Below are 72,089 nucleotides of genomic sequence, written 5' to 3' on the forward strand. Positions count from 1 at the left end.
TTGATTTTCTCCATTTGGAGAGATTCCGAGAGGTCGGACAGCCAGTCTGCAGCTTTGGGTGGTGCTGCTGCCCGCCAGCCGAACAGGATTCTACGGCGGGCGATCAGGGAGGCAAAGGCAAGGGCGTCTGCCCTCATCCCCAGGAGTAGATCTGGCTGGTCTGATACCCCGAAGACTGCCACTTTCTGGCATTTCTCCACCCTCATCCCCACCACTTTGGACATTGCTTCGAAGAAGGCTGTCCAGTACTCCACAAGTCTGGGGCAAGACCAGAACGTGTGGGCCTGGTTGGCCGGGCCTCCTTGGCACCGTTCACATCTATCCTCCACCTCTGGGAAGAACCTACTCATACGGGTTCTTGTTAAGTGGGCTCCATCTACCACTTTTAGTTGCGTCAGGCTGAGCCTTGCGCAGGTGGAGGTGGAGTTGACCCCATGCAGTGCTGCGCTCCAGAGTCCCCACCTTATTTCAATCCCCAGGTCCTCCTCCAATTTCATTCTTGTTGCATCCAGTATGGTGTCGGCCCCTTCTATCAGTCGGTCATACATGTCGCTACAGTTACCTTTATCAAGTATGCTTGCGTCCAGTAACTCTTCCAGTAATGCCTGTTGTGGCAGTTGTGGGTTTGTCCTTGTCTCCTTTCGTAGGAAGTTTTTGAGTTGCAGGTACCTTAGCTCATTCCCCCTGGCTAGCTGGAATTTCTCTGTCAGTTCATCCATTGTTGCGACCCTGCCGTCTGTATATAGGTCCCTGACTGGCAGTGTCCCTCCGTCCTGTCCCCACCTTTTGAAGGTGGCGTCAATCAGCGCTGGTGTGAACCTATGGTTGTTGCAGATGGGAGCTTTGTCCGACATTTTGGTCAGGCCAAATTGCTGCTGTAGTTGGTTCCAGGACTGGAGGGTGGCTATCACCACTGGGCTGCTGAAGTGTTTTTTGGGTGGGGATGGGAGTGCCACCATGGCAAGGGCCCGGAGGGAGGTCCCCTTACAGGAGGCCTCTTCCGCGCGCACCCACTTGGCTTCTGGCTCCTTGATTCATCCCCTTATTCGCTCGGCTGTCGCCGCCCAGTGGTAGAATTGTAGGTTTGGGAGGACTAGCCCCCACCTGGATTTTGTTTTTTGTAAGACCTTCTTTGGGATCCTAACATTCTTCCCCCCCATACGAAGGCCATGATTAGTTTGTCCAGTGCGTTGAAAAAGGCCTTGGGGATGTAGATCGGGATGGCTCTCAATAGGAAGAGGTATCTGGGCAGCATGTTCATTTTGATCATCTGGACTTTCCCCGCGAGGGAGAGTGGGAGTGTGTTCCATCTTTGCAGGTCCTTTTTTTACTTCTTACTTCCTCTGTCAGACTGGTGAGGTTCCATTTGTGGATCCCTTTCCAGTCGTGGGCTATTTGGATCCCCAGGTAGCGGAATTTGTGTCGGGTTTGTTTAAACGGCTGTCCCATCAGTGCTGCCCCACCTACTTGTGGGTGCACCGGGAAGATCTCGCTTTTGCTCATGTTGAGTTTGTAGCCCGAGAAGGCGCCAAACTCTTTCAGGAGCCCGATGATTCCGTCCTTGCTGCTTTGTGGGTCCGAAATGTCTCTGAGCAGGTCATCTGCATAGAGTGAGACTCTGTGTTCTCTGCCGCCCCTTTGGATCCCCCTCCAGTTTTTGCTGCTCTGAGCGCAATTGCTAATGGCTCGATCGCTAGGGTGAACAGCAGCGGGGACAGTGGGCATCCTTGACTGGTGCCCCTGTGCAGCTGGAAGTATCGGGGGTTGGTGTTGTTTGTCCGTACGCTCGTCATGGGAGCGTTGTATAGGAGCTTTACCCAGGAGGTGAATCCTGTTCCAAGCCCGAACCACTCCAGTACCTCTATGAGGTATTTCCATTCGACCCTGTCGATGACCTTTTCTGCGTCTAGGGAGACGATCACCTCTGGTGTTCTCTCCCCGGATGGGGTCATCATCACGTTCAGCAGGCGCCTAATATTCGAAGTAAGCTGTCTACCTTTGACAAAACCTGTCTGGTCCTCTGCGACCACCTCTGACACGCAGTCTTCTAACCTTTTGGCTAGAATCTTGGCCAGTACTTTTGCATCTGCATTCAGCAGTGAGATGGGTCTGTTGGGTCTTTACCTTTCTTGGGTATCAGCGAGATTGAGGCCTGTGCTAGCGTGGGTGGCAGTGTGACCTTAGCCAGCGAGTCTGTGAACATTTCCCGCAGGTGCGGGGCCAGTGCTGTCGCAAATTTTTTGAAGAAGTCCACCGGGAACCCTTCTGATCCTGGCGCCTTCCCCGCCTGCATGGAGCTCATGCTGTCCATGATCTCTCCCAGTGCTAGTGGTGCTTCCAGGCCCCGTTTTCTGCCTGTCATAATATACACACATGCACATCATGAGGTAAAAGCAGGCAGTGACAGACACCCAGGTGAGCCAATCAACATACAGAACAGAACACGACCAATCACCAGACAGAACACCAGAGGGGGGCTTCCAACTATAAAACAGATGAGGCATCAGCACTCAGCCTCTTTCCACTGGTGACAACTGTAGTGACAGTCAGGGTGTACAAATCATTCAACACCTTCTACACGTGGATCAGAGCTAGCCTGGTCGAGATAGTTAATGTTAGTTTACTGAGAGTAGTAGCGAGGCAACCCACAGGCAGCTGTGTGCTTCGTTACTGAAGTTCAATAAATGTTATTGAGCCAACGCCTACGTTTGGTGTATGCTTGATCATTTCACTGAATCGTGTTGCAGTCCGTGTTACCCCAGGGTGAATAACACAACAGGATACCAGGAGTGGCTACTGCTTCTAAGTAATTTATCTTCAAAAATTCACTGACGACCAATAACTGTCTTCCAGCGGAATGGAAAAGATCCAGGCACCTCCACAGCTCCGGATCTCTGGGAACCTTGGCGCCAACTGGCGGGTCTTCAAGCAGAAATTCAGTCTATACCTTGAGGCCTTGGGCCTCGAACGTGCGTCCGATGCTCGAAAAATCTCGCTGCTACTGTCGACTGTGGGGGACCAGGCCATCCGAATCTTCAATTCACTCACTTTTGCCGATGGTGAGGACAAGACCAAGCTCCAGGCCGTCTTAGCCAAATTCGACAGTCACTGTGAGATTGAGACGAACGAAAGCTTCGAGCGTTATGTCTTCCAACAGCGCCTCCAGGGTAAGGATGTGCCTTTCCAGTCTTTCCTCACTCATCTTCGCATTCTAACGCAATCCTGCAACTACGGTGACACCGCTGACTGCCTCATCAGGAATCAGATCGTGTTTGGCGTCCAGTCCGACGCCCTGCGGGAGCAGCTCCTAAAAATAAAAAATATGACTCTGCCAGTGGCCATCGAGATGTGCAAAGTCCACAAACAGTCGAAAAGTCACTATTCCCGCCTTAAGTCGGCAGATCAGGACCAACTTACCTCCCACAAAGCTGAGAGTGTACAGACCATCGCCCGAATACGGCGCCTGAGCATCGATGAAGGCGGCCATTTTGCACGCTTTTCCAGGGGTCCAATGCATGCGCACCACGGTCAGGAGAATGCAGTGGCCGAAAACTACACTGTGCAGGTGCTAGCGGCGGCTGAGCGCACTGCGCATGTGCGACGACGCACCGAGCGTCACGACATCGACGTGATGACGTGTCCCAACTGCGGCACCGCCCATTTAAAGCAGCAATGCCCTGCAAGAGGCAGGCGATGTCTCAACTGCAAGAAGCTTGGCCATTATGCGACTTTGTGCAGGTCTGCACCTCCGACAGGGGGCCAGCGATCCCAGTTCCAGCGCAGACGCATTTGAAGTATGCAGCAAGGGCTGCTGGATTTGGAACCTGATCCCGTCACGGATCCAGAGGACGATTTCCCGGAGTCCCCACTTTCCAGTGGCTACCCGCACATCAAGCAGAGTGGCTAATCACTGCTCCTGTTCTCGCTTTTTTCGACCCAGAGAGGGAGACTAAAATCTCCACAGATGCCAGCCAGGACGACATTGGGGCGGTGCTCCTCCAGAAGGACAACACCTCATCCTGGGCCCCAGTGGCCTACGCATCAAGGGCCCTGGCCCCCACTGAGCAACGATATGCTCAAATAGAGAAAGAATGCCTGGGCCTTCTCACTGGCATCGTGAAATTCCACGATTATGTCTATGGCCTCCCGACCTTTACAGTAGAGACGGACCACAGACCCCTAGTGCACATTATACACAAGGACTTAAATGACATGACACCCAGGCTCCAGCGCATTCTCCTTCAACTCCGCAGGTATGACTTTGAACTGGTTTACACACCTGGAAAGGAGCTAATCATCGCGGATGCCCTGTCGCGTGCCATCACCTCGCCATGTGAGCAGGCAGACTTCATACACAACATTGAGGCGCAGGTGCAACTGTGTGCCAGCACCCTCCCGACATCCGACGAACGACTCGTCATCATTCGAGAAGAGACCGCCAAGGACTCTCTTCTGCAGCAGGTCATACATCACCTCACCAATGGCTGACAGAAAGGGCAATGCCCCAATACTTTAATGTAAAGGATGGCCTAACTGTTGTCGAGGGGATCCTCGTGAAATTGGATTGCATCTTCATTCCCCGCAGTCTCCAGAACTTGGTGCTCACGCAGATACACGAGGGACACCTCGGTATTGAGAAGTGCAGGTGCAGGACCCGGCAGGCTGTCTGTTGGCCCGGCATCAATGAGGATATATCAAACATGGTCCTCAATTGCACGACCTGTCAGTGCTTCCAGCCTGCTCAGCCCAAAAAAACGCTCCAGCAGCACGAGATCGTGACCTCTCCGTGGTCTAAGGTCGGCGTTGACCTTTTTCACACCAACGGGCGTGACTACGTCCTGATAATTGATTATTTCTCCAGTTACCCTGAGGTCGTGAAACTGTCTGACCTAACATCCAGGACTGTCATAAAGGCTTGCAAGGAGGCATTTGCCAGGCATGGAATCCCACTCACGGTTATGAGCGACAATGGTCCCTGTTTCTATAGTCGCGAATGGTCCAACTTCGCAAAGCAATACCACTTCCAGCACATCATCTCGAGCCCGCATTACCCGCAATCTAATGGGAAGGTCGAGAAGGGGTCCATATCGTGAAGCAAATGCTCTGTAAGGCTGCGGACTCAGCTTCGGACGTACAGGGCAACCCCTCTGTCCAACGGTATGTCTCCGGCACAGCTCCTTATGAATCGTAACCTGCGGACGACTGTCCCGGCCATTCATGTACCTGACCTGGATCACCTTCCAGTGCTGCAAAGGATGCAGCAGATCAGAACACGGCAAAAGCTGACATATGATGCTCATGCTACTTATCTGCCCGTGCTCTCTCCGAAGGACGCTATTCGCGTCAAGTTGCCTGGTGGAGGCTGGTCAGCTCCAGCTGTTGTTGTTCGACAGGCTGCTCCGAGGGTGTTTGTGGTTCGCATGGTGGATGGATCTATTGTCCGGCGCAACAGAAGGGCACTACGCAAACTTGCCTGCCCACCACCGGATCTCACGTTCCCAGATGTCGTTCTGCCTTATCCAGACACCTCGCTCCACGATGCCACCAATCTGGCTGAATGCCAACCTGTCAAGACACCATCAGCCCCTCCTCCACCTCTCAGGCGGTCCACAAGAATCCGACGAAAGCCCCAATGACTGGACTTATAAATAGTTCCTTTGTATATATACTGTTATGTTTCTGCACGCTAGACACCTTATATGTACATATCCATTCACTCACCAATTGCTGTATATAGTTACTTTTGTAAATATGTCGTATATGCTCGAAGAAGCCGACAAAATTTTTTTTTTTAAAAGGGGGGATGTCGTAATATGCACTCATGAACATCATGAGGTAAAAGCAGGCAGTGACACCCAGGTGAGCCAATCAACATACAGAACAGAACACGACCAATCACCAAACAGAACACCAGAGGGGGGCTTCCAACTATAAAACACACGAGGCATCAGCACTCTGCCTCTTTCCACTGGTGACAACTGTAGTGACAGTCAGGGTCTACAAATCATTCAACACCTTCTACACATGGATCAGATAGTTAATGTTAGTTTACTTAGAGTAGTAGAGAGTCAACCCACAGGCAGCTGTGTGCTTCATTACTGAAGTTCAATAAATCTTATTGAACCAACGCCTACGTTTGGTGTATGCTTGATCATTTAACTGCATCATATTGCAGTCCGTGTTACCCCAGGGTGAATAACACGACACTGCCCTCCCCCATGATCGGTATGGCCAGTCCATCAAGGAACCGTTTCATCCCAGATTCCCCCATTGGGGGTTCTGAGGTGTAGAGCCCTTGGTAAAAGGCCCTGAAGGCTTTGTTGATCTTTTCTGGTTCTGTTTTTAAGTGCCTCTAGTATCCCTGATTTGTGCAATTTCTCTGGTGGCTGCCTGCTTTCTCAGCTGGTGTGCCAACAGGCGGCTGGCTTTGTATCCGTGTTCGTATAGGGTCCCACCTGCCTGGCGGAATTGATGCACTGCTTTCCTGGTGGAGAGCAGAGCGAAGTTCCTTTGTAACTCTTTCCTCTCCGCCAGGAGCTCTACGGTCAGGGCCTCGGAGTATTTACGGTCTACCCCCAGTCTGGAGTCGACCAGCTGCTGCCTAGCCGCCCTTTCCTCCCTATCTCTTTGCGCTTTGAAAGCGATGATTTCCCCTCTTAGTACGGCCTTTAGCGCTTCCCAGAACGTGGAGGGGGAGACCTCCCCGTTCTGGTTGTTCTCCATGTATTCTGCAATGGCCCGCGATATCTTTTCGTTGAAGGCATTGTCAGTTAGTAGGGCAACGTCCAACCTCCATGTGAGACGTGGGGCCCTGCCCGTCTCCAGCCTCACGTAGTGTAGTCTCCAGCCTCATGTAGGGTGGAGCGTGGTCTGATATCCCAATTGCGGAGTATTCCACTTTGTCTATCCCCGAAAGCACCGTTTTCCCCACCACAAAGAAGTCAATTCTGGTGTATACATTGTGTACTGGGGAGAAGAAGGAAAACTCATTTTCTCCTGGGTGTGTGAACCTCCAGGGGTCCACCGCTCGATCTGTTACGTGAAGTGACCGAGTTCCCTTGCCATGCTTGAGGTTTTCCCCGTTTTGGGGTTTGATCTGTCAGTCGTTGGATCCTGTACACAGTTGAAGTCCCCCACCACCCCCCGCCCCCCGCCCCCCCCCCCTGCCCCCCCCCCACCCCCCGCCCCCCCCCCTGCCCCCGCCCCCCCCCGCGCCCCCCCCCGCGCCCCCCCCCTGCCCCCGCCCCCCCCCCTGCCCCCGCCCCCCCCCCGCGCCCCCCCCCCGCGCCCCCCCCCTGCCCCCGCCCCCCCCCCCGCGCCCCCCCCCCCGCGCCCCCCCCCTGCCCCCGCCCCCCCCCCCCGCGCCCCCCCCCCGCGCCCCCCCCCTGCCCCCGCCCACCCCCCCGCCCCCCCCCCGCCCCCCCCCCCCTGCCCCCCCCCCCCTGCCCCCCCCCCCCTGCCCCCCCCCCCGCCCCCTCCCCCGCCCCCCCCCCCGCCCCCTCCCCCGCCCCCCCCCCCCGCCCCCCCCCCCTGCCCCCCCCCGCCGCCCCCCCCCGCCTGCCCCCCCCTGCCCTGCCCCCCCCCCCCGCCCTGCCCCCCCCCCCGCCCTGCCCCCCCCCCCCGCCCTGCCCCCCCCCCGCCCTGCCCCCCCCCCCCCGCCCTGCCCCCCCCCCCCGCCCAGCCCCCCCCCCTGCCCCCCCCCCCCGCCCTGCCCCCCCCCCCCGCCCAGCCCCCCCCCCTGCCCCCCCCCCCCCGCCCTGCCCCCCCCCCTGCCCCCCCCCCCTGCCCCCCCCCCCCCGCCCCGCCCCCGCCCCCCGCCCCCTCGCCCCCCCCCCCCGCCCCCCCCCCCCCCCCCCCCCCCGCCCCCCCCCCCCCCCCCCCCCCCATGATTAGCCGGTGAGTCGCTATGTCAGGGATTTCTGCCATGGTCTTCTTGATGAAGCTCGGGTCGTCCCAGTTGGGCGCGTCCATGTTAACTAGTACTACCGGTGCCCCATCCAGGTCCCCGCTGACCATGACATACTGCCCCCCTGGCTCCTTAACCATCTTTGTCGCCCTAAACATCGTCAATTTGCTGATCAGTATTGCCACACCCCTGGCCCTCATCCCATAACAGGAATGGTAGGTCTGCCCCACCCAGCCCTTTCTTACCCGCAGTCGGTCCTGCTCTCTCAGGTGGGTCTGTTGGAGGAAGATTATGTCTGCCTTCATGTTTCTTAGGTGGGTGAGGACTCTGGAACTTTTCACTGGGCCGTTGAGTCCCCTTACGTTCCAGGTGGCTATCCTGGTGGGGGGCTTCTGTCCCCTCGCTGCTGTGGGATTAACCATATTTCCTTGGTGGACGCGCCCCTGCCCTCCGGGGTTCCCCTTTGTTAGGAGGCCGTCGAGGATGGCCGCTGTCACTGCTCTCTTCCTGCCGTCGGGTCCCTGCGCTCCGGGGTTTCCCTTCACCCAGGGGGCACCCGACATGGTCGCCCGCTGTGTGACTGCCACGCGGGTAGCACCCTGCACTCTGGGTTCTCCCTTCGCCCAGAGACCGTACTGGGTGGATGCTTCCAGTGATTCCTTGTTCCGAGCCCTTGGTTGTGGCACTTTGTAGCCCTATTGCTGTTCCTTTTCTTGCCTGGTTTGTCACTCCGTCCGTGTTCACCCCCCCCCTCCCGGTCCCTCCCTTTCCTCCCCTTTTCTCCCCCTCTCCCGTATATTCCTCCTTAGTCCCTCTTTCCCCTGTTCCTATCCCCGTTTGCTCTCCCGCCTCTGTTGAGTGGTCCCCCCCCCGGCCTAGCGCCTTCCCCCCTGTTGAGGGTGCGCTGCGGCCCTGCTTTGTTGCATGTCCCCGGTGCTAGCTTTCTTGCTAGTGCGGTGACCCCCCCCTCTCGGGAGTTACTGTCTCGCTTCTCCCTTGCCCAGCCTCTGCATTTTTCTGCCTGCATTCCCCCCATCCTACGCTGCGCTCCCCTCGCTTGCTCTCCCTTCTCCGCTACTCTCGTTCTCTCGTGCTGGGGCCTGGTCTCCCACCTGTGGCGGACCCTCGGGTAGTGGTTTGCTTTTTGTTCAGGGTGCGCTCACCATGGTGGGGGTGGGGGCGGGGGAGGTGTTGCCTCACCCCTCCCCCACTCCGTCGGCATGTTGTTGCCCCTCGCCAGGGGCCCCATATCTCTACCCTCGCTGTTGGTTTTCCAGCCCGTGTTCCTCGATAAACCTGTTTGCTTCGACGGGGCTGTGAAGAAATATTCTCTTCCTTGGTAAGTGACCCAGAGTTTCACTGGGTACAGCATACCAAAACACACATTGTTCTTGTGAAGAGCTGCTTTTGCTCTATTGAAATCGGCCCGTCACCTGGCGAGCTCTGCCCCAATGATCTCGTAAACTCTAATGAAGTGTCCTTCCCATTTGCAAGTTCTGTTTAGTCTGGCCAGCGCAGGATTGTTTCCCTGTCTTGGTACCGGTGAAGTTTAGCTATAACTGCCCTCGGGTGGTCCCCTGCCCTGAGCTTCGGGCGCAGCGACCGGTGTGCTCTGTTCATATCTGGTGGGTTGGGGAAAGTTTTCCTCCCCACTAAGTTGCCCAGCATCTCGGCCACGTAGGCCGTGGGGTTTCTACCCTCGATCCCCTCTGGTAGGCCCACTATCCTGACATTTTGACTTCTTGAGCGGTTTTCCTGATCATCCACCCTGCCCTTCAGGCTCCCCTGCGTTGTGGCCAGTCTCGCTACCTCTTTCTCCAGGGCCGTGATCCGGTCGCTCATGTCAGTCGCGGCTTTTTCCAGCTCCTTAATGGTCGTCCATTGGGTTTCCAGTTTCTCCTCTTGGGCTTCCAGTTTCTTCGCTGCTCTGCCCAGGATGAGCTGCACCTCCGCCAGGGCCTTGGCCATTGCTGCCTGTAATGCAGCCTCTATGTCTGCTCTGGTCCCTGCCTTGGTTTCCTGCTGATGTTCCCTCAGCGCCTCGGCAAAGGCTGCCTTCCAGTTTCAGTTCCCCTCTGGCCAGTGCATTGCCCCGTTTGCTTTTGGTGCCCTTCCTCCCTCTGCTTTGGCTCCCTTCTGGCATTTTTTCCCCTTTTCTTTTCTTTTCTCTTCCCCCTTTCCACCCCCCCCCCCACCCCCCCACCCCCCCCCCCCTTCTAAAAAAACTCTTTCCAGGTAAGTTTTTTTTAAGTGGATAAAAAAGAAGTAATTTTCTCTTTAAAATTTTCTTTTCAAAGTTTTTTTTTGAAAAAGGGGAAGTTCTTTTCTTTTTCTCCTCCTCACTCACCCAGGGTCGAGAGAGAGAGAGAGAGAGAGGTTTCTGGTCGGACCGGGAGTCCCTCTTTGTTCCGCCGCCTGCCTCGCGGTGGTTGCCGCCGGGGGTGGGGGTCGGTCGTTCCTGCTGGCTCGGTCCCCGCTTCGGTGCCGCTTCTCCTCGGCCGCCCATGTTCGCTACGATATTGTGTTAAATAAAATTCCTGAAACGAAGCTCGAAGCCTCTGTCTCTATTATTATTTCCACGACACCTTTTCTTGGGATCCGCTATCCACCTAATTTTCCCAGTCCACCTGCATATTGAAGTCCTTCATGATTATTGTTATATTGTCTTTTTTATAAACCTTTTCTATCTCCTGATTTATTTTCCGCCCCACATCCTGGCTACAGCTAGGGAGCCTGTACATAACTCCCATCAGGGTCTTTTTACCTTTGCGATTCCTCAACTCTACCCATCTGAATTCTATGCCTTGTGGCCCTTGTATTGCTCCCTGCTATCGATTTAAGTTAATTTCTTGGTAACAAGGCAACCCCGCCCCTTCTGCCCATGAGCCTGTCCTTTTGGTAGGACACATGTCCTTGCACATTTAGATCCCAGACCTGATCCACTTGCAGCCACATCTCTGTGATGCCCAAAACATCGTATATGTCAATTCCAATGTGTGTTTAAAGCTCATTTACCTTGTTTGGTATACTGCATGCAAATAGGTACAGTCTTGCGTTGACCATTCCCCTTCTCATAGTTGTTCTCTTATCTGCTGTGCCTGCTGCTGGTTCCTGCTACTTTCCATACTTTCTGTTCTATTACTTTACTAATCTCTCCTGAGCCCTCCCCCTCCCCCTCCTAACTAATTTAAAGTCCTCATAATTAACCTGCACTCCTACCTTCTCCTTTAACTTTGATTTTCTGATCTTCCATACAGTTGAACCGCCACCCCCTCTCCCCCCCGAACCCCTCTAGTTTAAAGCTTATCTACAGCCCAAGTTCTGTGATTCACCAGGATTCTGGTCCCCGCATGATTCAGGTGGAAACCGGTCCATCCCCAGTACTGGTCCCAATGTCTCATGAATTCAAACCCATTTCTCACAAACCAACCTTTGAGCCACCCATTCACCTCTTTGATCTTATTGACCCTGTGCCAATTAGCTTGTGGCTCAGGTTGTAATCCAGCAATTATGCCCTTTTTGGTTCTGATTTTTAATTTAGCCCCTAGCTGCTCATATTCCTTCAGCAGAACCTCAAATCCTAGTTCTACCTATGTTGTTGGTACCTACGTCGACAACCACAACTGGATTTTTACCCTCCCACTCAAAGTTCCTCTGTAATCCAGATGAGATATCCTGAACCTGAGCACCTGGGACTCTCGATGCTGGTCACAGAGCACAGAGGACAGCACGGTAGCACAAGTGGTTAGCACTGTGGCTTCACAGTACCAGGGTCCCAGGTTTGGTTCCCCGCTGGGTCACTGTCTGTGCGGAGTCTGCACGTTCTCCCAGTGTCTGCGTGGTTTCTTCCCACAGTCCAAAGACGTGCGGGTTAGGTGGATTGGCCATGATAAATTTCCCTTAATGACCAAAAAGGTTAGGAGGGGTTATTAGGTCACGGAGATAGGGTGGAATTGAGGGCTTAAGTGGGTCGGTGCAGATGGGCTGAATGGCCTCCTTCTGCACTGTATGTTCTATGTTCCATGTGTCTATGCCCCTACCTATACTATCCCCGCTTACGACTACATTTCTTTTCTCACTGCCAACTTGAATGGCTCCTTGTACCACGGTGCTGTGGTCAGTTTGCTCATTTGCCCCACCGTCCCTGCTCTCATCCACCCAGGGAGCAAGATTCTCAAACCTGCTGTTCAGGGAAAGGATAAGACTCCTGAAACCCTACCTCCTGGATCCCTCTGCCTACCTCACACCCTCCTGTCCCTAAACACTGGGTGAATTCAGCATAGTTAATCTAAGGGGTGTGAGTGCCTCCAGAGATACAGTGTCCAGTTAACTCTCCCCCTCCCTGAGGTGTCTGAAGCTCAGACTCCAGCTCTTTAACTTTGAGCATAAGTTCCTCAAGAAACTAATACTTGGTACCCATGTGTTTACTCGGAGCCACAATGGGGTGCACCAGCTCCCACATCATGCAGTTACAACACATCTCCTGGCCCTGCATCTCTATTTTATTTAATTAGTTTTCAATTTTTTTTGTAATTTCCTGCTGGTTTTTAGTCTTTCTAATCTGTAAAATATTTTCTTTTTACCTTTGAAAGAAACTTAGAATAGGTAATGCAAATTCTCAATTATGTACCAGCCAGTGAACTTTAGCGTTTCCTAGGATGTCATTCCAGACTTGTTTTTCAAACTCAGCCCACTGCCCAGTGGTGTCCCTCTCAGCTACCACTCTTTTTAAAAATCCGCTCCGCAACTTCCCTAAACTCCCATTCTTGCCTTAACTCCCAGCACTCAGGGCAAAATGACACACTGTGCAAGGCACTGAACAAATTTGAACATGTTTTGCAAATAGCAATACTTCTTTAGAAGAGAGGAAAGTATCTTTAAAAAAGAAAGGGGGATGTTGCAATAAACATTTAATGGATATCATCATAAGATCACTGTAAAGGAAGTATGTCATGTGATCCAGTGTTAGTTTCACTTCTGCTTTAAGTGGAGCACACACTCACACAGCTCTGATGTCTCCAAGCTGTATACCTATTTATAATTTTGCTCATGAACCTCGTCTTAATAAATTCATCCATAAAGTGTTTACCCAATCCCCATTGAGTGATTGGTGCCTTTCATCTTGCACAGTAAGTAAACCCAAGATATCATATCATTATAATAACACAAAGATGCTTCTCTAAAGGACATTGTCGTGAACCAGACGGGTTTTTATAGCCTATTTTGTTAGTTCCATGGCATCCCAACTTTAAATTCCAAATTTATTAATTAATTGAATTTAAATTCCACCAGCTGCTGCGGTGGGATTTGGACCTGTGCCCCCAGAATATTAACCCGGCTTCTGGATCACTAGTCAAGTGACAATATCATTCTGCCATTGTCTCCCCTAAAGTTCAATTTCCCCCTTACTGTTCAGAGAGACTGACAGATTTGCCGTGTGCTTCCAGCATTTTTGATTTGCATTATTTGAAGCTTCCCAATTTACTTTAGGGATTCAGGATTGCGAGATGAATTCATTGAGCCTTCACTTCAAATGCAATTAGGGATGAGATTGCAGAGCATTTGACTTTGATCTTTATGTCCTCACTGTCTGCAGGAATAGTGCCAGAAGACTGGAGAGAGGCGAATGTTGTCCCCTTGTTCAAGAAAGGGAATAGGTATAACCCTGGGAATTATAGCCCGGTTAGTCTCACTTCGGTCATAGGTAAATTATTGGAAAGGGTCCTGAGGGATAGGATTTATGATCATTTGGAAAGATACAGCTTAATCCAGGATAGTCAGCATGGATTTGGGAGGGGTAAGTCTTGCCTCACAAGTTTGATTGCATTCTTTGAGGAGGTAACTAAGTACATAGATGAAGGTAGAGCAGTTGATGTCGTATACATGGATTTTAGTAAGGCGTTGGAGAAGGTGCCCCATGGTCGGCTCATGCAGAAAGTAAGAAGGCATGGCATCGAGGGAAATTTGGCAGATTGGATCAGTAACTGGCTATCACATAGAAGACATAGGGTGGTGGTAGGTGGTATATTTTCATCCTGGAGCCCAGTCACCAGCGGTGTACCACCAGGATCAGTGCTGGGTCCTCTGCTATTTGTGATTTTTATCAATGACTTGGATGATGGAGTTGAAGGTTGGGTTAGTAAATTTGCTGATGACACCAAGATTGGTGCAGTAGTGGATAATGTGGAGGGCTATTGTAGGCTGCAAAGAGACATTGATAGGGTGCAGAGCTGGGCTGAAAAGTGACAGATGGAGTTTAACATTGATAGGCCTTATGAGGAAAGGTTGAGGGAGCTAAGGCTTTTCTCATTGGAATGAAGGAGGATGAGAGATGACTTAATTGAGGTGTATAAGGTGATGAGAGGGATAGATAGAGTGGACATTCAGCGACCTTTTCCTCGGGTGGATGTAGCTGTACAAGGGGGCATAACTATAAGGTTCATGGTGGAATATATAGGAGGGCTGTCAGAGGTAGGTTCTTTACTCAGAGAGAGTGATTGGGGTGTGGAACGCACTCCACTCCCAGCTATGGTAGTGGAGTCGGACACTTTAGGAACTTTCAAGCGGTTATTGGATAGGCATATGGAGTGCACTAGAATGGTTGGGAGTAGGTTGATTTGATCTTAGTTTCAGGCTAGTTCGACACAACATCGTGGGTCGAAGGGCCTGTACTGTGCTGTACAGTTCTACGTTCTATGTAGCTACAGATACACAAATCACTAAAACTTGCAACACAGATTAATAAGGCTAAAAAAAAGCAAGCAAGTGCTGGGATTCATTTCTCGAAGGGTATAAATGAAAAACAGAGAAGTTATGTTACTCTTTGCAAAACCATGCTTTTAGAGCATGGTGAATCGTTCTGCTCTCCACATTATAATGAAGCAAACAGAGACATTGGAGAGGTGCCAATAGCATTTCTATGGATGATACCAGAGCTGAAGTGGTTGAACCTGTGGTGATGTGCATCAATGTAAATACATGTAGGCTAGCTAGACACTAGAGGGAGCACAAGAGACATCACACACACACACTCAACCAATAGATCAAGTAGATAGGACACGACCAATAGACATTCACGACACACAAGGAGGTGACACGACCACAGGGGGGCATTACAGCAACCCATATATAAAGGACACCATACACATGATCTGCCTCTTTCCAGTGGAGACAGTCAGTGAGTAGAGACACAGGGTTGATTCAATATTAGACCCACCACGTGGATTGCAGCAGCTGGTTAGTCAGTCTGGGTAGGTTTAGTAGGATTAGCAGTGTCGAACCCGAGTAATAGAAGTGTAAATAGTTTAATAAACGTGTTGATGTTATCTCCACGTCTGAACCTTCCTTTGTCAAGTGCACCACAAGGAAGCCGCTTATGTTACACCTACAACATAAAAAATCATGGTACCAGGGCTGAACTGTTTTAATCCATATAGCCATACCTCAGTGTACAGTGACAACCAGCAACGATGCCCAGGCAAGATGTTCGAGATCCGGGTTCCGCAGCGGCTCCAGTGCCACGGCGATCTCCGCGAAAACTGGCGGGTATTCCGGCAAAGGTTTGAAATCTTCCTGGTGGCAGCTGAACTAGAAGAAGTGGCCGATCCTGTAAAAACAGAGCTTCTCCTCACCATCGCCAGTGCCAGAGCAGAAGAAATCTTGAGAAAATTCAAGTTCTCCAAGGGGCCAAACAAGAACGACTTCCAGGCAGTCCTGGACAAATTCGGCAAATACTGTGAGGAAAACACACTCCAACCAGCAAGAAAAGGTAAGAGAAGTGCCAGTACTCACCAGGAGGCCAGTACTCACCAGGAGGCCGAGAACCCAGAGCAGAGAACGATTTTGGTCGGCGGCCATCTTTCTAAAGGGTCTGCATTTGCGCATGTGCGGCGTCTTGCACATGCGCAATCACGAAAACGGCCATCGGTAAAGGAACAGCGATCTGCGCATGCGCAATCGCTTCCTACGCGCTGCATCACATGCGTCATGATGTCAGAGGCCTTGGACCACGCCCATTTAAAGGGGAAACGTCCCAAATCAAAGAAAAAGTGTTTTAAAGCCGTAAAACAACCTTCCTTCACCTGGAATGACAGCAGAATGCCTCAAATTGAACATGGGAATGAAATTAACCTCCAAAGAACCCTGCAACAAGCAGTTACCTATGCCCAAACCGATGATTCCGACATTGAATACTTCGATACCGACCTTTACATTGTCTCTGGACCTCGCAAGCCCAATGCCAGCTCCGACGCAAACAGTGATGATGTGGTCCTAGAAGACTATGACTCGGACAAAGGTTTTTTCATTAGAAATGGCGACCCCAGTACTGAATCCGACGCAGACGCGGATTTGTTCTTCGGATATGAGGATCTTCAGCCCAGCAGATATGACATCCCACCTCGTGAGTGCAGGATTATGCTGCGGCCTGAAACCAAGAGACAGAGAGCGGTACAAGCCCACAGAGAGCGGCCTGCTGCCACACAGAGCCTGGTCCACACACCGCTCAGGGTTCCCGACTCTACGAAAGAAGACACGCAAGACTTCACACCGCAGTCCTTGCACGAACAAGAAGTGACTCCAGTATCACAAGCCTCCGCAGCGAGCTCGTGGACAGCCTCCACGATAGAAGTAACGCAAGACTCCGACGCGCAGTCCTTGCAGGAACAAGACCATGAGGGTCTATCAACCTCCTCTGACCAACTAGCGGCAGACGATGCAAGTCTGCCATGCTCAAGTAAACAGCAAGAAGACTATGACAGTCTACCACGCTCCAGTGCACAGCAGGACGACCATGACAGTCTATCATGCTACAGTGAAGAACAAAGCGACGATGACAGTCCAAGCCCAAATGAAGAACAACAGCACGACAATGACAGTCCACCCACATTGTTTGCACCACCAGATGAAGACTCTGACAATTTACCCAACCCAAGTGAACAACAAGCAGCGACTGAGGATCTACCCACGGTATGTGAGACGAGTGACGACATCATCCCACTTCCCATGCAAGATGTGCAAAGTGACAGACCTCAGCTAATGTGTACAGAGGCACTCGACGATCACTGTGAGACCACTGGTGACACCACGCTACTTCCACCCTCATTCGCTCGAACCTCTCCACAAGTCAATGCATTCCTGCATGTTCCGACTCCAGACGTGCAGCTTCAAGAAATCTCAGCTGACTCCAGTGAACCTGCTAAGACTCCGGATGGGGAGCATCAACAAACCAACACTGACTCAGTTAAAACAAACCAGACTCCAGATGGGGAGCAACCAAATGCCGACTCTGATTCACGTAAGCCGGACTTTACTCCAGACAGGGAGTGCCGCAACCTCAGTGATGGCACGCTCAGGGTGACAGCAGATGCCACACGACAGGAGATGGATCACTTAACAATTACACTGGGTCAGTAATAATAACTAGCGGCTACACTCCAAGAGGAATACACCAATATTCACCACAGCTATATCCACACATTTTTCCCACACCAGCAGTGCAGCCAATGACAGCTCATGCTGGACAAACCCAATATTCAAGCAGGCAGCAGCCAGCAGTCTATGCAGCATATTCTCAAACAGGCCAGCACTACGGATTGCCCACTAATGGAATCAAGACCGAAGGAGGACTACCGCAAGTGCAATTTGCACTACAGACTGAATGCCTTAGTTACAGCCCAGGATTTGCTGCACCCCAGCCTGGCCAGACGGTATATTCCTATCAGATGCAAGGTTCTAGTTTCACACCATCACCAGGTATTTATGCGAGCAGCAATTCTGTTTCCAATTCGACAAGCTTCAACGGTTCTCAACAGGATCACCCTTCCAGCACAGCATGTGGCCAGAACCAATATGTACAGTCTTATCCAACTTCAACATATGGCACATCCATGACCTCGAATGATACTGTTGATGGTACCTCTTCAACATCAACGGCTTATCAGCTGCAAGATGCCATCGTACCTTCTGAGTATGAGGAGGATGCGCTGCAACCGAGGCGTCATGTCGTTCAGGTTCTTGCGGATAATGTGGACCAGAGGCTTATGATCCGTCTCGACAGTGAATGTCGGCAGGCCGTAGACATAGTCGTGAAACTTGAGAATGAGAAGACCCAGGCATTCCTTCTCTATTTGCGCATACCTTGTTTCGGTGGGCGTCATGGCCCTCGATGCGTAGGCTACCGGTGCCCAGGATGAAGTGCCATCGCGTTGAAGCAGCACCGCACCGATGCCATCCTGGCTCGCATCTGTCGATATCTTCGTCTCCCTGTCTGGGTCGAAAAATACCAAGACGGGTGCAGTGGTGAGCTTGGCTTTCAGCTCCAACCACTCTGCCTGATGTGCTGCCTTCCACTCAAAGGCAATGGACTTTTTCACCACTTTTCGTAGGGCCATGGTGTGCGAGGCCAAGTTTGGGATGAAGTTGCCCCGAAAATTGACCATGCCCAGGAAGCGCAACACCGCCTTCCTGTCTTCAGGGACCTTCATGGCTTCGATGGCCTTGACCTTGTCTGTGTCCGGGCGCACGCTATGCTGAGAGATCTGGTCACCTAGAAACTTGAGTGTCGACATGCCAAAGCAACATTTGGACCTGTTCATCTTCAGACCATTGGCATGGACACGGCGGAATACCTGCTGGAGACGGGAAACATGCTCTTCAGGGGTCGCGGACCATATGATGATGTCGTCCATGCACACACAAACCCCTTCAATGCCCTCCATCATCTGCTCCATGATGCAATGGAAGATCTCCGATGCCGAGACAATGCCAAACGGCATGCGATTATAGCAGTATCTGCCAAACGGTGTGCTGAAGGTGCAGAGCTTCTGCTGGACTCATCCAGCCGGATTTGCCAAAATCCATGTGACGCATCTAACTTGGTGAAAAAACGTGTGTGTGCCATCTCACTGGTGAGTTCCTCCCGCTTCGGGATGGGGTAGTGTTCACGATTATATTCTTATTGAGATCCTTGGGATCAATGCAGATGCGCAGGTCTCCCGAAGGCTTTCTAACACATACCATCGAGCTGACCCAGTCAGTCGGTTCGGTTACCTTGGCAATGATGCCCTGTTGCTGAAGATCCTTGAGATGTGCCTTCAGGGGCTCCCTCAGTGGAGCCGGGACCCGGCGTGGTGCGTGGACCACTGGCTTGGCATCAGGTCGGAGCAGGATCTTGTATTGATATGGCAGCGTGCCCATCCCGTCAAACACATCTGGATACTGAGCGAGGATGTCGTCAATGCCGGCCTGAAGATCCACATTGGAGGATGTCGTTGTGTAAACCCGCTGCATGAGGTTCAGGCTTGCAGGCCTGTGCGCCAAGTAGGGATGCCCTGTCTGGCTTGACAATTTCAAACGTAACCATGCATGGGTGCTCCGGTTGGAGATGAGTAGATGGCAGGATCCCAGTGCCGTGATGGACCTTGGGGGGCTTCTTGATGCGTTTGAAATCTGCCTGTGAGAGGAGGTTGGCAGAAGCATCTGTGTCCAGCTTAAACTGGATGGAGCAGTGGTTGACCTGCATCACCGCACACCATTCGTCTGCAGAATCCACAGCGAGGATGGATTAAATTTGTGATGAGTTGGATGTGGCATATTCACATTTGGTAATGATGCCCACACAGTAGGCGGAGTCCAGGCATTCTTCTTCTGGATCCGTTGTGCTGCCAGCATCAGATTCCTGTCATCGTTGTTGCACACTCTGAACGCGCCGTCGTCGAAATTGGGAGCGCTGGCCCCTGACTGGTGGTGCCGACCTGCACAAGGCTGCATAGTGTCCAGGCTTCCCGCAGTTTAAACATCGCCTGCCTCTTGCAGGGCAGTGTTTCTTTAAGTGGGCGTTGCCGCAGTTCAAGCGTCCTGATGCTCCGTTCGTTGTCGCACATGCGCAGTGCGGGTGTCGGCCGATTTGTTATCCCGTTTGCATCGCGCATCCGTGGGGCCCCGGGAGAAGCGCGCAAAATGGCCGCTTTCATCAATGCTGAGGCACTGCATCCGGGAGATGGCCTGCACACTCTCTGCGTCATGGGAGGCAAGTTTCTAATTTTAAGCTGATTTGTACTGAGCATAGCGATTTTTGGTGTGCTCATGCACTGTGCATGTTTCAATCGCGACTGGCAGGGTCATATGCTTGATTTTCAGTAGCTGCTCTCTCAGAGGATCAGAGTGAACTCCAAAAACGAGTTGGTCTCTGATCATGGAGTCAGCAAGATCACCAAAGTCGCAGGACAGCGCTAGCAAGCGGAGGTTAGTTCAGAAGGAGTTGAAAAATTCATCTTTACCTTGTAGACGCTGTTTGAATATGTAGCGCTCGAAGATTTCATTGGTGTCCACTTCACAGTGACTGTCAAACTTGTCCAGGATGGTCTGAAACTTTGTCTTGTCCTGGCCTTCAGTGAAGTGAAAATAGTTGAAGAATTTGATGGCTTTATCACCCGCTGTTGAGAGGAGAAGCGCGATCTTCCTTGCATCAGACGCACCCACAAGGTCTGAAGCTTCTATGTACAGCAGAAACCTTTGCTTGAATGTCCGCCAGTTGGCATTGAGATTGCCGGAGGTCCTGAGCTGGTAAGGAGCCTGAATCCGGTGGTGCCGGGATACATTCGCTGGTCATCACGGAACGGACTGAGGTAAACCACCTAGATTAAGCAGTTTCCTGGTAGCATGATGTGTTATGTACTCTGGGATAACACAGGCTGCAACTGGATGCAGCTTTAACCAACAGATACTCCAGACCTTGAAGTTAGTTCAATCTGATTTATTGAACCAATAGCACAGTTAGCACAGTTCTCTGTGTTCATAGGCTGCCTGTCTGTATATCATTATCTGCATGTCTGCATATCATGTCACTCACCATGATGCCGGGCCCCTGCACTCCGGGGTTTCCCTTTGTCCAGGGGCACTCAACATGGCTGGCAACTGTGTGTACGCCAATTGGGTGCGCCCCTGAACTCTGGGTTTTCCCTTTGTTTAGGTACCCTCCAAAGTGGCTGCTTGCGGCGCCATTTTGTTTCCTCAGCCTGTTCCTCCCCTGCCGAACCCTGTACAAAACCCAAATCATTTTTCCTGCTCTGTTCCTTCCCCCCCCAACCCCCCCTTTCCCTTCTCTGTATCGTCTTTCCACATCTCCCACTGTGCTAACCCATTCCCCGTCCCTGTGCAGGGGCCTCCGGTGCGCTGCGGTCCCCCTTGCTTTCGGTCTTCCCGTGCTCATTATTTTTGCCAGTGTGGTGGCTCCCTGGGCTGGTCTCGCCCCTTTCCCTATGCCTGCTGACTGCCCATTTTTCCTGTTTGAATCCTCACCTGCCTTCCCCTGTCCTCGCTTCTTTCTAAGACACAGTCTTCCCTTTATGATTAGAGCGAGGCAGCACAGTTCCGTGCAAACATGTTCACTCTCTAATGCATCTTTAGCTCTTTCATAGTCTTTCCCTGTACAACTCCCGTCACTGTCATGCCTGTCACTTGTCCAGGCCGTTGCTTCTGACTAACTCATTTGCTTCTTCCGGGGAGTTGAAGCAATGTACCTTTTTTTGGTACGTGACCCAGAGCCTAGTTGGGAACAGCAGACTGAACCGTACCCCATTCTTTTACAGGGCCGATTTTGCCTGATTAAACTCGGCCCAGCGTTTTGCTAGTTCCGCCCCAATGTCTTGGTCTATTCTGATTTTGTGTCCAGACCAAGTGCTCGCAGGATCCTCTCAGGGTCTTGGTATCGGTGGAGCTTTGCGATAATCGTCCTCGGCTGCTCCCCGGCCTTAGGTTTCGGGATGAACGACCTGTGCACTCTGTCGAGCTCTGAGGGTTTGGGCAAGCTGTCTCTCCCGACTAAGTTGACCAGCATTTGGGCGACATGGTCCATCGGGTCTTTGCCCTCAATGCCTTCGGGCAGGCCCGCCTTCCTGATTGTTGGGTTGGATCAGATATGGGAGGCTTGTGCGGAGCAAAACTCCCAGCATTGATACATTGGGCTGTTTAGTCAGCTTTTGTGTGGCAGACACATTTTAATTTATAAATAGGGAGCCAGTTTAGCTGGTTCGTGATGCAGAGCCGAGACCAGCAGCGCGGGTTCAATTCCCGTACTGACTGAGGTTATTCATGAAGGCCCTGCCTTCTCAACCTTGTCCCTTGCCTGAGTTGTGGCCTTCCCCAGGTTAAATCAGCATTAGCCAGCTCTTGCCCTCCAAGCAGCCTCTGGTCATCCAGGACTACGGTGACTTTACTAATTTACAAATTGGGGGTCCTGCAACCCTGGCTGCAATTTGAGTTCAAATCTGAGTGTGCGTTGCTCACTTCCTGATCACTTTCATCAGCAATAGAGCCAAATTATGCTTGTGCCTACGAGCTTTACTGCAACACCGTCGGTTGCTGGCAGCATAGGCTCTGCCATTCCCCCTTCCTTTTACCCATACTCTCGGCCTCACCTTTCTTCCTATTCCCGCAATCCCAGCCACAGTTGCCACCATAATTCAAGCCTTACAACGTTTCTGTGATTCAAAATCAGCGAGCTCCCTTGGACTTTCCAGACGTAACTCCCAGCTTGACTTCACAAGAGTGCCAGGTTCCAAAATGGCGTTGGTCTTCACTGCAGGATATCTGCTGGCTGGCTGAGCAAATTTGGAAAATGCCCCCATTGTGCGCAGCAGTACTTTGCGCATCATTATATTCAGCTGCATTATATTTCAAATTTTACTCGTTAAAACAAATCAGGATCTTAGCCACATTCCTGAATTTTGAAGCAATACTGAATGCAAACTGCTTGGGGTTTGAATATTCCAAACAGAAATCTTCCTGTGACCATCAGCTATGGAGGAACATCTGTCTACTTTTTGCATTTTTATATCTGAGGCATGTCAACATTTCTCATCTTGGTTTTCCAACAATACTAATAGAATCTAGAGATTCAGAACACATCACACTTCAATAAAAGGCAGAACGACTATTCGGCACACATTCAGTCCTGCTTCCTCATTGGATCCGAAAAGTTGACCCAGGAGTTACCTTTGACCTCTGCCTGAAAAGGGATGTGAAGTTGGTGGAGTGATCACATGTCAGGCCCATGACATGCTACCAGCTCGTTCCAACTTTACACTTATCAGAAGCTGGGAACTTGGCTGGATAATACACTGAGGGATTGGGATGGTTTGGTTTTGTCCTGCTGGAGGATGGATGAGAGTCCCACAGGAAAGGACGGGGTCACTCGCTGAGTGGGCGCAGGGTGACCCTGTTGGAGGGGTGGGAAGGGTGCGTGGGAAGGTGTGGGAAGGGCACTACTGCATTAAACAGCTCTCGAGATCCTGAAGAAGGAGGGAGGTTGAACCTCTTGGAGAGTGGAAGAGCCTTGGTGGAGGAGGCAATGCAATGATTGGGGGAGGGGAGGGGATGGAGGTGGCGGTGCGGGGTAATCGAGGAGCATTTAGTCCCGCAAGGTAATTAATTCTGCAGAGCAACCCTGTGGGAAGGTAGAGAAATCATATTGGAGGGGGTTATGCATGTCCTTGAACAGTTTGGATATTCCCACAGAACAGTGTAGGGAATTCCTGTTGGACAGATTAGGGCCACTCTGCGGGATGAGTGTGGACAGTTTCGCAGGAGGGGGCAGGGCAATCTTATTGGAGAGGGTCAAAGAGAGTCTGAAATGGCAATCCTGCTCCTTGGACTGTTTCGTGAACAACCTCCAACATTCCCATTATGGACCATTGAGTTGGGCCTTCAGTGCCTAGCAGTGGAAGTGGCAACAAGGAGTCCAGGCAACTGATCCAGGTGGCATATTTAGCCAGTATCCCACCTGCTTCAGAATGACCATGCAGAGATCCACCTCAAAATAGCATTAACCAGGGTTTAACCATCATTGGAGTACCTGAAATGGCCCCTCCATTTTCAATTCCTATTGGTAGCCATCCATTTTGCAGGTGGGGAATAGGTTCAACAATTGAAAAATCTTGGTTCATTTTAAGACAGGCCGCGCCGATTCAGTGTTCCTTCGGAATGAATAGTTATATTTAAATGGAGCCAAATCAGCCTCCTGAAGTCACACCCAATTTCTTCCATTTCAATCAGGAAAGTTTAGAAACCCACATATTTGCTGATCTGAGTCACTTTCCGACACCCGCATGCCCATAACTAAGGATTTATATTGGCAAACGCAGAAACCTGGAACACAAAGTTAGCACCTTAAATATGAAGATCTGTTTGCCCTCGAGTTTCCTTTCCACCTACAACCTCAGTCCCCTAAAACCCACAACGTATTTGTTCATCTCATTTCACGATTCATAACTCTGTGGAAACATGTCTCTTCAATTGGGTTGGTCAATAAATGAAGCTAAGGAGTGCCAAAGGAGCCTTCAGAAGCAGTTATGATGTATGCAGACTCTCAAACAGGAACATTTCTTTATTTTCACATGACTTTAGATGAATAGAATAGTGCAAATTAAAGACTTGCTTCAGAGCAAGTTATCTTTAATAGAAAATTGGTGATTGAGGGTATAAAACTGTCTCCGTGGGAGCCTAGTCTATATGGTTTCCCTTCCCTGATGTTCCTGTCTAGCTTTATGTTAATTATATCAAAATATCACTTTACTCTCACAGAGTAAAAGAAAGAGAAAATCCGTTAATTTCAGACAGAACTTCTGTTTTGAAAACTCATAAAATTGTAGGAGAACTGAGCAATGGTTTTACCGTCTTTAGGTCCCATTTGGCATTGCAAATTCCATTATATGAAGGAATGAAGTGGTCTGTGAAATTATCACCCGTGTAATGTTTCATCAAAGACTCAATCAAAAGCTATTGAAAAGAACGGCAAAACAGGAGATCTTTTTCCCCTTGATCACAGTTTATAGGGAGGCAGTGGCTTGTCGCTCGACTCGGAATCCAAAGACCCAGGATAATGATCTGTGGACCAGGTTCGAATACCACCAAGTCGAATGATGGAATTTAAACTCAATAAAATATCTGGAATTAAAAAGTCTAATGATGACCATTGTCGATTGTCGGAAAAACCCATCTGGCTCACTAATGTCCTTTCGGGAAGGAAATCTGACATCTTTACCTGGTCTGGCCTACATATGACTCCTGACCCACAGCAGTGTGGTTGACTTTCAACTGCCCCCCTCAACAGGAATTAGGGCTGGGCAATAAATGCTGGTACAGCCTGTGACGCCCATGTCTCATGAATGAATTTTAAAAATGCAAGTTGTGTCTTCAATTGCTGATTGCTTGTTGGCTTTCCTGTCTCTGTCTAATTATCATACCAGTAAATAAATCTGTAAATTGTAACGAGTAAAAAAAGTCTGTAAATTAATCATTTGCAATCTTTCAGAATAGATAGTAAATGTGAAGAGAGTCCTGCACGGACTCCAGTGTTTTTGATTTGATTGATTTATTGTCACGTGTATCGAGGTACTGAAAAGTATTGTTCTGCTTACAGTCCTGGCAGATCGCCCCATACATGTATACAGAGAAAATACTATAATAATAAGTAATTCTTGGAAAAAAATGTTTTAAAAATACAGCTGCTGCCTGCTGTTTTGTTTTGTACCCGATGTCAGTCAGGATGAGGAAGAGCTGGTCCAATTCCCTTGCAGTTGGCCTCCTTGACTCGTTATTAGTGTTTGGAGAAATGCTTGATCAGCTCTCTTGTTATGGGCCAGGGTTTAGAGAACCCCAAAGTGTATCATGAAGTTCACCTGACCCACAACTTTTAATAGATTGTGGTATTGTGAGCACACAGCCCACTCCACAGACATGGACCAGTGGTTTTTAAAACAAAACGATGTTTATTCTATGAACTCAAGTTAACCTTTCTAAAACAAACAGTGAACATTTTAGCAACCAGTAAATCAAATACAACCCCCAAAGAATAAAACACTAAGTAACCTGTAGGCTGTCCTTTTATCATCCAAAAGACTTAACAAACCTTCAAACAGGAACACATTAGGGTTACATTTAATACTGAGATCTTTTTACAATTCTGAGTTCACTAAATGAACCAAAGATAGTCTTTGTATGGCAAAGATCAACAGCAGTGCAGCTCACTGAAAGAACACAGACACACCCAAGCTCTTCTCAAACTGAAACTAAAAAGCAGAAGTGGAGCTCAGCTCCACCCACACTCTGACATCACTCCAGTAACATGAACAACTCAATTTCTTAACGGTACATTTCTGAAACACCCATTTCTTAAAGGGTACTCTCACATGACATCTTCCCCCCAAGAAAAAAAACCCCATCAACTTCAAGATGGTTTCATTTTTCACCTTTTCACCATCCTTCAAGAAATGCACACAGTAAATATGCTTTTCATTTCAAAAAACAACACACGCAAACAGGTATAATAATATAGTCCATTTTGTTTCCTTCCTCTTCCTCCAACTGAAATTGGTCTCGATTAACAGTCTCTTTGAACAAGAAGGTCTCTGCACGATCTGTCCATTGCTCTACGCCTCGGCATTTCTCTTTAAAGTCAGATCATTTAGTCCAATCTGATCACAGAGTCCCTTGCAATTCTCCAACACAGGAGCATTGGTTATCACAGTTTTCAGGCAGTCAAATGCCTGTTGAAAGTCCGCTGCCCATTGAAATTTTCGACGTTTCTTAAGCAAGTCCATCAGTGGAGCAAACACGTCACAAAACCTCTGCACAAATGTTCGATCAAATCCATTCATGCCAAGAAAACGCGTGATTTCCCTTCATCTCAAGGGTATCGAAAACTCCTCAATTAAAGTGATTCGGGCTTTTCCAAATTCACTTTTGGCTAGGTTGATCACCAAACCCGCCTTCTGAAGTCGATCGAATAACTCCATCAGATGTTTTAACAGTTCTTTCCATGTCGGGCTGAAAATTATCATATCGTCGATGTATACCGCACAATTGGGTAATCCTGAAACGACTGTGTTAGTTAACCGTTGAAATGTGGCTGGGGCGTTTTTCATGCCAAATGGCATAACTTTGAATTGGTATATACCATCTGGAGTCACAAAAGCTGAAATCTCCTTTGCCCTTTCGGATAAAGGTACCTGCCAGTAACCTTTAAGTAAATCCAATTTGGAAATAGAAGCGGATTGTCCCACTTTCTCAATGCAATCTTCCAAACGTGGGATAGGATAAGAGTCTGTTCTTGTAACTGCATTATCCTTTCTATAGTCCACACACGACCATTGGGTACCGTCTGGTTTAGGCACCATCACTATGGGTGAGCTCCATTGGCTGCAACCCACCTCAATTATGCCATTTTTAAGCACACTACCAATCTCTTTGTTAACCTGTGCCAATTTTAAAGGATTAAGTCTATATGGATGTTGTTTGATTGGAACAGAATTTCCCACATCTACATCATGTATAGCCATTTTAGTACTTCCCAATTTATCTTCACAAATTTGCACATGTGATATCGATAACTCTTTCAGATCAGTTTGTTTTTCCTGTGGAAGGTAACTCAACAATTTATCCCAACTTTTAAGAACATCCGCATTTTCCAATTTAATTTGAGGAATGTCAAATTCACATTCATCTGGATTTGGTTTGTCACTTCGAGTTAGAATCATTAAAACCTCCTCCTTTTTCTCTCCTTCCCTTTCAAAGTAACTTTTAAGCATATTCACATGACACACTCAGTGAGTCTTCCTTCTATCTGGTGTTTTTACCACTTAATTCACCTCACTTAATTTCCTTTCAATCTGATACGGTCCACAAAACCTAGCTTTTAAAGGTTCACCTGCCACTCGTAACAACACTAAAAGTTTATCTCCACTGGCAAAACTACGAACTTTGGATTTCTTGTCCGTGACCCATTTCATTACATTTTGTGCAACTTTTAAATGATGTCTAGTCAATTCACCTGCTCTAATTAATCGTTCCCTAAAATTTGACACGTAATCCCATAATGTAATGTCCAATTTCTCACTCACCACTTTTTCCTTAATCATTTAAGTGGTCCTCTTACCTCATGACCAAACATTAGTTCAAAAGGACTAAATTTGGTTGCCTCGTTCGATGCATCCCTAATTGCAAACAGTACGAATGGAATTCCTTTATCCCAATCCTCTGGATAATCTTGACAATAAGCCCTCAACATTGACTTTAATGTCTGATGCCACCTCTCTAACGCTCCCTGCGGTTCTGGATGGTATGCAGTTGATTTAAATTGTTTTATTCCTAAGCTATCCATAACTTCTTTGAATAACCTGGAGGTAAAATTTGATCCTTGATCCGATTGTATTTCTGTATCTTTTTGTTGTAACTCCGCCAATTTTCCTGAACTAAAAATATCCGCCTCATCCTCCATCTGTTTTTGTTCTTTTTCAACCATCTGATCAAAAATCATTTCTGATAATTGCACTTCAACTTAATCTTCACTCTTTGATTTCTCCTCTTGTCTTAACCTGCGACCTTGTCACTACACAATCTGGAAAAATCCCAGGATATTCGTCCTTCAACCCTTCAGTTGTCTAATTTTCCACTGGCTTATCAACTACCGTAGACATCACTCCCACCTGCGATCCAGCTATATCATTACCCAAGATAAACTGCATTCCTGGACAAGATAGTTTCTCTATTACTCCTACTACCACTTCACCACCCTTCACTGGACTTTCCAACCTTACCTTAGATAATGGAATGCTACTCCTCTCACCCTGAATTCCACATATTACCACCTTTTCTGGCAACATTCTTCCCAAACTACATAAGTCCTCATCTCTAACCATTAAAGATTGACTAGCTCCCGTATTTCTTATGATTGTGACTTCTTCAGCTACTCCTCCTGATACACATGAGTAAACTTTACCCACACAAGTAAATTCTTTAAAGAGATCTGGCACCTTATCAATCACCTCTTGATCAGGCTGTACAATCTTTTGCCCCTCTTTCGCTTCACTTGGGCTTTCTTTTACCACTTTAACAAACCCCACTGTCTTATCCTGTTTTACCACATCAGCCTTCCCAGTGCTTTTCTTCAACCACCAACACATGACTTTACATGGCCTAGTTTATTACAGTGAAAATATTTGAAACTTTTCATGTCTCTTCCATCCTCCTGGATTTCTTTTTTAATCTGAGGTACACTCTCCTTCTTATCACCCATCAGATCACCTTTAACTTTACCACAAAGCATTTTTCATGTCCCCAGTTTCTATCCCTCACAGGCTGAAACTGATGTCGGAAACCAAGCTTTGATTTATGAACTAATTCATAATCATCTGCCATTTCTGCTGCTAATCTCGCTGTTTTAACCCTCTGCTCTTCTACTTGAGTTCTCACTACATCAGGAATTGAATTTTTAAACTCCTCCAGCAGTATAATTTCTCTGAGAGCTTCATACGTTTGGTCTATTTTCAAAGCCCTTATCCACCTATCAAAATTACTCTGTTTGATCCTTTCAAACTCCATGTATGTTTGAGCAAATTCTTTCCTTAAATTTCTGAACCTTTGTCTGTAAGCTTCAGGTACTAGTTTGTATGCACATAAGATGGATGTTTTTCACCTCCTCATATGTCCCAGATATCTCCCCCGGTAATGACACAAACACTTCACTAGCTCTATCTACCAGCTTTGTTTGAATCAGTAATACCCACATGTCCTGTGGCCATTTCATTTGCTTAGCTACCTTCTCAAATGAAGTGAAAAAGGGTTCTACCTCCTTCTCGTCAAACCTTGGCAATGCTTGGACATATTTAAATAGATCCCCAGTAAGCCTTCGACTTTGACGCTCTTTCTCACTATCCTAATCACTATCATCCAACTGTACGTTTCCCTTTACGTCTGCCAATTTCAACTGACTGTCATATTTCATGGCCATTTTCTGAAGTTCAAACTCTCTCTCTTTATCTTTTTCCCTGATCTGTATCTCCCTTTCTCTTTCTTTTTGTTCTGCTAGGGCTATTCTTTCTTTTCTCCTTTCTTCTCTCTCCTTTTCTTTTTCCTCTCTCTCTCTTCCTTTTTCCACTCTCTCTCTTTCTTTTTCCACTCTCTCTCTTTCTTTTTCCACTCGCTCTTTCGTATTCATGCTGCTTTAACTCTTTCTCATGTTCCATTTGTTTAATTTGCAACTGAATTTTTGCCATTTCCAATGAGTCAAACTGTATCTCAGGCAACTTTAAACGCTTAGCCACCGCCATAATTACCTCATCTTTTCATATTTTGTCAGGTAATGTTAACTGCAATGTTTTTGCCAAATCTAACAGTCTGCTTTTAGTTTCTGTCCGTATGGTTGTGTGTGAACGTCTCCACCCCCAAAACCTTCTGAGCCTCTGAAAGAACCATTGTCCACAACATACTTCCCACTTAAACTAGGATACCACACCTGAAAAGCAACCACAATATGCTCACCCCTCACTGTCTTTAAGTTCACAAAGCCAATCCAATAGATCGACTTTTATCCTGGACGAGCCCCCAATTATTATGGACCAGGGTTTAGAGAACCCCAAAGTGTATCATGGAGTTCACCTGACCCACACTTTTTAATAGATTGTGGGATGGGGAGCACATGGCTCACTCTACAGGTATGGTACAGCAGACATGGACCAGTGGTTTTGAAAACAAATCAATGTTTATTCTATGAACTCAAGTTAACCTATCTAAAACAAACAGTGAACATCTGAGCAACCAGTAAATCAAATACACCCCCCCCCAAAGTATAAAACACTAAGTAACCTGTATGCTGTTCTTTTATCATCCAAAAGACTTAACAAACCTTCAAACAGGAACACATTAGGGTTACATTTAATACTGAGATCTTTTTACAATTCTGAGTTCTCCAAATAATCCATAGATAGTCTTTGCATGGCAAAGATCAACAGCAGTGCAGCTCACTGAAAGAACACAGACACACCAAAGCTCTTCTCAAACTGAAACTAAAAAACAGAAGTGGAGCTCAGCTCCACCCACACTCTGACATCACTCCAGTAATATGAGCAGCTCCATTTCTTAAAGGTACATTTCTTATACACCCATTTCTTAAAGGGTACTCTCACATGACACTCTGCTCTCTTCCCACCTGCAGCCCAGCCCAGGCCCGGTCAGGCTGCCCTGCTGCCACATCGCGCAGCCTCATTCCACTCCCCGATTCACACAGTTTTCACCAGCCTCTCCTCAGAAGCCAGGGGGCTCTATTTCTCCGGCTGACTCACCTGGGCCTGACATCTGGATCCCAACCACCACTCCTGCCACTTTACCTGGGCCCTGCTGTTACGGTTATCACACCTTAATGTGCATTATAAAATGGCAGTCATGAGTCCAGTTCACATTGTACCGTCCATGGTATAAATGAAGGTGCAAACTCTCTCGAGAAATCAGGCACATTGAAGAGAACCTGGAAGATCTGTGCTACACATCGTATGTAAAAGAGATGTGATCTGTCCCTAAGAATATCCAGGTGCCTACAGCCAGCAGGGCACACTTGCACCGAGAGAGATCAGGGCACATCTGCACTTATAGATAGCCATGCACAGCTGTTCACAGTGATCAAAGGAAATATTGAATAGTGACGCAATTTTTACTAGGGAGATTAGAAGTTACTGAAATTCATCAGTTGTTTAGCCAGGAGTCCTCCCCGTGTCCAGTGGACACTTTCACCCATCTCCAGTTCTCTTCCTCCACCAGGAACCCTTCCTCTGACCTCTTATCTGCCTTTGATTGCTTGACTGAGAATTATTGGTGTGGTATGAACCATTTTAAATTCTCTGACCCCCTTTCTCACTCTTCCGTGCCGCCCTCTGTACCTGCTGCTCTCTGTTCTCTCAGCTCTAACCCTGACATTGTTATCAAACCTGCTGACAAGGGTGGTACTGTTGATGTCTGACGTACCTACCTCTCTACCTTGCACAGGCTGAATGCCAACTCTTAGATACTTCTTCTTACCTCCCACCAGACCATGACCCCACCACCAAACATCAAACCATTTTTTCCAGGACTGTCACTATCCTCATCTCCTCTGAAGATGTTCTCTTTACAGCTTCCCACTTTATCGTCCCCCAGCCCCACACAACCCGTTTCCAGTTCCTTCCCAAAATCCACAAACTAGGCTGTTCTGATAGACCATTTGTTTGAGCTTGCTCCTGTCCCACTTATTTCTCCCTATCTTGACTGTGTTTTATCTCCCTTGTCCAGTCTCCTCGCACCTACATCCGTGATTCTTCTGACACACTGCATCATTCCAAAAATGTTCAGTTTCCTGGCGCTAAGAGCCTCCTCTTCACTATGGACATCCAACTTCTCTATACCTCCTTCCCCCACCCGGGCAGCCTGAGGGCTCTCTGCTTCTTCTGTGAACAGAGGCCAAAAATCCCCATCAACCATCACTTTCTTCGGTCTGGCTGAACTTGGTCTCTCATTGAATAATTTCCTCTTTAACTTGCCTCACTTCCTCCATTGGTGTTGCTATGGCTACCCATTTGGATCCCTATCTTTTTATGGGTTTTATGAAACAGACCTTGTTCCAGTGGTACTCGAGCCCCTCCCTCAACCTTTTTTATGGTACATCGATGACTATCAGTGCCGTTTCTTGGTCTTGCCTGGGACTGGAAAACTTAATCAACTTTGCTTCCAATTTCCACCCTTCTCTCACCTTTGCATGGTGCCATTTTCAACCACTCCCATCCTCAACTTCTTGGTCTTCATATCTGAGTATAGGCTGTTGACCAATATTCATTTGACAAAGGGTCATCTGGACTTGAAATGTTAGCTCTTTTCTCTCCCTACAGATGCTGCCAGACCTGCTGAGAGTTTCCAGCATTTTCTCTTTGGTTTCATTATAAATACTCCCATAGATACTTCAACTACACTTCCTCCACAGCAAGCCTCCTGTAGAGATGGTGCAGGATGTCTTATTTTCTAATAAGAGACGGGGTCCGGTGGTGGTTTGAGATTGAGGTTATTGCAAGAACTTGAGTAGCACACATTCAATACAAGCAAAAGAAATAAAAGCCCAGCAGGGCATAAGGAAAAATAACAATGAAAAGAGAACAAAGAAGAAGAGAGTGAGAGAGAGCAACGTGCACAAAGTGCTTTTTACCAGCACTTTCCTGGTACCACCCCCTCTCTGCCCCTAATTGACTTACAAGTTTTGAATTGTGACTTCTGAATGGTGCTCCATACCATCATTAAATGCCACTCCACACCATTTAACTTACTGGATGTGCACATTTGCAGTCTGGATTCTGAACAGCTGGTGCAACATTTCACTTTTATCACCACCAAACTGCAAATGTATAATCTTTTTGTTTTTAAATTTAGAGTACCCAATTCATTTTTTCCAACTAAGGGGCAAATTAGCGTAGCTAATCCACCTACTCTGCACATCTTTGGGCTGTGGGGGCGAAAGTCACGCAAACACGGGGAGAATGTGCAAACTCCACACGGACAGTGACCCAGAGCCGGGATCGAACCTGGGACTACGGCGCCGTGCAAATGTATAATCTGACCTTGACTCAGAATGATACAAGCTTGTATTTCATCCTCCTGTTACAAGAATTTCAAAACTTGGTTTTAATATTTCCCTCCAGACGGCATTCCATTCTCCTAATTTCTTCACCCTTATCTCATCTATTCTGATAATACAACCTTCCACAACAGCACTTCTGATTACATATTTTTATTGCTTTGCAATAGTTTAGAGTTAATGTAAGTTGAGTCTTGTCCCCCTGGTTTCTTGCAGCGATTGTCTACCTCTGTAATTATCATATTAATAGATGAATCCATTAGTTCTAACCAGCAAATAATAGGTTGTAAATGAGGGGCTGGATTCTCCACCGTCAGGATGCTCCGTTTTGCCAGCAGCCCGGGGGTTTCCCGATGGTGTGGGGCTGCCTCACAATGAGAAACCCCATTGAACAGCTGGCGAAATGGAGCATTCCGCCGGCGTGCTGAACCAAAAATCTGGTGCGGCGGGACGAAGAATCCAGCCCGAGTTATTTACAGCTATCGGAACCTGCAGTAAATCCGAAAGACATCCAGCATGTGATGGGCTATCTCATTCATGGCATACATGAAGGTGTAAGTTGTATGAAAAAACAAGCATGCTGTCACTTTGAGAGATCCAGAGAGAGCAGAAGGTGGATGAATGAAAAGGATGTTCACACACTCACAAGCCCTTCACACATTCACAAAGATCTCATTCTCTGCCACCTCAAGGAGCGTCACTGCTCATTCTCACACACCCTCACATCTCCAGCTGGCCTCGTCCGCTGAAGTTTGTATCCTAATCCTGTCCTTCCTTTGCCACCCACACATGCCAGGCATCCTTATCAGTGCTCGCATGCACCTTGCTCACACTCTCAACCTCTGTCTTAATGAAGAAAAATCTGGCTCACAAACTTTGAAAACAGCCATCCAACTGGCCTGTGCTGATGGTGAAGTCGGTGGTGCTCACTTAAGTGAGGATTTTGCATTACAATATCCATAAAATGACCATACTGTGAGTGATGTCCACTGTTTCCCAGTCCTCTGTCATGCACTAATTATCTCTCCTTTCTTTCGTAGGCCCCTTTGGAAAACTGCTGAGGTCAGACACAAGGCAGGCCATCGAATCCAGCCCCAAGGAGAACTCGGATGAGGATTCCGATGAAAACAACATTAAAAACCCGTCAAGAGGGCCTCCCGCATATGCCTGTCTCACCTGGCCAGTCAAGGGGCAATTCTCATGCATTCTCGGCTTCCAGGACCTGATCATCATCCATTTAACGCTCTCTTCATAGAATAGAACCCCTACAGTGCAGAATGAGCCATTCAGCCACTCTAGTCTGCACAGACCCGACGAAGGGTCACTCTACCTAGGCCCGCTCCCTCGCCCTATCCCCGCAACCCCACCTAACCTGCACATTTTGGACTGTGGGAGGAAACTGGAGATCCGGAGGAAACCCACGCAGATGCGGGAAGGATGTGCAAACTCCAGACAGTCACCCACACCGGAATCAAAGAAGAAGTACAGTTCCTCCATCTCTTCACCTGCCAGGTCCTCCTGCCTTTCCAGCGCCTGGTTGTGTAACATGCGGGTAGCCATGAGAATACATGACACCCTCTGCGAGTGTAGTGGAATATTCCGCCAGATATGTCCAGGCATCGGAACTGCATTTCCAGGATTCCTATGGAGTGTGTCACCAATATCTGAGTTGTGGTTTGAGCCTCGTTATATCTCATTTCAGCAGGAGTCTGAAACCACCTCGTGGGCATCATCAGTCATGTCCTTTGCTGATAACTGTTGCTCCCAAGAAGCCAACTCTGCATCTGGTGTGGTTCCTCAAAGATATCAGGGATCTGAGATTGTACGAGTCGTGGGCGCTTCAGGGGTATCTGGCACAAAGTTCCACGATACGTTTCTTATGGTTGAACATCAGCTAAACAGTGAGCGAATGGAAGTCTTTGCGGTTGACTTACTGGACTGCTTGTTTCCGGGGAGTCTTTAGAATCAAGTGAGCGCAGTCAATAGCATCTTGCACCTATCGTAATCCAGAAATCTCAGCAAAGCCAAGTGTCTTGCGTCCTGGCTTCTTTGATTCCTGTTGGTGTTGACAAATTATGGGCCATGGCAAAAACGTTGTCTGTGACATTGTGGATGCATTTATGGATGGATACTTGAGGAATGTTGCAGAGGCCCCCATTGGAGCCCTGGAAGGAGCCATTGGCATAAAGGCTGAGGGCGGGGGCAGCTTTCACTGCAACTGACTGTGGATACCCTCCAAGTCTCCATGGTGCGAAATCTAAATTTGCAGAATGTGGCAAATGGGAGTGACCAGATCCCTTGGCATGTGCAGGCATCGGTGATACTGGTTCTCACTCATCTGCAGGTAACACATGTGATGTCTATAGACCCTGGGTCTAGTGAGGTGCCTACGAATGACGGTTCCCTGAGGATCATCCTTTGCGTCTGGAGGAGGCCCTGCTGAGCCTTGGTCTTGAAGGTTCTGTCCTTCATTTGGTGAACCAGGTGCCTGTTGCTTCTTTTCCTTCTTTTCTCCTATCTTTAAGCAATGATGCAGACAGTGATAACACCAGGGTCCATATTCCTAACTACAATATCAATGAGGGAAGCATGAATCAGCACTTTTTCAAAAGGTGCACTTTTGGTCACGGAATTGACTCAAATTGTGGTCCCAAAGGCCCTTCACCCTTGCAGAGAGCCCTGACTCCTGAAACGATGCCCAGTGCAGGGTGCATATGAATGTTTAAAATTGCATCCCCAACCCCTCACCCAATATCCTCCCCCCCACCCCTCCCCACACCCCACATAAACAACTGGTGAGAGCATGGACACTCAACTGAATGTTATGCTTTCTGCTCAGGCACTGGCATTATCCTTTCTTGCATTCTAAGACTGCATGATTTGGTCTGAGCATGAGGGTGACTATTTAGTGTCTGCATTACAAATATTTAGCGGGTCCGGAAGATACACCTCTGTGTGTGCTCCATGTTTACATTTCCAAAGGGCTCCTCAAGCGTTTCCAGTCACCCAATATTTTTATAGTTCAATAATGATTTGGAGGATCTGAAGGCTGCACATGAGGAGTTAAAAGTAGGGGAATAATCATTGATATTTTGTGGGATCAGTGGTGCATGAATGGGAATAATTGCTCCACTTGCCTGACTCCATGCATTTTAAATGCACTGTTCCTAACTTGTCTCAGCTGTGTGCAGTGTCCTAATTTTGGAAGTCATATTTCAGTTTGGGGTCAGTTTAATGCCCCACCCCCAAGTCATGTGTTTCTCATCAGTCCCAGTGGAGCCCTTGCCATGTGGTCTATTCCCTTCACAGTCCTGGCTTGCCCCTTCCCCAATCGAGCCCTTGCGTTGCCGCACAGTCTAAGCCACCACTGTTAACCCGAGTCTGGTCACCGTGAGGACTTGCTGAGAGACCCCCCTGAATCCGAGACAGCACATCCTGTGAAGTCTTGCTCTGCTTCACATGAGTTCTATGCTAACAAAGTTTATCGACTACGCTTGGAGTCCTGAGCAAAAGGCAGGTCACAAACTGCACATCGTTTAAATCCTGTGTGGAACACACCATCCTAATTGATGTGGGATTTAAATTAAACATGGGGAATGATTCCAGCAAAGAGGCATTATGATGAGGTGTAAATGCATGCCAATGATGATCGCGTAGTTTGGCAGTGGGCGAGGTGACCTGGCAATGATGGCTGAAACGCACAATTCGCTTCCTCGTATTTCATCATTGGAGCTTGCATTTCGGCCTTCTCGTGAGAATTTGTGCTTGCGTCCCTCCACTATGCCCACCCTCATTGGAAGCAGAAAACCCCAGCCATCTACACCTAGAAAGAACTAGATAACAAAGGGTGGGAATTTGGGGGAAGAGGATAGGGTTATGGCAATGTCACTGGAATAGTGATCCATCCTGATGCTCTGTGGTCACAGGTTTATATCCCACCACAGTACATGGATTTACCTTCCATTACTAAATCTGGAATTAAAAGCTCGACTCAGTAATGGTGATCATGAAACTATTGTCGATTGTCGTAAACACCCATCTGGTTCATAATGTCCTTCAGGGAAGGAAATCTGCTGTCTTTACCTGGTCTGGCCTACATGTGAATCCAGACCCACAGCAATGTGGCTGACCCTTAACTGCCCTCTGAAATGAACTGTACTGAACTGCTACAGATACCAATTCAAGAAGATAGCTCACCCCCACCAACCAGAATAATTAAGGATCAACAACAAACATTTGCCTTACTAGAAACACCCACATCCCATGAAAGAATACATTAAAAAAAACCAAGAGATATCAGGTTCATCCATGCCTAGATGAAGAATTGGAAAGACCAAAATCTGGATCGAAGCAGACGCTGACACCTCGAGAGAACTGGAGAAAGGGGTGCAGGAGAATTTCCAGGAGCAGCACTGAACAAATGAGATGCCATTGAGATGCCAACTGCAGCTAAACAGTGGAAGCAGCATGTGATACGTGAAAAAGGCTATTTCACAACCCACAGATCAGATCAAAGCTTTGCAGTTCTGCCACACCCAGTCATGAATGGTGGTGGATGATTCAACTACTAACTGGAGGATGAGTCTCCACAAACATACCCATCCTCAATTACTGGGGAACCCAGCACATCAGTGTTGAAGATAAAGATTTGCAAACATTTTCAGCCAGCATTGCCAAGTGGATAATCCATGTTGACCTTCTTCTGAGGTTGTAAACATCACAGATGTGGGATGAATATAGGAATTTCATATATATATTATATTATATATATCTGCTGCAGTAATATTTAAAAATATTCTGGTTTAAAAGGCAGACAGACACGGTGGCTGCAGAAGGTGCAATTAAGATGTTGTAAATGTGAGATCATCTTCCCCCCCCCACATTGTTTATATTTACAAGGAGACCAAATCGGATTCTGTTATGATTTCTGGGGATTCCCTGTGGAATAGATAATTAGAAATATTTTGAGTTTAAACTTAAGTAAGAAAGTCATGGGATTTTGAGAGGGTGGTGGGAGGAACGAGGTCTGGGGCATGCAGAGTTAGTTTTGGCTGGAAGGCGAGCTCAGAACCAGTTTCAGCAGAAGGTTGTCAGAGATTCTGTATTATTCTTCTGACAGGGTCTCTTTCTTTAAGCAGTTTCTCAAAGTATCTCTACCCAATGTTTGGCAAGTAATCCGGTGTTTGCCATCTATATTAAAAAGTGGATTTTGACCTGTGATGGATTTTGCTTGATTGGAAAGAAAGAAGATATTAGCTAGAAGTTGAAGTGTTTCCTTTTATTAATTAGCATTGTTCAATTGGTTATTGTAAGCTATATTTCTGTGATGTTAGGGTTGTTTTAATACTGTGTTAATAATAAAGTTTGATTTTTACTATACCATATCCCTATTTGTGCATGAAATCACTCCTGGACCAAAGTATCCTTCCCTCACAGTTTTATAAATTCAGCAAAAGTATTGGAGTTTCTGTCCGGTATCCTAGTAAATGTTGGTGTCTGATCCAGGATCGTAATAGATTCCAGTCTTCAGTCAACTTCATTCATCCCACATGATATCAAGAAACAGCTGAAGGTATTGGAGACAGAACATGCTGTGGGCCTTGACAACATCCTAGCTAGAGTACTGAAGACGTGAAGACCTTTATCCTCCAAAACTAGCTGTGCTGCTAGCTGAGCTCTTCCAGTACAATTACAACACTGGCATCTACCTGAAGATATAAATATTTGCCAGGTATGTCCACTTCACAGCAACTAGGAAAGATCTAACCTGGTCTATAAGCACCCAATCAGTCTATTCTCAATGATCAGCAAAGTGATGAACGGTGTTGTCGATGATGTTATCAAGCAGAACTTAATCAGCAATAATGTGCTTGCCCAAGCTCAGATTGGGATCCGCCAGGGCTGCTCAACTCCAGACCTCATACAGTCTTGGTCCAAACTTTGACAAATGAATCAAATTCAAGAGGTGAGGTAAGAACAACTTCCCTGAGATCAAGGCAGCATTTGACTGAGTGGGGCATCAAGGAGTCCCAGCAAAATTGAAGTAAAAGGGAATCAGCGGGAAGCGATGCCTAACACAGAGGAAGATGCTTTTGGCTGTTGAAGACCAATCACCTCAGCCCAAGGACACCACTGCAGGAGTTCCTCAGGGTAGTATCCTAGGCTCTACCATCTACAGCTGCTTCATCAATGACCTTTCCCTCCATCACGGGGTCAGAATAATATAAATATTCTGGATATTCATTTTTGTTTCGCATTCTTTTTCAATGATATGGCACATATGGATAATAAGCAAAGAAAAGAGGAGGTAATTGGACACAGGCAGTTCCTTCAGTAGATGCTGGCATTCCTGGACTTTTAACTAACTTTCCACATGTTTGCTGATGATTGCACAGTGCTGTAATGCATGGTGTTTGCCACAGGAGCCAGTCTGTCTTCAATGCAGTTTTATTGACAAAATCGAGTATAAGATAAGTAGAGACGACAACACAGTTCCCCATGCAGGTAGAAACGTGTTCTTATGTAGGTGTTCTAACCTTTCCTCAATGAGCATCAGCTGCTGTTATTCACATCTGGAGCATGCACTCAACTGCATTTACAACATTAACAGACTCCTTTCTTTCTGAAAAAAATACAACTGCATACTTACAGACAAGAGATTTCAAAACAAAAGTGAAGAAAGCTAAATAAATCTTTCACTCCCGAGACTCACATCATGAGACATCTTTCTTCTGCAACTCCCAATAAATTCTCACTGGAAGCATTCATTTTGATAAAACCATCAGACAATTGATGGCTTGTATACCCGTTTTTGTTTGAACATTTCCTTTTTTCTCCAAAAGTTTTTTCAAACTTGTGATATTAATTCTTATTCCCTTCTCCTTACACATTTTCTGGAGAGTGCATTATCCCAAAAGGAACAATTGCCGACATAAAACATTCAATCGGTGCAGTTTCTTCAGCATCTACTCGATATAAAATTTCCCATAATATCTCTGATGAGGGCAACTACCTCAATAAGTGCAAGCATTTCAGCAGCTAAAGTACTTGCGATTTTCTTTATTTCTCTGGCTTTGAAGGGACATCATTTCCCACTTTTTCCCATAAAAAGTATTATAAAACTGGCGGCGTTTGAAAAACCATCACAAAGGTTCATGTGAGAGGTACAGATAACCAATTTTATTTTCCTGGGGTCACCCAAAGGTGGAAACTTCAGCACATATTTCTCCATCTTGAAATGTTTTGATATTTTGTTTGTCCGTTAAATGTCTGTCCATTACAGTATATCGAAGCAAATTACTGCGGATGTTGGAATCTGAAACAAAAACAGAAAATAGTGGACAATCCCGGCTGGTTTGACAACATCTGTGGAGAGAAAAGGGAACTAACGTTTCGAGTCGGGACGACACTTTGTCAACGCTAGAGAGAACTGGAAATGGGGTCAGATTTATACTGTAAAGGGGGGGTTCATAGAGCGGTGGGACTGGATAGGGGGCCAGCAAAAGGTGGAGATTGACAAAGATCTCGAGGACAGAAGACAAAAGGAAGGTAAATGGAGGTGATTAATGCCCACCTTTGTTCCGCCATTCACACATTCTAATCTCTTTATATGTCATTATCAGCACCCCACTTAGCCCTGTTCACCCCATTTACATTCTTTTTGTCTTCTGTCCTTGACATCTTTGTCAATTTCCACCTATCGCTTGACCCCCATCAAGCCCCACCGCTCTCCCCCCACCCCACTACAGTATAAACCACATTGGAGACAGCCCAACGTTTAACAAAATTGAATGAATCCAGACAGAGTGATCACAAGGAAACAAAAAGGTTTAATAGCACTGTACTAGTATCTACAACTCCAATCCCCAAAGGATCTCCCACCGCAACCCACACCAGAGTCGGGGTTTTTATGTCCGCTGGGCTCCCCTTGTAAAGGTGAACCTCCCCCCCCCCCCCCCCCCCCCCCCCCGCCACCTGTTGGGGGAGCTCGTATTTGTCCGAGATCACGTGGAACTTCACAGTCCACATGCCTCGGGAGGGTTTTATCACTTCTCCCCCACCTATGGCATCCACCATGATGGGCTATTGGGCAGGACCTCGGGTCCTCTTTGCCCTGGGGTGGCCCTCAGGCACTGTCTGTATGGGTTCCGGCAGCATGTACCACATGGGGACCGTTGTTTGTGATTTAATAATAATAATCGCTTATTGTCACAAGTAGGTTTTGATGAAGTTACTGTGAAAAGCCCCTAGTCGCCACATTCCAGCGCCTGTTCAGGGAGACCGGTATGGGGATTGAACCCGCGCTGCTGGTCTTGTTCTGAATTATAAGCCAGCAGTTTAGCCCACTGTGCTAAACCAGCCCCTGATCTGAGCGTATAAGCGGTGGCGCCCCTGGCGGATCATTATCTGCGTCCTTGTCCACGGCAGCAGCGTCTCCATGTCAGAGTCGGAATCAGAGACTTCTGCATCCAGCTGGGGTTCTAGGACTTGTGCTGGCGGCACCGTTGCTGCCGGCTCATGCGGACAAGCATTGGCCAATGCCAGGGTGCGGCTGTGGAGGTGATCTATGTGCCAATTCAACTCTCGACCCTGTGCCAGTACCAGATACAACACTGTCCGCTTAGCAATTCGAAATTGAATTGAAATGTGCCAGCCAATTAATGCCGAAGGTGCGCAAGCCTGCTCAAGTCCAATTCTGATCCCACCAGTCCACTGCAGACCTTCCCATCAATGTCTGGCAACATGAGGCTCGGCATGCGTAGAGGCGCCATCCCATTAACAGCTCTGATGGCGCCACTCCTGGGGTGGCACACGGCGTAGTCCTGCTGCAGAAGAGGAAATGGGCCAGGCGCAACTCCAGGGAACCAGTCGTCTGCTTCTGCACCCCTGCTTGAATGTCAGGCCACGCACGCAGCCAGACTGCTCGATGCCGGGTGGTACAGTGCAGTGTGAGCATGGCGAATTCCGTTGGCCCGCAAGAAAGCCCCAAATTCTGTGTTGGTGAACACTGTCCCATTGACCGAGACGAGGACCTCTGCTATGCCATCTGTACTAAAAGACTGCCGGAGCTACTCGGTCGTGGCCTTGCAGATTGTGGAGGACATTTGGTGAACGCCAATCCATTTGGAGTGGCCATCGACAAGGATCAGGACCATCGATCCCTTGAAAGCACCGGCAAAATTGTCCGTGTGTGTGAAGGCAGCACGGTGGCGCAGTGGTTAGCAATGCTGCCTCACGGCGCCGACGTCCCGGGTTCAATCCAGGCTCTGGGTCACTGTCCGTGTGGAGCATGCACATTCTCCCCGTGGTTTGTGTGATTTTCGCCCCCACAACCCAAAGATGTGCAGACTAGGTGGATTGGCCACGCTAAATTGCCCCTTAATTGGAAAAATGAATTGGGTACTCTCTAAATTTATAACAAAAACAAATAAATCGATGTGTGGCCGAGACTCCAAGGTTTTCCCGGCCATTCCCATGGGTGGAGGAGTGTTTTCGATGGAAGCGTCTGATGTTCCTGGCACGGGTCACACTGTTAGCCAAACTTCTCGATTTCGCTGTTGATGCCTGGTCACCATACATAACTATGGGCCAGCATTTAAATTTTAGACACCCCGGGGTCACCGTTATGGACATGTTATGGACACGTTATGGACACCCTCACAATTGGGACACGCCGTTTCACCAGGGCAGCACGATAGCACAATGGTTAGCACAGTTGCTTCACAGCTCCAGGGTCCCAGGTTCGATTCCTGGCTTGGATCACTGTCTGTGTGGAGTCTGCACGTTTTCCACGTGTCTGCGTGGGTTCCCTTTAGTTGCTCTGGTTTCCTCCCACCGTCCAAAGATGTGCAGGTTAGGTAGATTGGCTATGCCAAATTGCCCTTAGTGTCCAAAAGGTTAGATGGAGTTACTGGGGTATGGGGATAGGATGGAGTCGTGGTCTTAGGTAGGGTGATCTTTCCTTGGGCCAGTGCAGACTCGATGGGTTGAATGGCCTCCTTCTGCACTGTAAATTCTATGACCAGGACCATGATAAGCGTTCCCCATAGAAGGATACTGTCCTCCAAACTGAGTTCTGCGATCTTCGTCGTGAAGCCTTTAAGTACCTGGCAAGGTGCGATGTTGGATACTGCACAAAATACTGGACACAGGCTATCTGGGACCCATCTACGTCCAAGCATGAATTTGGGACGCAGCAACGAGTAACATGTTCATAAGGTGTCGAGACATGATGACTTCATCAGGGTGATACCCTGGCACTGCAGGAGCCACCTGTGCATCCTGGCACTGCCAACCTGGCACCTTGCAAGTGCTACCTGGGTGAGAGCCTGACACTGCCAATGTGCCCAGGTGGCAATGCCAGCTTGAAGGGGCACTGCCAGAGTACCAGGTTGGCACTGCCAAGGTACCAAGCTAGCATTTTGTTTGCGGCGGCGATTGGGCCACTGATGCCCTGCGCGGTTGTTGGGGTGGTGCGGGGGTCCCGGGGACTCCTCATAGTGAGTTGTTACTTGGGGAGGGTCATGTCCGTGGCTCCAGTAATCAATATGCCATTTGAAAATGGCGTCGCAATCTCTAGTTCCCGGTGAGGTCCCCGATCTAACCCGAGTGCCGTTTAATAGCATTGTGTTTCTCGGCTCTGCGAGCGCTGGGGGACACATGGCTAAAAGTGCTCGCTATGGGATTTGTGGTTCCCCTTTGGTTAAAACGTGCCCTACGTGTCTATTGCCTTCTCACCAAGAAACATGTAGTTTCTTCAATGGTATGCTGCAATGCCCTGAAATAGTGAAATGGAAACCACGGGCAGGTTCCTCCTTCCCACCGCACCAGATTTCTGGTGCGGCACGCTGGTGGGATTCTCCATTTCGTTGGCTGGTCACTGGGGTTTCCCATTGTGGGGCAGTCCTAAGCCGTCAGGAAACCCCCGGAATGCCGGCAAAACGGAGAATCCCGACGGTGGAGAATTCAGCCCCAATAGATTTCCTGAATACAAGGCATTTTACACATCTAACTTCATCTGTGCCTATTTTCATTGAGGCCTTGCTCAACAATAAAGTATCTTCCTGGAGACCACATCAGAGCCAATGAAGAGAGTTATTCCAGCTATTTTGATTGGGGTGACCACTCTTTTTAAAGACTTTAGCTTATTGTTCCAAACTCTTGAAACTTTTCATACTATTTAAACTTACGTGGATCTTCCTTGTCAGGGGCAATTCCAAGCAGCAATTGAGCCAGTCCATCCGGCACACTGTAGAAGTGCAACCTCTATTGATCACACAGTTGAAGCAATCAGCAACCAAGCCCACTGGGCTCAGACTTTCATTCACCAAAACAATTCCTTCATATCTGTCATCCTTAGTGTTCTCAATGTCTGTATCGTGCATTACCTCAAAGATTTGCACATTGGACAATTCATTGTGTCATGATATTTTGAATCATATTAAAAAGACCTGTTTCATCATTCTACATGCACTTCCAGCATTCATCCGCCTATCTTTGCCATTCCTCTTTCTGTCTCGACCCATAAATTGGCTCAAAGTGCGACCCCATCACCCCGTCACACCACCTATCAGCAACTCCATCTTTGTACTGCTGCCTTTTTCTAGTTACCAGGCAGTTTCAAAATTTAGCAACCATGGAGTCCTCCATTATTTGCATCACTGCAGCGCTGCCTGTTTGTGACCTGACAGTGGTTGGAAACGATTGCTCGCCCAAAGGTTATTTTTGAGGTCAGCAGCCATCCCGGCCAAAAGATAATCTTCTCCATGAGTCTATCTATGAGTGACATTGGTGGGCAACCCAGTAACCTGAATGCAAGCACAGACACAGAGGTCTCTGGGTCAAACTTGTCAATTTATTATACAAACAACAATATACCCATCCATGGACTGATTGTCCGCCTTTTTACATTGATCAAACTTTGACCACGCATTGTAGGCTTTCAACCGATCATCTTTCTCGTAAATCCTATCCATAGATTGTAATAGAAGAGTAAATCCCTCTTCAGTACCCAAGTGACCCACATCCAGCTGCAAAAGTACTTGACCTTGAATCTTACATTTTCCTGGTGGTGACACAGTCAAAGCCAATCTTTGATTCCTATGAGATGATGAGGTAACCTGAGCCCATATTTCCACTTCAGTTCCCCACTGCTCAGAGCCTGACGAAACCCGCGGCTATTCAAAGCTTGAGAATTTGCCTCAGGCTTCAGCCATTTCACACCAGCGGCTGCTGGGAATAGTACTTTTGTCAAAAGAGAGGGAGAGAGAGAGAGAAAAAAATCTCTAATTCGCTTAAAACCTCCACAGGGCAATGTTAACTCTCTGCTACCATGTTATAATACTGAGCATTGTTGTGCTCCATGATCTTGTCTTGCAATGAATCTCAACAACTGCTGGTGACTTAGTCAGAACTAGGATTTATTAATGTACACGTCGTTAGGTAACAATCAGATACAGACCAAGTTATCATCGAGTTACCTTATACTCTACTGGAACTAACCTGATGTACAGCTGTCCTCATTTACGCCTTATAACCTTCTGTTGATAGCTGGATATCACCTGACTTATATCTGACGTTGGTGGGAGGTCACACTGCAATGTACATGGCCACCTGCTGGTGGGAGGTCACACTGCAATGTACATGGCCACCTGGTGGTGGGAGGTAACACTGCTGAGTATATGTAATATTATCGACAGGCATATTACCACATCCCCCTTCCTTAGGAGATATTGATGTTTGTGTACAACATGATTACCATCTTTACTTTCTACATTTGTGATAAGCATAAATAATCTAAACAGATTTAACTAGGGTGTCCATAGACAGGATAAGCCTGGTCAGTGTCTGTCTATTTTGCACAGCTCATTGTGCCTCCCTCATGGGATCACGCCTGTGGTCACTTGGGTATTGCCAACCTTTTCAACGACTGGTTTGCATGCCGGTCTCTTGCTTCGGATCATTTGAATACTGTACCTTTTGGAGGGATGTCTCCTTGATGGCCACACGTGTATCAGCAGCTTCTTCTTTTTCCGTTTCTACCCACAATGCTGTTTGTTGCTTTGTTGTATGTTCTCTGTTTCTTCTGTCTCTAGCATGTCAATCACAACATCAACATCTTCTCTTTTGTTTTCATCAGTGGGATGTGCTAGCTCTCCCACTCTGCTCCTCTTCCTCTTTTTTGTTCTGTCATCGCTTTGTTTTAGCGATCATCTGACAAATTTTTTTTTAATGTTTGAGTTTGGCAACCCCTGTTTTAGTGCCGGTCTGCACCATGTGTATCGAAGTGTGCGGATCCAGGGCAGCACGGTGGTGCAGTGGTAGCACTGCAACCTCACGGTGCCGAGGTCCCAGGTTCAATCCCGCTCTGGGTTACTGTCCGTGTGGAGTTTGCACATTCTCCCCGTGTTTGCATGGGTTTCGCCCCCACAACTCAAAGATGTGCAAGGTAGGTAAATTGAACACGCTAAATTGCCCCTTAATTGGAAAAATGAATTGGGCACTCTAAATTTGTAAAAAAAAAAGAAAAAAAAAAGAAGTGTGCGGATCCTCAGTTGGGATCTGTGGCGCCGGGGTGTCTGCAAGGGATTGTGTAGCCTCGCCCAATTCTGTGCCCTCATCTGGGGGTTTGAGAGCCTCGTTCTCTGGTGCCTGAAATGAAATGAAATAAAAATCGCTTATTGTTACAAGTAGGCTTCAAATAAAGTTACTGTGAAAAGCCCCTAGTCGCCACATTCCAGCTCCAGTTCGGGGAGGCTCGTACAGGAATTGAACCCTCTCTGCTGGCCTTGGTCTGCTTTACAAGCCACCTATTTAGCCCACTGTGCTAAAAAAGCCCCTGGGTGGAAGTCACATCTATAACATCAGGTGCTGTCCTTTGTGCCTTATTGGAACAATGATTAATGGCTCCTCATCACTGGAAATGACAATACAAAAGCTCTCTGGTCCTGACGATCCAGGCGATGGATCATCTTGGTCTTGCTCTAGTATATATGTGTGATCCGACGAGCTACATAGCGATATGGTCATCAGCTCCTCTAACTCATCTTCTGGTGGAGTAACCTCGAGCAGCAGGGAGTCGACTACCGGAACCATTTCAGAGGTCTGAGACGATTCACGATGTGCTTCTGGAGCAAGCTTTTCCAACATTGGGAAGATGTCTTCTGTTATCAGCTTAGTCAAGAGCTGTTCCTCCGAGGTGTTGGCCATTGCAATCTTACTTTTCATTTTGGAATGCACCGTCTCAGAGCTCTCACACTTCTCGGTGTCCTGCGTGGACTGGGCGTCCCTTGTAATCACCTCGTCCGTCCCGCCAAACCACTGGAGCAGTGTTTCTTGGGCCCCTTCATCGAGCTCGCCATTACTGCCGCAAAATAGATTTATGAACATTGCATAGTCATCTTCATCTGGCTCACCTTCCATTCTTTACTTTCTGCATCATGTCCGTAATCTTATACATGTCTTTGTAGTATTCATCATCGGAGTCAGTATCGTCTGCAATAATGTCTCCTGTAAAATACAACATAGCACATGGAATTATGTATTTGCGCAGGAGAGAGCCAATTTCAAAGTCAGCATCGAGTTTTGCTGCCGAACTTTTATTTAACATTCCATGCTGTGGAACTTCAGGACGACTGAAGATATTGAAGAATGAGTCATTTGGTACAGCTTTGGTACAACTGTTTTGCGAGTACTCTGACCCTTGTGTTTCGGTTTAGTTTTAATTATTTTCACCTTGACATTTTTCCTTTCTCCCAGTCGATCTGGCATCCTGTGCACCCTCTGATTTCTAGTTCATCAGTGAATGAAGATCCAAGCTCGTCAGCCACGATTCCATCTGGTATTCTTTCATAATCACTTCAATTGTAAAATACTCGTTCGGCTCAAACTTAAACTCCAGAGAGAAGACCCTCGACTTTTCATGCTCTGAATATTTAACATTCACATCTTGTAGATCCTTTAATACAGGCTCATCATGCTCCTGCATCATGCCACTGAGTACATCCACCACCTTGAAGACTGTTAACCAGAATTGCGGAATGCTCTTAAGCTCTTCCGTCACTTCATCTGATTTGTTGTCCTGAACTTCTGTTGAATCCTCATAGAATGACTGCACTATCATATCTTGTAGGGATTTGTAGTGTTCGGCTGGTCACTCGTCTTCTGGAATGTACAGCCGCTCAACTAGGTTCAGGGATTCACGTGCATCCGCTTCTATGATGGATTCGATTTTCATGTCCAAAACATGAAACGGCAACATGTACGTTGTGTCGTGCACGACTAGCTCAAATCACATTCATCCAACATCTCAATCATTTTCTTGTTCAACTTGTGCAAAGCAGCCCAACTAACGAGATTGGGCCCCATTCCAATGTCAAGGTCGCAGCGTACTAATGAGTCATTCATGATCACCATCATTTCCTATCTGGTTTTGAGGGCATCCGGCTTGTTCTTACTAACGTCATCAATTTTTGAGATTATGTCTTCACCTTTCTGGGTCGGACTCTTCTTGTCATTGGTTGTAATGAGATTGATGAAGAACTGTTTGTCTGGAGACACCTCATCAACTGCATCGACTGATCTGATGTGGTCCACTGTAGTACGTGAAAAAAAATTTGTTTCACAAAATGGCCAACATGGCCGAACCTGGACAACCTTTCCAAAGGCCGGACATCGCCATGGGCCATGTCGATTGCCACATTTCTAGTACAAGGTGGGGGCTCCTGTCGGCCACTTACAATGGGTGCCTGCACTGAGACCATGTTTCTTTATGACGTGCGTCACGGCGTCACAGTGCTTATGGCGCTGGCGTCTTCCTCTATATTGGTGCCAAAATGTTTCAGAGTGAGTGTACTGTTTTGTTGTGCAGCCACCTCACTTGCATGACACATCTTAAAAACACTTCAGCAGTCAAGGGCATTCAGTCTTTGATCTTCGGATAAGCGTTCTCCAAGGCGGCCTTCAGGACGTGCGACCATGCAGAATCGCCGAGCAGAAACTTATAGCCAAGTTCCGCACACATGAGTATTTCCTCAACCGGGACCTTGGATTCATGTTGCATTACATTCACCCCCTGCCATCTGGCCTGGGCTTGCGAAATCCTACCAACTGTCCTGGCTTGAGACAATTCACACCTCTTTAACCTGTGATTATCCCTCACTCCAGTCGCACCGTCTGAACCTGTAGACTTAATTACCTGCAAAGACTCGCATTCAAAGTATCGTATTGCACCTTTGACTTTGTCTATATATACGTTTCTGGAACCCACCTCTTCATTCACCTGAGGAAGGAGCAGTGCTCCGAAAGCTAGTGATTCAAAACAAACCTGTTGGACTTTAACCTGGTGTTGTAGGACTTCTTACTCTACATCTTAAAATGGCTTTCTGGATACGCGTACTAAAAGTGTCACGCTCACACGCTTCGTTATTCTTCAGAGAGCAGTCCCGATCAAAGTACTTTAACGCCTCATCGTAGCCTTGCGCTCCTCTTCGCTTCAACAGGCGAAGGTATGATATAGTTCTGTTGCTCGAAGACCTGCTAACGTGAGCAGCAATGCAATGAGCCTCTCGTCAGGCTCTGCCTGCAGTCCAAGGGCTACAAGATGGAATCCAAATTGTTGTTTAAAAGCACACCAATTTTTTTCTACTTTACCGAGAGTTGAAGCTGATGGGGTCCCTTTAAACTTTCCATCTCTAACTTCATCCTCGTTTACTGCATCGAGTCGCCAATGGTCGCAGTTCACCAGGTCGGTTCTTCAGCCGATTTAACTTTGCCCCTTCTGACATTACCCTCAAATCTCCAGCACCCATCTGGTACAATGTTGTGTTCCATGATCTTGTCTTGCAATGAATCTACAGAACTGCTGGTGACTTAGCCAGAACTAGGATTTATTAATGTACAGGCAGACTGCGGGTCATATCGTCCGATCTCCCTGTTAAATATGGATGCGAAGCTTCTAGCACAGGTGTTGGCGTTAAGACTGGAGTCTTGTCTCCTGGATGTCATTGGGGATATGTAATGGGGTGGAGGTTGTCAGCAAATGTGAGAAGACTGCTGAACATGGTGCTTACCCCCAGGAGGGTTGGGTTCTGGAGATCATAATTTTGCTTGATGTTTGATGCGGAGAAGGCGTTTGACTGGGTAAAGTGAGACTATCTGTTTGCGATACCAGAGAAATTAGTGTTTGGACCTGGCTTCATAACATGGGTGCAACTGTTCTATGTGGCTCTCTTTGCCAGTGTATGCACTAACAAAGTGACTTCTGAGCCCTTTCGTGTATACCGGGGTACTAGGCAGGGATGTCTGATGTCCGCTTTGTTGTTTGCATTAGCAATAGAACCACTAGCCATGGTGCTGAGGATTCAAAACATAGCTAGAGGAAGGGTGGCGCATAGGGGGCTGGATTCTCCGCACCCTAATGCTGAAGTCGCGTTCGAAGACATGGCGGAGAATCCAGTTTCATGCATGAAATCGGGACCAGCGCCAGTTCTGTGATTCTCCCCCCCCCCCCCCCTCCCCCCACCCCGAAAAGCAGTGTACTCGGGGAGTGCACCAAACTGAGTATCCATCACCTGAGGCCATTGCCTGAGGACTGCCCCACTATTCTCCGTCCCCGACTGGCCGAATTCCCGACAGCATATTTCTAATATGGTCCTACCATTCGGGAACCTCGCGAGGCAGCTGCGGACACAGTCCGCGGTCGCCACAGTCGGGGGCAGGCCGATTGGAGGGGGGGGCATCATTCAGGACTGTTTTTTTTTTGTGCGGGCGGTCCGGGTCAGGTGAGCAGCCGATCGGGGCACTATTTCTGCGGTCCAGGTCCGGGGGCTGAGTCCACTATGGAGCACGCTGTGGCCGCTGGAGGCCTCCGCCGTGCGCATGCGCGGCCTCTGACCCAGAGGTCGGGGGCCGAATCGGCAGCTGGAGCTGTGAGCACCATGACAGCTGCCTGCTAGCCCCCTGCGATGCTGTGAATCTGTGACCTTTTGACGCCAGTTTTCCTGGCGTAAAAGACCACGGGCGGGATTCTTCGACCCCCCCGGCGGCACCGGAGATTCGGCGGGGGCAGGAACCGCGCCGCGCCGGTCGGCGGACCCCCCCTGCCGATTCTCCGGCCCGCAACGGGCCGAAGACCCGCTGCTGTAATGCCGGTCCCGCCGGCGTGAATTAAACCACCTCCCTTACCGTTGGGACCAGGCGGCGCGAGCTGGCACCAGGGTGCTGGGGGGGGCGATCTGGCCCCGGGGGGTGCCCCCACGGTGTCCTGGCCTGCGATCAGGGCCCACCGATCCGCGGGCGCGCCTGTGCCGTGGGGGCACTCTTTTACTACGTGTCAGCCGTATTGGTCTCCGCGATGGCCGACGCGTAGATGACCCCCCCCTGTGCATGCGCGGGGATGATGTCAGCAGCCGCTGACGCTCCCACGCATGCGTGGACTTCCGCCGGTCGGCGGAGTCCCTTCGGCCCCAGCTGGCGTGGCGCCAAAGGCCTTCCAGGCCAGCCGGCGGGGCGGCAACCACTCTGGCGCGAGCCTAGCCCCGAAAGGTGAGGGCTTGGTCCCTAAAGGTGCGGAGAAATCCGCACCTTTGATGCGGCCTGACTCCGGAGTGGTTCACGCCACTCCATCTCGCCGTGACACCCCGCCCCGCCGAGTAGGGGAGAATCCCGCCCCACACTTTTCATGATGGCGTGGGGATATAGACTCGAAAACAGAGAATCTAGCCCAGGGTCTCTCTGTACACCAATAATATGCTCTTTTTCATTAGGGATCCAGAGGGGTCAGTGCGAAACCTTATGGGGATCTTGCAGTGTTTATGGGGCCTTTTCTAGATATAAGCTAAATATAGGAAAGTTCAAATACTTGGTGGTTGGGACATCGGGGCAGAGAGGGGAGCTTGCCGTTCTGGCTAACAGGACGTCATTTTCGGTATTTGGGGGTCCAGATAGCAAGAGATTGAGGGAAACTCCAGAGGTTGAACTACACAAATCTGCGAAGGAAAGTTAAGACAAACCTGCAAGGATGGGACGGTCTCCCACTATCCCTGGTGGGCTGAGTGCAATCGGTTAAGATGAATATCTTACCGAGATTTTTATTTTTATTTCAGTGACTCCTGGTGTTCCTGCCCAAGGCATTTTTCAAGGATATTGACGAGCTTGTGACTGGTTTTATTTGGGTGGGAAAGGGCCTGAGGATCAGGAGGATGGTGCTTCAGAGTGAGAGACAAGCAGTGGGCATGGCCTTGCCAAACTTTAACATTACTATTGGGCGGCCAATGCTGAAAAAGTGCTAGAGTGGTGTGTGGGTTCGGAGGAGGTTTGGGTCCAGGTGGAAGCAGAGACTGCGAAGGGGGCAAACCTGGGGGTGTTGTTGACGGCTCTGCCCCTGGGGGTGTTGTTGACGGCTCTGCCCCTGGCGGTGCCGAAGAAACACTCGACGAACCCGGTGGTAGTAGCCACGTTAAATCTTTGGAGGCAGCTCCATCAACATTTCAATTTGAAGGCTGCCTCAAGGCTAACTCCCAACTGTGCAAACCAGCTATTCGAGCCTTCTGGGTCGGATGTGAAGTTTAGGGAGTGGAAAGAAAAGGGGTTGGAGAGGGTGGGAGATTTATTTTTAGAGGGTTGGTTCACTCGCCTGGGGGAACTGAAGGAGAAATATGCACTTCCAGATGCTGCTGGGTTCAGGTATCTCCAGCTGCTTGGCTGGGTCAAAAGATCCTTTCTAGCCTTCCCTCTGAAGCAGAGGGCTTTACTTAGGGGATTTTATCCTGCTCATGGTTTGAGCTGGCCAGTATGTTGGGGATATGCTAGCGGATAGTGGGGGAGGAGATGTGCTCGGTTGAGGGTGTGAAGACAAAGTGGACAGAAGAGCTGGGGACGATCTTGGAGGAGGAGATTTGGAGCGAAGCACTGAGGAGGGTGACCCCGACCTCGTCCTGTGTGAGGCTTTGTCTCATGCAGCTAAAAGCAGTGTTTTGAACACGCCTCATGAAGACTAGAATGAGTCAGTTTTTCAATGGGGTGGAGGATAGATGTGGTCGGTGTTTGAAGGGGGGGTGGGTGCAGTGCACCACACGCACATGTTCTGGTTGAGCTCAAAGCTGGTGGTCTTCTGGAGGTCTTTTTTTTATACTATGCTGGCAATCCTGGGCTTTGGGTTGGAGCTTTGCCCATTGGTGGTGATTTTTGGGGTTTCGGATGTGCCACAGCTCTGGCAGGTGTCGAGGCAAGGAGGCGGATCCTCTTGGGCTGAATGTCGATTATACCGCCAAGCGCCTCGGCGTGGCTGTGTGACCCGATGGCGGTTTTGCACCTCGAGAAAGTCAAGTTTACTGTGAGAGGGTCGGCGGAAGTGTTTTACCCTAAATGGCGGCCGTTTATAATATACATTAAAGAGTTAGTCACTGTTCGCTGTTGGGGGGGGGGGGGGGGGGGGAAGTGGGGTGAGAGCGTTTAATGGTGAGGTTATGTTGTTCTAAGGGGACGTGGGGTGAGGGGTTCTTACTGTTTAGCTATTGTTCTGTGTTATTGTATAAAAATTGTCAAAAATTACAATAAAAATATTTCCAAACAAAACTTAAAAGAAAAACACACAGCAAGAAGGACTATAATACACAACAGCATTAGACTTATCTACACTGATGGCTATACCATCTGCAAGGCACAAGTCAGGAGTGTGATGAAATATTCTCCACTTGTCTGGATGGGTGCAGTTCCAACAAGACTCAAGACGCTGACACCATCCAGAACAAAGCAAACTGCATCATTGGCAACCTATGCACACGTTTGAATATTCACCCCTGTCACCATGAGTGGCTATTGGCAGCATTGTGTATCATCTTCAAGATGCGTACGGCAATTTGCCAAGACAGCACTCTCCAAACTTGTGTTTTCCAACACCCAGAAGATGATGGATGGAAACACCACCACTTACAAGTTCCCCTCAAAGCTGGACTTAATGGCACAATCCATGAAAGAATGCAGGAAAAGAGGGACCTGGGGCATGCATCAGTCTCAATTTTTGCAGGTGGCTAGCCATATTGAGGGCGATCTTGGACTTCAGAAAGAGAGGAGTTGAGCACAAATGAAGTTATGCTTACCCTTTATAAATCTGAGTTTAGGCCCTAACTAGAGTACTTAATCTATTTCTGGGGCTTCGCCAATAATGGGGCTATGTCCCCACACCGGCGTGAAAAGCGGCGCCAAACACTCCAGCGTCAATGGTCCCCGATAATGGGGAACGCTCCCCTTCGTAGGGGGCTAGGTCGGCGCTGGAGTGGTCCCCGCAGCACCAGCTGCTGCAGAACAGCCGGTGTGAGTTTGCACATGTGCGGCCAGCGTATTTCCACGCATGCGCGGAACGGCCAGCGTGATTCCACGCATGCGCGGGGGTTCCCTTCTCCGCACGGTCCCCGGGCAATGTGGCAGAGCCCTCCAGGGGCCCAGCGCGGAGGAACATATGCCACACGGAACCAGCCCACCCGCCGATCGGTAGGCCCCGATCGCGGGCCAGGCCACCGTGCCCCCCCCGCCCCGGGGTCGAATCCCCCCGCCCCCTCTCCAGGACAGCCCCCACAGACTCACCTTCCAGGTCCCGCCGTGTGGGACCTGAGTAACCCAAGCCGGCGGGACTCGGCCAAACTCGTCGGTAACTCGGCCCATTGGGGCCCGGAGAATCGCCGGGGGTGGGGGGAGCTTTCAACAGCCCCCGACCGGCACGCCGGGAATCCCGTGGGTGCCCGAGAATTGGTGGGGGAGAGTCGGGAAGCTGGTGTTGGGGAATCCCGGCCCTGGTCTCCACACTTTAGTGATGATGTGAGTATACTTGAGAGGATGCAGGAGAGATGTACCAGAATAGCTCCTGTGAAAAAAATGGGTCAATAAATTGTGGTAATGAAATAGTGATAGGTAGCATGATGTCACAATGACATCAGCAGTCATGTGTAAGAGAATCTAAAAAAGATGGACTAGTCGGTATATAAGAGTAATGCACTTACAAAGAAACTTATCATGTACATACCGCAAATAACGTACTTTTGAAGAAACCTACCTGAGTAAGATCATGAATGGAGGGTACCTTCCCAACAGAGATTCAGCCTCAAGTTACCCGAAGAGAGATCCAAATAGTTTCTGCATGGATACGAAACAAAACATGGTGGTAGCGGTGGTGACACCAATCTAGCAATGTCTTATTGCCATTGATAGAACCCCACGGGACAATTCAGAAGACAACTTCTTGAAAGGGAGAATCAGGAGACTTACCTTGGTGAGAGGCAGGTGTCAGCATTGGTTGAGCAGCCACTGCCCTTTTTGCAGCCATTCAAAAACTTTGAAGATCCACGGAGAGGTCAGCATTAGGAATTGTGGAACAAACACTTCCTGAGGTATCGCGCTACATTGGGTTTGAATGCCAAAGAGCAGAAACACCAGGTTCATATGTTCCACCAAGCAATAGGGCCTGTTGCCGATGATGTCCTCCTGAGACAGGACATAGAAGAGATATCTGCAGACTTCGAAACCATCTGAAAAACACGATGCATATTTTAGCCCAAAATGCAACCTTGTGATTCGAAGATCCCAAAGTCCTGGGGAATCCATCAAATTGTTCCTTGCAGGTCGTGAGTATGGTGCATAGAAATAAGGGGCGGGATTCTCTGATCCCCCGCCGGGTTAGAGAATCGCCGGGGGTCGGCGTGAATCCTGCCCCCGCCGTCCTTCGAAATCTCCGGCCTCAGAGAATGGCACGGACTGGCGCGACTCAATGGGCCCCGGGGTCGCCCGAATTCTCCGGCCTGCGATGGGCCGAAGTCCCGCCCATATTTTGCCAGTTCCGCCGGCATAAATTGGAGTAGGTCCTTACCGGCGGGACCTGGCGGCGCGGGCGGCCTCCGGGGTTCTCGGGGGGGGGGCAAAAGGGGATCTGGTCCCGGGAGGTGCCCCCACGGTGGCCTGGCCCGCGATCGGGGCCCACCAATCCGTGGGCGGGCCTGTGCCGTGGGGGCACTCTATTCCTCCGCATCGGCCGCTGTGGTCCTCCGCGATGGCCGATGCAGAGACGAACCCTCCCGCGCATGCGCTGGGATGACGCCAGCACATGCTGGCGCTCCTGCGCATGCGCCAACTAGCGCCGGCCGGCGGAGGCCCTTCGGTGCTGGTCGGCGTGGCACCAAGCCCCTTGGCGTGGCGCCAGGCCGGCGGGGCGCAAACCACTCCGGGGCGGGCCTCGGCACTGGGACCCCCTGCCCCGCCGGGTAGGGGAGAATTCCGCCCAAGAACTTATTTGTGACCACATTTCCATCAGAAAATGCAACAAAATGTTTTTTACAGACAAAAGATGATCTAACACTCCAACAAACAGTTCAATGGACTAGGCAGTCCAAATTTAGGGAGCAAAATATGATTAGAATCTATTGAAATGCTGAAGGCAGGATTCTCCGATTCCCCAGCTGTGTGTTTCTCGGTGGGGTGCCATTCGCTGGTTGTGGGATTCTATCTTCCCGCTGCTTGTCAATGGGATTTCCCCATTGTAACCACCCTGTCATGATATTCAGGTGAACATCATAGCACATACATACATACATAATGATGGACAGATCAATGGACCAATCAACACACACAACACGACAGCCAATCACAGACAAGAGCGTACACAGTACAAAGCAGGGAACACAACACTTCCTGGGCACTCGAGCAGGAGACGGCTCAGGGCACAGACCTCATTGCCAGCCACTCAGACATTCACCATGTGCTGAGTACCAGAGTTTACGGTGTTCATAGTTGATTGAAATAAAACTGCGTTGTACGATTCGCAACCGTGTTGGTTCGTCTGTGCACCAGAATACCCAACACTTCACACCCGACGGCGTCGTTGTGCTGCTGGCGGGAAAAGTGAATTGCAAACCGGAAAATTCTGGTTTAGATTTTGGATAAATCCATTAGTTGGATAGGCCCTAAGGTGGTAGCCACACCCACTAAAAAGCCCACCAAAATGGGCGAAAGGGCGGGAAACATTATTCAACAATTATGAGACCTAAGTTCGGCACAGTAGATGGTGCAGAGTGCAGAAAGACAGGACATTTAAAGCATTTCTATAAATCTAAACATGTCATTAAAGGGAGAAAGCAAGAAAATGTTTATGAAATGCGGATAATTCAGGAAATTGAGAATAGGAAAATAAATTGGTTTACAGGTTTCCTTGTTGTTGGAATCGATCGAGAGCATATATTTTGGTCAGTCACTTTGGAAGTTAAAGGCTTTAAAATTTATTTCAACGTAATTATTGGTGTTACAATACTGCCTGATCATTCGGAATGGCTCAAAGCAATAGGCGTCCAAACATAGAGCATTAAGTTGCAAAGTCCAGGTATGAATCTTCTAATAACAGGTCAGGTAACTGCCGCCCTTCATGACAAGGGACTACAGATCACAGAGACCCTCTTAATATCTCGTATAATCAAAGCATGTTTTACGATCAGAAATGTATAGAGCCAATGGGTCTTCTGAAGAAAGTGGATGAAGTTCTACAACAACAGAACAGGACAACAAGACAGGACATGACCACAGAGTTTGTGATGTTCTAAAAGCATTACAAGAGATAGGTCTCACCTTAAATAAAAATGTGAATTTGCGAAAACTGCCAATAAATTCTTAGGGCTCATCATGCAACCAAAGGGTATAATGGTAGACCCTCAAAAAGTTAAAGACATCAGTAACTGTTATTCTCCTAGGCTAGTGTGCGGTCAATTCAAGCCTCACTTCACCCGGAGTCACAACACAAGTGAAATTAAATGTGATTTTAAAGTACCTGAGGACCTTGGCTGAGCCCAATAAGCTGCAGTCACCAGGTTTGTAAAGTTCAAACACAAGGAACCTTTTATTGCATGCAGTGTTATAATTAAACTGACAGACAAATGTATCTGACTATTCAATACCCCTTTCCCAACCTTTCTAACTACTCCCACTCTCTCGACACACACACAACACAGAGAGGAAAGGTAGTTGAGAACATTGCAACCCTTACATCTGTGGGAATGGCCGGCATAGCCATGGCACAGAATACATATAGACTGCGCTGGTCAAGTGGAGGGACACATGTGTCTCGTGATTGTGGTTGCGCCGGAAGCAGTGATTATGAAATCCACGATGACGGAACAAACTACTGAGAAATTGGATGAAATATTTGTAAGATTTGGTAGACTAGAGCAGGTTGGAAGTGACAATGGTACTCAATTCACTTCTAAAGAGTTCAAGGACTACTTGAAAGAAAATGATATACAGCACATAAAGTCAACTCTGCACTATCCTGTCTGAGGGTCCTTCCTGTTCCTGGTCAATTCTCTTATTCCACCCTTTCTTTCATTTTTGCCATTACATTTTTGATCCATGGATGATTTATGGGCATGGGTCTTTCAGGCAGCCTGCTATTTTAATTCAAGCAGAAGAAAGCAGTGGCCTGTGCCTTTAATTCAAATGGAAGGATTCAGAAGTTGTGCTGATTTAAATTGTGAACCGGCTCCAATGACAGACATTGGTTGGGACTTGGTTTGATTGTTTTGGCTGGTGGTCAATAAATTGGCCCAAAAGACTGGTAATTACCCGGTAACATGTGGTGATTGGATATTGTCGCTCTGAAATCTGTTTCAGACCCATGGGGTTCAATTTTGATTCTGGCAGCGGAGGTAAAATATCCAGCTAATTCCTCTCCAGAAAACTGTTGTTAAGCCTCTTCAGGAAAGATTCAGCTAACTCTCCCTGTAATAAGCCTGTGGATGTTGGAAACCTGAAAAGAAGGCCTGAAGGCAGGCCATGAACTAAGAAAGAAATCTGATGAAACAGAGACTCTGTCTCTCCGGGAAAACAGGCTGCAAAACGAGGACTATAATTTACAAGCTTTCTGTGGAGAAAGCCTGCAAGGAACCATCATCTGAAGCAAAGACTATTTTCTCTTTCATTTATGTTCTTTCACCCATCTATGTGTGTCTGTCTTGTGTTTGTGCGTGTGTGTAGCAGGGCTGGGGAGGCAGGTTAAAGTAGGAGTTTGGGAATTATTAATATTTAACTAACTATATCTGCTGCATATTGCACCATTATTCACGTTGTAAATAAATAGCAATTGTGTTTCAAGTTACAAACCTGGTGATTGTAATTATTGGGCAGCAAAGACCAAAGACTTTTTATAAGAATTATTGGTTAATTCACTTGTGTTGTGACTTCTGGTTATGTGGGGCAGGAATACACCGCACTCCTGCCCAGGGTAGTGTAACAATTGCAACAAATGGATTGGCTGAGCAATTTGTACAGTCACTTAAACATTCAATCAATGCATCAAAGGACCCTGGTCCATATGCAAGAAAAATGAACAATTTCTTGATGTTTTATCAGATAACCACAAATGCAACAACAGAGTTCGCCGGCAACGTTGCTTTCAAAAGGAAACCGAGAGCACAGTTTAATCTTTTGATACCACTTGATACTTCAGAGATTGTGAAATGACAACAACAAGCACAGATTTCTAGGAAGGAACAAAACTGTAAAAAGAGACTATTCATTCAAGGAGATTTAATGCTCGCAAGAAGCTACATTACCAATGAGAAATGAGTGCCTGCTGTGATGCCAACAGAAACAGGTCCAATATCATATACCGTACAGACGGATGCTGAAAGCGTTTGGTAAAGTCACACTGAGCAGCTACTAGCTTCATGAAGTGAAATGATTGTAACTTCTCAAGAAGTATTTCCATCGGGAATTCTAAACAGTGACACTTGTGGACAGAGACCAAACACAGAGACAAGTTCAGATTCTGTTTCTGAGGACTTTACAAAACCTGTAGAAGGACATTGGAGTAACTTCCCAGAAAGTATCACTTACTGAAAGTAAATAAAACACTTCTGAGGGCTTGAGTAGCCAGGTTCCAGCACGTTGAGTACAACACAAAGGGAGCAGAAGTCCGGCTGAGAGACTGTCTTATCTTATATACGTATCGAGACAATGTGTCTGTTGTAAAAACATTGAGAAGTTGTCATTATACTAACGAAGTAAAGGAAGACTGGTGTATGTATCAGAGAATACACCCTTGCTGGTGGAACGTCACGGATAGTGACGTCAGTAGACTGTTTTGCTCAGGCTTCCAGTTCTCCATCTTAGATGGTTTGAATAACATCTCAGAATAAACCTCTCACGTGTTTAGAAGGAATCCAAGTGTGTGGAATCTCCATGGTCTGGATTTTCCCAAAATGGAACTATGTCCCCACGCTGGCATAAAAATGCTGGAGTTTTAAAAATTTGGACTAATTCAATGCCCTGCAGGGGCCTAGAAGGGACCCGGAGTAAATCTCGCAGCTTTAGTTGCAGATACAGACCCCCGCACTTCCGGTTCGGAGTCCACGCATGTGCACAGCGGCGGCCTCCAGTGACCGCGCCTAGCTCCATGGCGGTCTCGGACTGCGGAGCCACACCGAGAAGGGAGACCCCTCCCGACAGGCCGCGTGCCCGATCATCTAACCCCCGCCAATCTAACCCCCGGCAGGCGATAAGGCCCCACGGCCTCCGATCCCCCCCCACCAGGGCAGCCGCGGACTGAGTCCACAGTCGCCAGGCCAGCATCCCGACTGGCAATAGGTGGCTAGTTCTACGTCGCCAGGAACTTGGCTGGTCGGGAGCGGAGGATTGCTGGGCGGGCCTCTGCCAATGGGCCCCCAGCTGCACGACGTACTCCGCAATCACACCGAATTCCGGGTCCCGGAGAATCGCCGGACCGGCACCTGGCCCGATTTCGGCATGAAAGTGGATTCGCCGCCCCCACACCGGCTGTGATTTCGGCGCGGGGCTACGGAGAATCCAGACCCATATCTTTTCTCTTTGCATCACACATCAAGAATATTACCCCCCTCCCCTGATTCCCATTGACTGTAGTTTCGCTAGGGCTCCGTGATGCCATATTTGGTCAAATGTTGCCTTGATGTCAAGGGCAGTCATTCTCACTTCAACTCTGAAGTTCAGCTCTTTTGTCCATGTTTGGACCAAGGTTGGCATTAGGTCAGGAGCTGAGTGGCCCTGGCAGAACCCAAGCTGAGTGTCCATGAGCATGTTATTGCTGAGTAAGTGCTGCTTGATAATGCTTTTGTTGATCCCATCCCATCATTTTACTGATGATCAAGAGTATACTGATGAGGCGGTAATTGGCTGTGTTGAATTTGTCCTGCTTCCTATGTACAGGACACACCTGGGCAATTTTCCACATGCCAGGTAGATGCCGGTGTTGTCAATGCGCTGGAACAACTTGACTAGGGATACAGAATTCTGGAGCACAAATCTTCAGTACTATTACCTAGAATATTACCAAGGCCTCCAGCCTTTGCATAATCTACTGCCTTGAGCCGTTTCCTGACATCACGGGGAGTGAATCGAATTGGCTGAATTGTGATAATGGGGACCTCCAGAGATGGCTGATAGGAATCATCCACGCAGCACTTCAGGCTAAAGGTTTAAGCAAATGCTTCAGGTGTATCACTTGCACGGATAACATAAGATAACATAACATGAGAACTAGGAGCAGGAATAGTCAATTCAGCCCCTCAAGCCCTCTCCGCCATTCAATAAGATCATGGCTGATCTCATCTCAATCTCAACTCTACTTTCCTACCCTTTCTCCATAACTATTCTACCTATTACCCGCTAGAAATCTGTCCACCTCTTCCTTAAATTTACTCAATGTCCCGGCATCCACCGCGCTCTGGGATAGTGAATTTCACAGATGCACGACCCTTTGAGAGAAGTAATTTCTCCGCATCTCTGTTTTAAATCTGCTACCCTTTATCCTAAAACAATGGGGCTGAATTCTCCACACCCCGATGCCGAAATCGCGTTTGGCGACGGGGCGGAGAATCCGTTTCCCCGCACAAAATCAGGAACGGCGCCGGTTCCGCTTTTGTCCGCCCCCCAAAAAAGCGGCATACTCGGGGAGTATTCACTGCCTCAGTCCATTGCCTCAGGCCCATCCCGCTATTCTCCGTCCCCGACCGGCTGAATTCCCGACGGCGTGGTTCTAACATGGTCCTGCCATTCGGGAACCTCGCGTGATGGCTGCGGACTCAGTCCGGGGCCACCACAGTCGGGGAGGTCTGATCTGAGGGCAAAGGGGGCTTCATTCAGGACTGGTGGGTATGTGTGCAGGTGCTCCGTGTCGGGCGAGTGGCCGATGCGGGGCACTATTTTGGCGATCCAGGTCCGTGGGCTGAGTCCACCTGGAGCACGGCGCGGCCGCTGGAGGCCGCTATCGTGCGCATGCGCGGCCTCTGACCCGGATGTGCGGGGGCTGTATCGGCAGCTGGAGCTGTGAGCTCCATGACACCTGTCTGCTAGCCCCCAGCAAAATGGTGAATCTGTGGCCTTTTGACACCAGTTTTCCTGGCGTAATTGACCACAGTTTTCACAATGGTGTGGGAACATGGGGCGGGATTCTCCGCAATCTGCGCGATGTCCGCCGACCGGCGCCAAAAACGGCGCGAATCAGTCCGGCATCGCGCCGCCCCAAAGGTGCGGAATTCTCCGCATCTTGAGAGGCCGAGCCCTCACCTTGAGGGGCTAGGCCCGCGCCGGACTGATTTCCGCCCCGCCAGCTGGCGGGAAAGGCCTTTGGTGCCCCACCAGCTGGCGTGGAAATGACTTTGCCGTGCGGCGCATGCGTGGGAGCATCAGCGGCCGCTCACGGCATCCCCGCGCAGTGGAGGGGGTCTCATCCGCCTCCGCCATAGTGGAGACCATGGCGTAGACGGAAGGAAAAGAGTGCCCCCATGGCTCAGGCCCACCCGCGGATTGGTGGGCCCCGATCGCGGGCCAGGCCACCGTGGGGGCACCCCCCGGGGCCAAATCGCCCGCGCCCCCCCGCAGAACCCCGGAGCCCGCCTGCGCCGCCTTGTCCCGCCGGTAAGAGAGGTCGTTTGATTCTCGCCGGCGGGACAGGCATTCCAGCAGCGGGACCTCGGCCCATCGCGGGCCGGAGAATCGCCGAGGGGGGGCCCGCCAACCGGCGCGGCGCGATTCCCACCCCCGCCGAGTATCCGGTGCCGGAGAATTTGGCAACCGGCAGGGGCGGGATTCACGCCAGCCCCCGGCGATTCTCCGACCCGGCGGGGGGTCGGACAATCCCGCCCATGGTTCCCAAATTGGAGAATCCAGCCCATGACCTCTCATGCTAGATTGTCCCACAGATGAAGCATCCGCTCTGCGTTTTATTTGTCAATACCTTGTATGATCTTTTATACCTCAATTAGATCTCCTCTCATTCTTCTAAACTCGAGGGAGAATAGGCCTAAACTGCTCAATCTCTCATCATAAGACACAACCCTCATCTCTAGAAACAATCGAGTGAACCTCCTCTGAACTGACTCTAATGCAACTACATCCCTCCTCAGGTAAGGGGACCAAAATTGTCCAGGTGCGGCCTCACCAATACCTTGTCCAGTTGCAACAACACTTTCCTACTTTTATGTACTATTCATTTCGCTATAAAGGCCAAAATTCCATTTGCATTCTTTATTACCTGCTGTATCCGCACCCTCGGGGGAGGCAGTAGTCCAGTTGTATTGTCGCTGAACTAGTAATCCAGAGACCCAGAGTCATGTTCCTGGACCCGGGTTCGAATCTCGCCACGGCAGATGATGAAATTTGAATTCAATAAAACAAAATCTGGAATTAAAAGTCTAAAGATGACCTCAAAACCATTGTTGATTGTCGTAAAAACTGATCTTGTTCGCAATGCCCTTTAGGGAAGGAAATCTGTCGGCCTTACCTGATCATGTGACTCCAGATTCACAGCATTGTGCTTGATTCTTAAATGCCCTCAAAGATGAGCAATAAATGCTGACGTCCACATTCCCATTGGCTCAGGGATCATGGAATGGCCCACAAAGTATTGCCACGCTACCACACACTCCTCCCCTCTTAGGTTCCCTGACAGATCCCTGAAATGCAAACACAGAAAAACTCTTATTTACCATTATATGCAGACACAGAGAGTTACAGTCAGGGAGCTCACAACAAAGTCCATCAGCTAAGTCTTTCAAGGGACTTCCGAACTGCCAAACGTCTCAACTTGGCTACTGGCTCTTCCAGATTAGCAGCATCCGAGAGTCCATCAAGGCAGGCAAATTGGTAAATTCAGAAACATATCTTCAGCTGCTTCAGCCCCTGGTGAACCGACTTGAGAAGATTGCGGTCCTAACATGACAGCCTCGGCAAGTGGTATACTGGGAGTTGGAATTGGATCAACTGGCCTCTTTTCAGGGATGTCAGTCTCTCTACTTCTCATACAATCAACGTGTTTTCTAGCTTGATGGCTCTGTAGATTTCTAACATAGGATACTTGCCCAGTCCTGGCAACAACTCTCCCAGGTACCCATTATGGTCCTTCAGGAAAGCTCCGCACTTACACTAAATCACCTGTTTAAAATGACCAGTCATTTTTGGCCATATCATGGTGGCTTTTCTGTGAGGCTTGCTTAGCCTCCACCCTCCCTGACAAATATGGAAAAATAAGGTTGAGTCGGGTCCTGTGGTGCAGGCCCATTAGCAAATCAACCAGGGTAACCCCAGTGGTCACGGTAGCGGGGTGGAATTGTACGAGAGCAAGCAGTCTGCTAAACAAAGCAGTTGTGACCTATCAGCATGTTTCTTCATCGGTGCTTTGAAAGCTTGGACAGCTCTTTTGGCCAGCCCGTTTGATACGGGACAGTAGGGGGCTGTCCATATCAGCTGGATCCCATTGGACTTAACAAAGGGCTTAAATTTTTCGACTGTGAAGGCAATACTGTTGTCTGAGACAATAACCTCGGACAGGCTGTGAATGCAAATCTCTGGCCCAGCTTATTAACCGTGGCTACTGCGGTGGTGGAACATGTAGGCTGGACATCTAGCCACTTTGAGAAGGCGTACACGACAATCAAAAACATCATATCCAAAAAGGGACCCCCAAAGTCTATCTGGACTCTCGTCCTACAGGTGCAAATTTACTGCAGGCAACACTTGCTGTGTTGAGACTGACAATGGCTACAAGAATCGACCATGCTTTCTACATCCTTGACGATCTCTTGTCACCAAATGTAAGTTATTTTAGATTGCCCAGGATGACCACTGTGCAATTTCTGGAGAAAAGGCTGCTGCCATGGGATGGCACTATCACCCTGCAACCCCACAGGAGGATCCCATCTTCATAAGTGATTTTGACCCGACGTAGCACACAGGGACTGATTTGTTCTGACTTCTGAAAACGCCAGCCCGTAAGAACCATCCTTTTGACTCTTGACAACACAGGGTCTCTGTTACATAGATATTACATAGAATTTACAGTGCAGAAGGAGGCCATTCGGCCCATCGAGTCTGTACCGGCTCTTGGAAAGAGGACCCTACCCACGTCCACACCTCCCCCCTATCCCCATAACCCAGTAACCCCACACAACACTAAGGGCAATTTCGGACACTCAGGGCAATTTATCATGGCCAATCCACCTAACCTGCACATCTTTGGACTGTGGGAGGAAACCGGAGCACCCGGAGGAAACCCACGCACACACGGGGAGAACGTGCAGACTCCGCACAGACAATGACCCAGCGGGGAATCGAACCTGGGACCCTGGAGCTGTGAAGCAATTGTGCTATCCACAATGCTACCGTGCTGCCTCTGTTGGTCCATGTCTTAATGTGAGCAGATGAATAGGTAGAATGAAAAGAAAAGTTAGATGCAGGACAACCACCTGTGGAGTGGGAGGCTCGAATATTGTTTATGGCAGTGGAAGCCTGATGAACGGATCCACATTTGTTATCTGGGTATCTGGTCTATGCTGAAATATTTACGAATATGCGTCAAGAGCAGAGCCCATCTCTGCACTCGGGCTGATGCTATTGATTGTATGGGTTTACCTTCACGAAAACTGCCAAGTAATGGTTTATGGTCTAAGGTGATGGCGAAGTATCAATCGTAAGCATATTGATGACATTTTTTATCGGCATAAGTGACCAGCAGACTTTCTTTGTCTATCTGGGAATATTTCCTTTTCGCATCTGACAGTGTTCTGGATGCAAAGGCAACAGACCTTTTCATATCATCCTCCTTTCTCTGCGAGAGTACCGCACCGATACTATACAGAGATGCATCGTAAGTAATCATGATGGAGTTATTCGGGTTGAAATGGACCAGGAAGGTCTACTGAAGGTTTTAAAGAAAGAAGCCATTGTTTTTAACGGAGAACTGGAAAATATGAAAGAGATCTCAGTCATGCTGAAGATTAAGGACGAAAGCCAAGAAAAATGCTTAAAGGCTGGGTCAGTGCTGTGTGCCAGCAGGCCTAAAGTTGAGTAGAATTCTAATAATCTTTTATTATAATTTTCATTGTCACAAGTAGGCTTACATTAACACTGCAATGAAGTTATTGCGAAAAGCCGTTAGTCACCACATTCTGGCGCCTGTTCGGGTACACTGAGGGAGAATTCAGAATGCCCAATTCACCGAACAAGCATGTCTCTCTGGACTTTTGGGAGGGAACCGGAGCACCCGAAGGAATCTCACGCAGACACGGGGACAACGTGTAGGCTCCGCACAGACAATGACCCAAGCAGGAATCGAACCTGGGATCCTGGCGCTGTGAAGCAATAGTGCTAACCACTGTGCTACGGATTACTGAGGCTCGTCAAGAAGGGCGACCTCCAACCAATTATTGCAAGTGGTTGGGCCATGCTGATAGTACCTGTGATGAAGATGGTTTGGTACACATATGTGGCGATTTTAAAATCCCTATTAATCTGGTACTGTGTGCAGAGCAGTGCCCTCAGCCTTTAATTGATGACTTATTTAATTGATGACTGGGATGGCTGGCGGCCAGCCTTTCAGTAAGGTTGATCTTAGTCAAACATATCTCCAGTTAAATGTGAATCCAGATTCACAACAATATTTGACAATTGTGACACACAAAGGGCTATTCCACACCTACATTGTTCCAACATGCCAAAGATAAAATTCTCAGCAGAGTAAAAGGAGTCCAACACTTAGTTGGCTGGACAGCTAGTTTGTGATGCAGAACAAGGCCACCTCCCATACCGGCTGAGGGAACCGCCTTCTCAACCTTGCCTCTCGCTTGAGATGTGGTGATCCTCACATTAAATCACCACCAGTCAGCTCTGCCCTTTGAGGGGGAAAATGGCCTCTGGTCATGTGGGACTATGGCGATTTTACTCCTGGGATGGCAGGATTGTTATAGAATTTACAGAGCAGAAGGAGGCCATTCGGCCCATCGAGTCTGCACCGGCTCTTGTAAAGAGCACCCCACCCAAGGTCAACACCTCCACCCTATCCCCACAACCCAGTAACCCCACCCAACACTAAGGGCAATTTTGGACACTAAGGACAATCTATCATGGCCAATCCACCTAACCCGCACATCTTTGGGCTGTGGGAGGAAACCGGAGCACCCGGAGGAAACCCACGCACACACGGGGAGGATGTGCAGACTCCGCACAGACAGTGACCCAAGCCGGAATCGAACCTGGGACCCTGGAGCTGTGAAGCAATTGTGCTATCCACAATGCTACCGTGCTGCCCCTATATGAGGAGAGATTGGGTTGACTGGGCCTGTGTTCATTGGAATTTAGAAGAATGAGAGGAGGTCGAATTGAAACGTGTAAACTTCTGACAGGGCTGGAAAAATTGGATGCAGGGATGTTTCCTCTGTCTGGGGTGGGTGGGGGGGGGGGGGGGGGGGGGGGAGGGGTGCGGTCTAGGTCAAAGGGTCATAATCCCAGGATATGGGGAGGTCACTTAAGACTGAGATGAGGAGAAACCTCTTCGTCTTGAGGATGGTGAACCTGTGGAATTGTCTACCACAGAACTCTGTCGAGGCCAAGTCACTGAATATATTTAAAAAGGAAGTAGATAGATTTCTAGATTCTAAAGGTGTCAAGGGGTAAGGGAGAAAGAGAAAGTATGGCATTGTGATAAAGGATCAGCCACGATCATGTTGAATGGCAGAGCAGACTGGAAAGGCCGAATGGCTTGTTCCTATTATCAATGTTTCTATGTTTGGCCAGCTCCTGGATATTTGTGTTTGGGAATCGATCAATATAAATTTAATATAGATGTAAGAATTCAATGGAAAGAAGAATTGTGTCAGAGGTCTGGCAGGTAGCCAACGTCATTCCCATATTCAAAAATCTAAGTGCAAAAAATCCAGGGAAATGTAGACCAGTTAGTTTAACGTTAGTGCCAGGAAAGATGCTGGAATCTTTAATTAAAAATGCAACAGAAACCAGAATCATAGAATTTACAGTGCAGAAGAAGGCCATTCGGCCCATCGAGTCTGCACCAGCTCTTGGAAAGAGCACCCGACCCAAGGTCAACACCTCCACCCTATCCCCATAACCCAGTAACCCCACCCAACACTAAGGTCAATTTTGGACACGAAGGGCAATTTATCACGGCCAATCCACCTAACCTGCACATCTTTGGACTGTGGGAGGAAACCGGAGCACCCGGAGGAAACCCACGCACACACGGGGAGGATGTGCAGACTCCGCACAGACAGTGACCCAAGCCGGAATCGAACCTGGGACCCTGGAGCTGTGAAGCAATTGTGCTATCCACAATGCTACCGTGCTGCCCAGAAGTATAATTCTTAAAAGTCAGCAGAGATTTTAATAGGATCCGTCAAGTTGGATGAGCCTCCTTAAATTCTTCAGAGGAATAACAGAAATAATTGAGAAGAGTAACGTGGTCAATGTAATATCCATTAACTTCCAAAAGGCTTTTGATAAATGTCCATACATCAGACTAATGATTGAGTTCTGTGTATGTGGAATCAGGGGACAGCACAGAACTTCGGAGAAGGAGTCGGCCATTCAGCCCTTTGAGCCTTCTCCGCCATTTGCTGAGGTCGTGGCTGATCTAGCTGTAGTGCGAACTCCACTTTGCTGTCAGATCAGCATCCCCATAATCACCAACTCCCCAGTTAGCCAGCGCACCCGCCTTCCACCGACTCTTGTTTATCAAGAATCTGTCTAACTCTGCCTTGAATAAAGTCAATGACCCAATCTCCTGGCGAAGAGACTTCCACGGACTAACGACTCTCTGAGAGAAATAAATTCTCCTGGTCTTCATCTTAAACAGTAGACTTCTTATAAAATGTGTCTCCCAGTTTTAGTATCCCCCATAGTTTGAAACATCCTCCCAGTATGTATGAAATCCCCTCAGGATCTTACATATTTAAATAAGATCACCTTTCATTCTACTGAACTCCAATGGGCATAGGTGATGCAGACAAGAAATAAAATGGTTAGCAAGATTACTGTAAGACAGAATCATGGAGTAGGGGTTAAGGGCAGAAGATGGGAATGGGAGTTCCACAGAGATCGGTATTGGGACCATTATTGTTGAATATTTACAAGATTTACAAAGATTGTGGCAGAATTTAAAGGATACAACTATCATGGGTGTACTATACTTAGATTTCCTGTGAGCATTTGATATTGTGGCCACATCAAAGGTTATTGTGGAAAATAAAAGCTTGTGTTGGAGAGGGGTAACATAGAATAGAAAATTGGCTAGCTAACAGGAAGCAGATGGATTTCGATAAATTAGTCTTTTTCAGGTTCACAAATGCAATGAGTGTTGTGCCACAAGGATCAGTGCTGGGGCCTCAACCATATAATTGATTTGAATGAAGGGACTGGAAGTTTGATTGCTGAGTCTGCCAGTGATACAAAGATAAGTAGGAAAGTAAATTGTGAAGAGGACATGAGAAGACTACAAGGGAACAAAAGAAGACGACAAAGGGATATAGATAGGTTAAGTGAGTGGGAACAGATCTGGTAAATTTAGCATGATGTGGGAAAATGTAAAATTGTCCATTTTGGTAGGAAGAATAAAAAATAAGCTTATTATTTAAGTAGTGAGAGAATGCAGGGCTCTGAGGTGCAGAGGGACCTGGGTATCCGAGTGCATGAATCACAAAATGCTGGTATGCAGGTTCAGCAAGTAATTAGGAAAGCTAATATAATGCCATTATCCATTGCAAGGGAAATTCAATATATAAATAGAGAGGTTATGTTTCAGGTTTACAGGACAAGAATGAGACCACATGTGGAGTATTGTGTAAAGTATTAGGCTACTTAGGTAAGGAAGGATGTAAATATATTAGAAGCAGTTCAGAGAAGGATTACTAAATTGAAGACCTGGAGTGGGTTATCTTATGAGGAAATATTGGACAGGCTAGTCTTGAGTCCACTGGTGTTTAGAAGAGTAAGAGGCAATTTGATTGGAACATATAAGATCCTGAGGGGTCTTGGCAGGGTGGTTGTGGATAGGATGTTTCCTCTTGGGGGAGAATCTAGAACGAGGGGTCATAGGAACATTGGAATTAGGAGCAGAAGTTGGCAATTCAGCTCTTCGATGCTTTTCTGCCATTCAATCAGATCATGGATGATCTCCTCGTCTCAAATCCACCTCCCACCTGCTGCCCATATTCCTTTAACCCATTTTTTAAAATCAGAAATATATCTATCTCCTTCTTGAAACCATTAAATAACCCCTATTCTACTACACTATGCAGCAGCGAGTTCCACAAATTACCTTTGTAGTTCCTCCTCATCTCAGTTCTAAATCTACCGCCTCTCAACCTGTATCTATGACGTCTCATGCTAGATTGTCCCACAAGGAGGAACACTTGGTCAACGTTTACCTTATCAACCCCTTTTAGTGTTTTATATACCTCGATCAGATACCCTCTCAACCTTCTAAACTCCAGCAAGTATAAGTCCAAATTGTTTAATCTCTCCTCATCAGTCAACCCTTTCATCCCCGGAATCAATCTGATGAACCTTCTCTGAACTGTCTCCAATGCCATCACATCCTTCCTCAAATAAGGAGACCAAAACTGGACACAATAATCCAGATGTGGTCTCACCAAACCCTATACAATTGCAACAACACTCCCCTACTTTTATACTCCAGTCCTTTTGGATTAAAAACTAACATTCCATTTGCCTTTTTAATGACATGCTGTACCTGTATATCGTCACTGTTTAAAAATGAGGGATTGCCCATTTCAGACCGAGGTGAGGAGAATTGTTTTTCTCTCAGAGGGCGGTGAGTCTCTGAAATTTCCTTCCTCAAAGCATAGTGAAAGCAGTCTTTTCAAGGCAGGGGTAGATCCATTCTTGATAAGCAAGGGGGTGAAAAGGGGAGGTCACAGTCAGCCATGGTCTTATTGAATGGCGGAGCAGGCTCAAAGTGCTGAATGGCCTAGTCCTGCTCCTTGTCGTAAGAAGGACTGAACAGGGTGCGGTTCATTCGGGAAGGGAAGAGTAAGAACATAAGAACATAAGAACTAGGAACAGGAGTAGGCCATCTGGCCCCTCGAGCCTGCTCCGCCATTTAATGAGATCATGGCTGATCTTTGTGGACTCAGCTCCACTCTCCGGCCCGTACCCCGAATCCCTTTATTCTTTAGAAAGGCATCTATCTTTTTCTTAACAACGTTTAAAGAAGGAACCTCAACTGCTTCACTGGGCAAGGAATTCCAGAGATTCACAACCCTTTGGGTGAAGAAGTTCCTCCTACACTCCGTCCTAAATCTACCTCCCCTTATTTTGAGGCTATGCCCCCTAGTTCTGCTTTCCCCGACCAGTGGAAACAACCTGCCCGCATCTATCCTATCTATTCCCTTCATAATTTTATATGTCTCAATAAGATCCCCCCGCATCCTTCTAAAGTCCAAT

General features: G+C 48.3%; 1 long non-coding RNA gene across 1 annotated transcript; it reads right to left on the reverse strand.

The window, feature by feature from the left end:
• Nucleotides 1-40,517: 40,517 nt before the first annotated feature.
• Nucleotides 40,518-55,742, reverse strand: LOC140397984 (uncharacterized). The gene is made up of 3 exons (XR_011937372.1): nt 55,593-55,742; nt 55,381-55,460; nt 40,518-40,647 (listed from the first exon to the last, which is right to left on the reverse strand). It is a non-coding gene; the product is annotated as an uncharacterized lncRNA (long non-coding RNA).
• Between the last annotated feature and the right edge of the window lie 16,347 nt (nt 55,743-72,089).

The sequence above is a fragment of the Scyliorhinus torazame genome, chromosome 21 (genome assembly GCF_047496885.1).
Source record: "Scyliorhinus torazame isolate Kashiwa2021f chromosome 21, sScyTor2.1, whole genome shotgun sequence".
Classification (NCBI taxonomy): domain Eukaryota; kingdom Metazoa; phylum Chordata; class Chondrichthyes; order Carcharhiniformes; family Scyliorhinidae; genus Scyliorhinus; species Scyliorhinus torazame.